At 32.9% G+C, this 72089-nt stretch overlaps 1 protein-coding gene, 1 long non-coding RNA gene and 1 pseudogene across 6 annotated transcripts; 2 read left to right on the top strand and 1 right to left on the bottom strand.

The window, feature by feature from the left end:
* The first annotated feature begins 21735 nt into the window (after positions 1–21735).
* On the top strand, positions 21736–28277 carry LOC131662275 (TMV resistance protein N-like). 2 transcript variants are annotated; one of them, XM_058932019.1, is made up of 6 exons: positions 21736–22471; positions 23010–23546; positions 24007–25123; positions 25236–25535; positions 26218–27725; positions 27843–28277. In XM_058932019.1, the coding sequence occupies exons 2-6, from the start codon at positions 23026–23028 to the stop codon at positions 27946–27948; spliced, it is 3552 nt and encodes a 1183-aa protein (XP_058788002.1). In that variant the 5' UTR covers positions 21736–22471; positions 23010–23025; the 3' UTR covers positions 27949–28277. The 2 variants fall into 2 exon arrangements, with proteins under 2 accessions (XP_058788002.1, XP_058788001.1); XM_058932018.1 differs by having other exon boundaries at positions 23000–23546.
* Positions 28278–37301: 9024 nt separating this feature from the next.
* Positions 37302–41843, bottom strand: LOC131662279 (uncharacterized). Of its 4 annotated transcripts, none has more exons than XR_009301496.1 (6): positions 41567–41843; positions 41315–41406; positions 40989–41213; positions 40696–40747; positions 38541–40549; positions 37302–38435 (listed from the first exon to the last, which is right to left on the bottom strand). It is a non-coding gene; the product is annotated as an uncharacterized LOC131662279 (long non-coding RNA). The 4 variants fall into 4 exon arrangements; XR_009301497.1 differs by having other exon boundaries at positions 41338–41406; XR_009301495.1 differs by having other exon boundaries at positions 37308–38435; positions 38541–39104; positions 39969–40549; positions 40989–41406.
* A 7641-nt stretch (positions 41844–49484) lies between these two features.
* Positions 49485–55911, top strand: LOC131662276 (TMV resistance protein N-like; annotated as a pseudogene).
* The last annotated feature ends 16178 nt before the right edge of the window (positions 55912–72089 follow it).

Here is a 72089-nt window from a genome sequence, read left to right as displayed (position 1 = left end):
GTTAAGAGTGCCTTCTTAAATGGTTATATAGATGAAGAAGTTTATGTCCACCAACCTCTTGGTTTTGAAGACTCTAAGTCTCCAGAACATGTTTTCAAATTAAAGAAATCATTATACGATTTGAAGCAAGCTCCCAGAGCTTGGTATGAAAGATTAAGTTCTTTCCTTCTGGATAATGGTTTCACTAGAGGAAAAGTAGACACAACTCTCTTTTGTAAAACCTTTAAAAAGGATATGCTAATTTTTCACATTTATGTCGATGATATTATTTTTGGAACATTTAATGATGCACTTGGAATGGAGTTTGCTAAGTCTATGCAGGCAGAATTTGAGATGAGCATGATGGGAGAAGTAAAGTACTTCCTAGGCATTCAGATCAATCAAACTTCTGAAGGAACTTATGTTCATCAGACTAAGTATGTCAAAGAGCTTCTGAAGAAGTTCAATCTATCAGAAAGCAAAGAAGCAAAAATAAGAATGCATCCGACTTGCGTATTAGGTAAGGATGAGGTAAGCAAGAAGGTAGATCACAAGATCTACAAAGGTATGATAGGTTCTCTTCTCTATCTAACTGCTTATAGACCTGATATTTTATTCAGTGTATGCTTGTGTGCTAGATTCCAATCAGATCCTAGAGAATCTCACTTAATTGTTGTTAAGAGAATTCTTAGGTATCTGAAAGGTACTACTAATGTTGGTTTAGTCTACAAAATATCTAAAGAATACAACTTAGTAGGATATTGTGATGCTGATTACGCTGGAGATAGAGTTGAAAGGAAAAGTACTTCTGGAAGCTGTCAGTTTCTTGGAAGTAGTCTGATCTCCTAGTATGGCAAGAAGCAAGCCACAATAGCATTATCAAATACATAAGCAGAATACGTAGCTGCTGCTGGATGTAGTACACAGATGCTCTGGATGAAAAGTCAGCTAGAAGACTATCAGATATATGAGAGTAACATTCCTATATTCTGTGATAATACTTCTGCTATTTATTTATCTAGGAATCCTATCTTACATTTTAAAGCTAAGCATATAAAGATTAAACATCACTTTATTAGGGACTATGTTCAGAAGGGTGTTCTTTCTTTAAACTTTGTTGATACAGAACATCTGTGGGATAATATCTTTACAAAACCCCTTGCTGAAGATAGGTTTAAGTTCATTCTGAACAACATCAGTATGGATTTATGCCCAGAATGAAGGTGTTGAGAAGATCTGATATATGGATTAGATTTGAAATGTTTATTTATTTTCTTATCAGATGTTCTGTCTTTGTATGATCATTTAGACACTCTGATTCTGTTATTCCTAACGTTTCATATGTCTAAGTATGATCCAGAACTTCTATTAAAGCAAGACAACTGTCACCAGCTATTCCAGATGATGACCACGTGTTCATTCTGAAGGGACAAGCATGCGTGCAGTTGATGAGACGTTGCCCTAGGTAACTGTGCAAATCTTTTCAAATCTCACGTTATCTCCACTAACGTCTTTCAACATTAAATGTAAATGATTCAATTTCTGTAACCGTTGCATTCAAAATTTCATTGCATTTTGTTTTCAAGTCCGTGTCTATATAAACCCATATCATATCCATTTTCTCTCTTTTCACGCATTCATCATCTCTTGTTATATGCATTTCTGTCTTCTATTCTCTCTTCACAAAAACCCTAAAAGTAAGAAACCCAAAAATCTCAAGCATTCTTCAATGGCTTCTTCGTCATCTAAAAAAAAGGTTTCGTCTTCTCAGCAACAACAAGAACAACAGCAACAACAAAATGTTCCTCAGAAGACTTGTCTAATTTCAATGGACGAATTAGAAGTTCTTGGTGAAATGATGGTCGATTTTGATAATCTGGAAGAACATGACATTCATTTGAAGGATGACATGATATTTCAGGGCTGGGAAGCATTTTTCTATCGTTTGTGTGGACCAATTTTTCCAAAATTGGTTAAAAAGTTTTGGGTTCATGCTACGATTATGCCAAAAGCAATTCTGTCGTTTGTTCATGGCGAAGAGATCTCAATTACAAAAAATCTTCTCAGAAGATTGTTTGGTTTGGAAAATTGTGAAGGTGCTTCTGGAGCAATTATTGGAAGAACAGATTGGGACGCTGTTTATACAGAAATCTTCAAATCTGGAAAAGAGTCTACAATCATCAAGGAGTTGAAGGATCCCTACAAAATCTGGGCTAAGATCCTTCTGGGTTGCATCTACCATAGAAAGGCAACTGTTTCTCCTAACTATGTGAACAAGGACCAATAGTGCATTCTATATTGTATTGGTAAGCAAGAGAAGGTAAATCTCCCTTTCATTATCTTCAACCACATGTGGAATCATGTGAGGGACTCTAGAGAGCAAGCCAGATTGAAGTCTACCAAGTACAAAAGGAACATCATTCCTTTTGGAAGAATAATCACTGATCTTCTGGTTCAGACTGGATTAGTTGGTGATTTGTAAAAGGATGGAATTATTAAAGATCCTTTTGCAATGTGTGGAAGTACCATGAATGCCCACACTCTGAAAATGATGAATCTAATTGAGACAATTGCTGCTACTCCCAGCGTGGACCATGAAATCTTTACCAGAAAGGCTCATGCTCTGGCTGATTTTGAACTGTTTTTCAAAAATGAGCATCCTAACATTGTTGTCAGCTATCTGAAACTATGTAAAGAGGAAGGCTCTGCGTATGATCTAGTGTGGATAAGCAACAAAGAGGCTCTCACTACAGCTGATCTAGTACTAGAAAAAGAGGAAGAGAAAAAGAAGAAGAGAAAGCAAGACTAGCACGAAGGAAAGAAGGAAAAGAAAGAGAAGAAAGAACAGACAGAAGTTCAAGCAGAAAATCAAGAAAAAAAAAGAGAAGAAGGAAGAAAAGAAAAAGGAGAAAAAGAGGAAGACTGTTGGAGATTGACCTTCCAAGCCTCAGAAGAAAAAAAATCTTCAAGTATTTCTATTTCTGAGCCTGTTTCTGTTCCTATTTTAATTTCTAAACCTATATCAACAGAAGCTCCACCAAAAAAATCATCTAAAAAAGCCCTAGAAAATCCTTCTCCAACCACCAAATCTTCTAACCCTCCATCTTCTGCCCCCTCAAGTCTAAAGGCAAACAACCTATGCTTGATGCTGAACAAATTCTTGATCCAAAACCGTTAAACACCATCTTCCTAGATGAAGACATTTTTGTTTCTGCTCAACTTCAACCTTCTGACCCCCAACATGTTGACACTCCAATGTTCTTCAACCTCCCCTCTCCAAAATCATCATTTTCTGACTCTTTCATTCGCCTCATGCACTCTCTTAAACCCCAGAATCCATCTTCTAACCCCATTGTTGTAGTCTTAGACTCCGACAATGAAGCTGAATCCTCTCTTCAACCATCCTCTTCAAACACTTCTTTATTTGATAGAGTTTCTGATCCTTACTCCATCTCTCAACTAGAATCTCCAATAACCCGTTTCAAAATCAACCGTCCTAAACCCTCTGTTGATATTCGTTGTGAGTTATTAAAATATAAGGTACAAACAGGTTTAGACTATCAGAAGGTTGCCCATGACTCCAAGCTGGATCATGTGGCTGCTAAAAATCTCTGGACGGCTTTTCTTGAGTATGTGCAAGCAGAGTTTCTGGACCTCCAGAAGGATTGCCTTGTTGCTGCTCCTGATGGACTTGCTTTGGAGTACATTGCTGGCATCTACTCTCATCCCATTTCTTCCTGGAAGATTCTGGAAGAAAATCCTTTGTGGATGAAATGGAAGTGGAAAATCCTTTGCCTCTGGTTGTCTGGAAGCCTTATCCGTATTCAGTTCTGACTGGAGACTTTAAGACTCTGTTTGACTGGTTCATGGAGAATCCTCTGGAAGAGTATCCTGATTTGGTGTATCCTCAGATTGAGTATCCTCTAGAATAAGAATCTGAAGAAGAAGCTGAAGAAGAAGCTGAAGAAGAGCAACAAGCTGAACAACATCATTCTCAAGAGATTCAAGCTCATGAGATTCTTGTTGAAGAGGATCCAATTGCTGAAAATCAGATGATTCAAGCTTCTGATATTCCTACTTCTTTTGCTGGTCCTTCTAATTTTGTTCTGTTTGAAACTCTGAAGGAACTCCAACAGAATCAAGCTTCCTTGGCTAGTCGTCTGGACAAGCAATATGACACCAATGAGGAATTCAGAACTTGGATGCAGAGACAAGAAGATTCCTCCAAGAAGCAAGCTGAAGACACTGCTTAGATTAAGAACCTTCTGGAAGCTTTAGCCTCTAAGCTTAACCAGTCGTAGTCTGTGTCTTGTGTCTTAGTTAGTTTTCTTTGTTTTTGCATCTGTTTTGCTGCATCTCCTTTGTACTCCCTTCTGATTAATCAATGAAATATATTTCTTTCTTCACTTTTTTTGTGTCTTTCATCTGGATCTTTTATACTTTTTGATGTTATGGCAAAAAGGGGGAGAAGCGTGCTAATTGAATTGATTTATAATATCAGTTGTTGGGCTTAAGTCTCAACATTCCTAAAAAATATATTGCAAGTTTTCTGTCTCTGATAGTTTTGCAGGAATGTGATACTTTGAACAAAGCTCAATATAGGAAGAAGCAAAAAAAGGGAGAAGCGAATATAGGGAAAAGCATATCTGAAGAAAATCTCTCAAAGAGTTGAAGCAATCAAGCTTAATGTTCTGATACGTAAAGTTTCAAGCTCTGATACAAGCTATGCTTTAAAAGTGCTCTGATACAATACTTGCTCTGATTTCTCTAATACAAGAAGTTTCAAGATCAGAAAGAAGCTATGCTCTCAATCAAGAAATTTTATGCTCTGATACAAGAAGCTATGAAGCTCTAATATAAGCAAGCCTTCATGATGTTCAGATAAGCCAAAGTGATCTCAAAGAGAAATTCAAAGCTCTGAAGCTGTCCAATGGAAGCTCTGAAGTGAAGCTCTGAATTATCTGAAGTTTAAAGTTCAACGTGAAAGTATCAACTGAAATGGAAAAATACTCAGGGAAGTCTTTTATTTATAAAATCTTCTAGTATTAATTTCAGGGGGAGATTGTTAATCTCAGGGGGAGATATATTCACACACTCTGATTAATATGCTTAATGCTATATCTGTGTATTGTCTTTTTCATCTGATATTCTAGATACAAATTCATATCAATTTTGTATGTTTTTGTCATCATAAAAAAGGGGGAGATTGTTAGAACAAGAAATGTTCTGATCAATATTCTTAGTTTTGATGATAACATTATATATGAATTATGTATAAGAGAATGTGGTACTCTAATTATTCACGTTTTCCACTTCAAGAAAAGTATAAAAGAGTATGCACAAAATCAGCGCTCGGAGGCTCTGACCCAGAAGTTCTGGAGTGCTTCATCAGAACATGGTCTGGCAGACATCAGAAGATGGTCCTGCAGAATCAGAACATGAACTGGAAAGCATCAGAAGATGGCAGTCAGAAGTAAAGCTCTGAACATCTGATGGTATCACGCTCAAAGCACTTCTAAAGTCTGAAGACAGAAGTTGCATCTGAACCAAAGTTGAAGACTCTAATATTCAAATGTTTATTCTACATATTCTGAGTCTAGAATAAAGTAAAAGAAGAAAAGGCTATAAGGTTAAATCTCTGACTGACAAAAGGAACGTTAGAAGCTACAAAAGGCAAAGTCAGTAAAAGCAGTGAAAGCATGACTCGAGGTAGTTGAAAAAAGTATGAAACATTAAATGCAACAGTGTACTATTCACGCAAAGCATTAAATGCTCCCAACGGTCACATTTCCTCCAGCGCCTATAAATAGAAGTTCTGATTCAGAAGCAGCAACAACTCTCTCACGCAAAAGTACCAAAACGGTGTCAAACTGAAATCAAAGAAAAGCAAAGAAGAACTTCATCTTCAACCTTACAACTTTGTAATATTTTAGTGAGAGTTAGATCTTAAACTTAAGAGAAAAATTACTTTGTGATTATAGCTTATTTAGAAGCATTTGAATCTCTTGTAACATTTATTTTACATTGATTGTAAAAGGATTTCCTAGAGTGATCAAGTTGTGATCAGGATACTCTAGAAGACTTAGAGAGTTTCTAAGTGGAGAACCATTGTAATCAGTTTGATTAGTGGATTAAATCCTCAGTTGAGGTAAATCACTTTGTAAGGGGTGGACTTGAGTAGTTTAGTTAACAATGAACCAGGATAAAAATAATTGTGTTATTTTTTTTATCTACCTTTTTTGAGAAAGAACCCTTATTCAATCCCCCCTTTCTAAGTGTTTTTCACTCCTTCACACCCATTTCCATATTTTCCATTATTTCGGAGAAGCATCTCCGAAATATGCTGAGTTTTTGTTTTTTTTCAAAACAATGGTTAATCTAATATTTTAAATCAACTACATTTCAATCCAAAACTCCAATTTTTTTGGTACATCAAAGTAGTGTAATTTAAAGGCAGTGTAATATAGTACACCAAAAGAATACATCGTATAAATCATCCAAATATCAAAAGTTATTGATATCAGTCGGATTAATGTATAAACTAAATATGTATTTCCATTTAATTTTATTTCCATACTTACAATTATAACTGGTAGTATTCTACAGTAATTTATAGAAACAATAATAAAATGTATTTATCAATGTTGACATCAGACTATGCTATCACACGTGTTATCAAGGATGCTTTGATTTTATGGAATAAAAGTGTTGGTAAACAAAGGGAATAAAAGGGTGCAGCGTCATACATGTATATTCCTTAAAAGATAAGTTGGAGTTAAAATTAAAATCCAGTGTTCAAGACTCTGACTTGAATTTGCAAAATGCTACCGGTTTAACATGGTTAAGTCTCAGTTGATCGAGTTGGCCTCTAATATCTCTGCTTTTGGTAGTATCCAGTATAATGTTTCATGTACATTGACCATTAATATGAGTAAATAATATGAGTATGTAGTACATTAGCTTAACCAGCCACATATGAGAATTGTTATGCTAATATACATTAAAAAATAATATATCATATGGAGATTAACTACCTAAATAGCATAATGAACCAAAAAAAACTAAAGTTCAAACCTAATAAAATAAAAGTCACTTTAAAGTTTAGGAAATTTACAAATTGATATCAAGTTTGGACTATAAAAAGCATTTCAGTAGCAATAGATAGAATTTTCAAGGATGCAAGAGCAATTATACACTAATCCATCAAGGAGACATTAAAATGGTGTTAACATTCTGAAAAATTCCTTAAGACGAGGTAGATACCAACAGAAGATTCAAATTTTAAATGCAAACCTTTATAGATAAGAGCAGCACAAACAATATAGTTGTTAGTGTAAGTTGTAATTATACACTAATCCATCAAAGAGACATTTCAATGATGTAAACATTCTGAAAAAGTCCATTAGGTGAGGTTGATATCAACTAAAGAATAAATTAGAAAGGTAAAACCTCATAGAGAAGAGAAGTAGAGAAAATAAAGTTGTGATAAAGTTGTAATTATATGATATTTTTATATGACAAATGTATGTGACATATTGCAATTTCTTATATGATATTTTTCAAATATGAAAAAATGCTTATAAAATAAGTATGTGTTTTATTCGATTAATTTGCAATTTCCTTTTGTCATGTGATATTCAAAATAAACAGAAAACTTACCATATTAGATAAGAATTAGCTTCCTAAAAATTCAATGTTGATCCAATTAAAGTAACACATCACAAACGTATGACAACAGAGGGTAATGGATAAATAATTATCTTTCCACATTATAGATATGTTTATATAGCATTTGGACAGATTGAAAAAAATAACATATAAGAAAATGCATAATCACAACATTCATTTAATATAACATAATTAAGATTTTCACGAGAAAAGATGACCAAACATTGTTTACCAACATAAAACTCAAAGGTAAGTTTAGATACATCAAACCATATCTCAATCTATCAATTTCGAAGATAAAACATAATATTCCAAAGATTGTCAAGGTTGATACTACCAACATTAGATAGGCAACTTAAGTTATAAATACAACAGAACGAAACAGAACATAACAGATATGATCCAACAGGAAAATATAATGTTATTTCTCATTTTCAACATCTTTCATCAACTTTGTGGACAACGACTGAATATTCTCCATATCATCTAATGAATCGGCTGCAGACCTTTTCGAAGAAGTGGGGCCTAAATTTTCACTAGAACGATCATGATCAGCAGAGGCCTACACGAATTCCTGCATATGTATTGAAATAAGATAAATAAGACTATGATGCACTATAGAGTTATAGCATTACAGAATCAATTGGAAGTTCCTCATTAGTGGATGGCTTAGTAATTTGTAGTTTCGATGTATGTTGGAAAAAAAGAAAAATAATGGATCAATTTATAACAAAGTATATAACTATATAAGTAAGTATTTTCAATAAAAGTACCTCTTCACGTTTCAATTGGTTCCTTAATTTCTTAATAGAATCTTCATTATCTCTGAAGCCAACAACAGACAACCGATCATATTTAGGGTGAAAGACGACTCTTATTGCCAAATCTTTCTTCAACATTGAATCTAATGGATATGGAAATTCTAGGGGATTTTCTTCACCATCTTAAAATTACACAAATCATTATAGTCATTACATATAAATAAGTACCACAATTAACTTCATCTTTAGCTCAATGGCAAATTTCCCAATAAGTTTTACACATTCATTATCCTAGAAGACAAATTTGGCCATGTGTTTGCCACCAACAGCCTGTACCTCAGTTTTGTATCTATTTTAGCAATAAGTATGAAATCTTAGTTCAGAAATTTCACAATCCGAAATAATATGGAAAATATACAACCATAAAACAAATAAAACACCTAGGAACAGGTTCATCGGTCTCATAGTTTGAGTAACACCTTAAATTCCCATATTTGAGTGTAACACTTTTGGTACATCAGCCACAACAATCATAATACCATTCAGTTTGGCTAACTTCAAACTTTCCCAATTTGGCAACAGTGACACAAGTTGTCTGCTAATTTTCATGACTTAGTATAAATGGTACATTATATTTGAAATTAAATATATACATTACAACATTAACATATTGAACCATCATACACATACATATTGCAGTTTGGAGATGTCAGAAACACTTATAACTTGTGCTTTCCATATAAATTTATCAAGGTCCGAGTATTGAGAGCTTTGAGTTACATCAACTTGTAAGGTAGGCGCTGATAATAAAGGAATCTCTCCCTTGATATTGGATTTTGTAAAAGAATAACACGAATGTCAAACAAAATTTAAGATCACAAATGTAACACCCTGGATTTCCGCTTACCCCGCATGGCTTCCGGCCTACCAAGCATGTCACCAGCTTAATCAATAACCCCCTAGGTCCGCTTACCGGCTGCCCAGGAAATATTGTTTTTGCCTCCCGCAGGAATCGAACCATGTACCTAGGGGTTAAGTACATATTCATAGCAATTCCTGCTACCACTTGAGCTACTAGCTCAAGTGGTAGCAGGAATTGCTATGAATATGTACTTAACCCCTAGGTACATGGTTCGATTCCTGCGGGAGGCAAAAATAATATTTTCTGGGCAGCCGGTAAGCGGACCTAGGGGGATTATTGATTAAGCTGGTGACATGCTTGGTAGGCCGGAAGCCCTGCGGGGTAAGCGGAAATCCAGGGTGTTACAACAAACAACTACTATATCACATAGCATAACATAAACATATATGTGCAACTACCTTTCTTCAAAATTCTTATTCTCATCGATGTTAACGTCATTAATTGTTAACTTTGTCTCATTCCATGCATTCAAAACAGCCAATGGAAAATTTTCTACATATTTGTACAATAGCATAGTATAGTTGAGATATATTAGAAATAAGAATAAGTCAATTGTTTATGTGAGTTTTTTACAATTAGCCAACATGAATACTATCAATTGCGTTGATTCTTACATTTTGTAGCATCATAAAGACATGATCATTATAATTGTTATTGTTGTAGAAATTGCAGAACTATGATGTAATGTCACCTCAAAGAGTACAATGAACCACTTACCTAATATAGTAAAAGAATATAGCATAAATAATATGATTTAAATAATCCAACTAAAATATAATCCAAACATAATGCAATATTAAAGACTATTCAGAATTATGCAGGAATACCCATACCAGTTATGGTAAAGATATCTTTGTTTTTGTTATTTGTATCATTCAATTGAGTCTGAATGACTTCATGAACTCCTCCAATAACATCTAAAAATAAATTAAACCATTAAAGAAATAAAATCAAATGAAACGATTACAGATACAAAACAACAAATGTTAACTCTTAGATTACCAACTAAGAATTAAGGTTGAAAATTTTCCTCAAGCATGTCAGTCAAACTTGTCAATTTAAAATGTTTCAGAGGAATGTCAGATAAATCTGCATCCTTTGTAGAATTTGCACCACAAAAAGTCAACTTGAATTTATGAGTGGTTGCTTTGAATGAGAAATCATTTTTAGCAACCTTGAAGTTCTGCATGATGTATGTCTTTCATATAGTAACAATAGATTTATGCTTCTAAACCAAATATGATGGTATAATAACTAGGTTCATGTCACACTATAAAATCAAATAAATACATTCCATAGTAAAGCATCTTGTTATGGATGAAATCAGATACAAATAGCAAATTTAAGGTGAGATTAAACGGATACCTTCCCATCAATTAAAACCATTTCTAAGTGCTCCTTGTTAAACATGTTCGTAATAGACCACAAATCTCTAATCCTAACAACAACCTTCTACAAATCTTTTGAGTCATTGATGTCCCTAATATCTTCAATTGAAAGCGCAGTTAGCAATTTGTGTTAAGCTGCAACAACAACGAAAGTAGAACAACTTTACTAATATGAGGTTTACAAATTCGCATTGGTAATAATTCTTCAAACAGGATAAAAATAAAATCATATTGAAAATGAATAATAATGCTACATAAAATTATTTGATGCACCATTCACAACACCATGAAAACACATTTCAGTTGCAGTCATCAAAGTTGAGGTAAACTAACAGACAACATAAATATTCTGCATAAAATTATTTAATGCACCATTCAGAGCACCATAAAAACGCATACAACATAAAAATGAAAACACAATGAAACATAATGCTACCAGTGGTAAAGGAGCTCCTGCAAAGGACGACACTCGGGGAATACCGAGTTCGATTCTTGGTGGGAACAATGTTTGGTAAAATACAAAGATGTAGAATTGGTGGAGCTCCAATTTTTTTCGGTTGCTCTTCTTCTGCCGAGAGGAAATGCAGATGTAGAAATGGTTTAAGGAGTGTGCCTTTCGCCTCTTGAATTCCGTTTGAATACATTGATCCAAGAGAGAAATGAATGCTTCATATGGTAAATGTAAAGTTACTTTCCATTTTTATTAATGCTACTAGTAGAAGACCCGTGCGTCCGCACGGGTAAAAACATTTAGATCTTAAATTATCTATTTGAAATGAAATTAAAGTTAATGAAAATTTTAGGCATGGAAGAATTGTCCATACTTGAATCTAATTGGTTGTGTCCCGTGTCACTTCACATAAGTTTACCAAATTATTAATAAAAACTTAAATTCTATATGATCACTTATGTCACTAAAAGTGATCAACTTGATTAAAAACTACTAAAAGTGATATATCAACTTAAATTCTTTAAAGAAAATAAATGACTTAATACACTACAATATTTTTGGCCTACGACCACGCTAAAGTTTTCCACAGCTCAGAAACTGTGGCCACATACATGATTTAGCCAGGATTTTCAAATCGCATATTTATTTTGTAAAATATTGAATCCGGAGTGGGAAAACTGTGGCCTTTCCTTCATCTTGCCACGGTTATGCAACTGCAGATATTTTAAGCCGCAAAGGAAACCGCGACCTTATAATTTTGACTACAAACTATGGCCCAACCCCAAAAAATTATACCCCGCCAGATTTTTCCTCTTTTATTTAGTTTCCCTCTTTCTATTATTTGTATTCTATTTTTTTTAAGATTAAAAAAGAAAAAAAATATAAAACATAAAAACATATCAAAAACGTGTTTCTCCTCTTTCTCTCTAAACCTTTCTTCTTCCTCTCGCAAATTCCTTTCTTCCTCTCGCGAAAACGTACTCTCCTCTCACAAAATCAAAATCAAAGCTCGTACTTTTCCGTTTCTCCTCTCACAAAATCAATTTCTCGCAACTCTCGCAAAATCAAAAACGCCATCTCTCGCAAAATCTTCGTTTCTCCTCTCTATAGGTTTGCATTCTTAAACCCTAAATCAATTTCTCTTCTGCTTCTCTGTTTCTCCTCGTCTTTGCATTGTTAACTCTAAATCAATTTCTCTATTTTGTTTTGCAGTTTAGATTTCGTTGAACCAATAGAAGCTTCCATTGTAGTCGATTATCTGTGCTAAACGTAAGAACCTGGTAACTCCTCGTATATGTTTTGCATGTATGTGATTTTCGATTATCTTTTGGTAGGGTTTCATTGCATCCCGTATTTGTGTTTATTAGGGTTAGGTTTTGTTGTTGTGTTCATTGTATCCCGCTATGTTCATACAAATGCCATGTTTTTCAACATTTAATTTATTTTGACAGTCTTAGCTTGTATCAAAATCCATGAAAATACAGTAGTAAATGACTCAATGTGGAATAAAAGTTTTCTAGATCCAACTGATTCCATATTTGAATCCATGAAAATACACTGCATAACATAGCTTATTATGTTATTGCAAACTTACAACAATTTTATATTCATCGTTTATGCATTTCTACTGAGCCATGAAAGTTTGAACATGAAGAGTTGAACATAGTTGTTTGTATTTAGCTACAGCTCTTGGTTGCTTTGTAATATTCATGTAACAAAGGGTATTAGAATATATGGTTTTCTTTACTGTTCCTTCATGGGTTTTGTTCAGATACAAGTTATACTCTTATTCTGATGTTAATGCTAGTTGGCGCATAATTGATTTCGTGCAGCCTAGAACTAAATTGTCAACAATTGACTTCTATAAATCCTATGTCTGCAGGAGGTAGATCATTTTGATGATTTAGATGATCTTTTTCAGAACAATGGCTTTAAAAGTTTTCCCTTTTATCCCTTATTAGGATTAGATTCTGTTTGATGCATATTGAACTGATCTTTGTTAGGGTTAAATGGTGACTTCAAAACTAAGTGATCAAAATATGATGAACATTAATGTCCAATTTTTTTGTAGGTCGAAGCTGAAGAACAACCAGAGATATCCGAGGCTTATTCCGTCTCTGCTTATGTTTCTTTGTCTTCTTCAAGGTATACTTGCAAACTCTTTTTTTAGTTCCTGAGAAAGAATTCAGTATTAGTGTTGCTGGCATATCCTGATAGAAATGAAAACTTTATTGTTGATTATTAGGTAATAAATTTTCATCTAGGTAAAGATGATCAAATTTGACATGTATGTTAGTCTTGGTACAAATGTTTAACCTTGTTGAATTAGGTAGAAACAATCTCTGCTCTATCTAGGGCAAATTATCTTTTAGCCTTGAGTCTTAGTGGTCAAACAAGTTGACTCTAGTACAAATGATTATTTCTCTTTATACATCATGGCTCAATTTCTTATAAATTATAGGTTATCATCAAACTAGATTGAAAATTGTTCTATAGTAATGAAAACAAACATGTTAGAGTTCCAATGGTTCTTAATCATATTATTATCATTAAAACTCCATAATTAGAAATTAATCATCTTCAAATCATATTTGCTTTACCAATATCCTATTTTCGATGATGACAAACATATATAATTTTAAGAACAACTTTCCAAATAAATACTTAGAGGGTGAAGTTTGTAACTCCCCTTGAAATGACCATTACCTTGATGAACGAAGTGGCATGTTTACTCAATTTGTCTATTAGATACAGACTATTGAATCATTTCATGAATCATCTATTTAAGGCATTAGACATGTTGGTTAAAGAGTTATGAATTGATCCTAATGTCATACAAAGTTTAAATGGCTATAGATTTTGTACATTCGTTACTTAAATTCCTCTATTGTTCGTCACGATGATGAAGATCTTAACTTGATTGACACAACTATTTTATTTTATAAAAATAATAGTATAACATATAATAATGTTGTGGAGCTGAAATATTTCAAAAATGTAGTTAATATTCACGAGTCCTACCAGTTATTATAAATTTAAAGATAAAATTTGCATTTACATGTACATGAAGTTTGTGTCCATCTCGAGGCGATGTGGCATTTAACAGTCTCGCATCTGATCATAAAGTATTTCCTGCTTGCTAGTGCAACCTCCAATCTAATTTACAAAAAATGAAAATAGATTTTCATGCTTCGAAAGATTACTGGTGGTACTGATATTTTATTTGAAACAATGGATCTATATTTTTTCTTTTGCAAAGGCAATGAATCTATATGTTAATTATTTATATGGTTTTAAGAGATTGGCTTTGGTGAATCAATGATTAGCAGCAGGGAATAGATTATTAGGAAGGGTGGCAATATATTTGGGTTATTATCCGCGTGTTTAGTATTATATTAATCATTTAATCTTTGAGATTGTAGGCTTAATTTGTAGTGTACAACTTGGTTAATGCATAAGTGTTATACCCCAAAATTTGCCCACTTCTTTTTTCAGGAAAGTTTCAATATGAAAATTAAGAGTCTCATATAAACATGGATTTTTTCAAAATATCCTGACATATGAAGAACTTGGTTTTCAGAATTTTTCTTACACAGTAACTTGGCTTACAGTGGAATTTATTCTTACGCAAACGCCAAATACTGTTCTTTACTTCACAAATACTATTTATTTATTTTACAGATAAATAGTACTAACACAGTTCATGCAGGGTTAAATCTTTTTGCAGGCGCAAAAGCAGGAAACTCACACTGTACTGGTAACAATTGTTTTTGTTTTCCCACTAACTTTTGTGCTATATTCCATTATTTTCAAAATCTTTTCAAATCTATCCTTTCAAATTCAAATCTCAACTTTATTCTATCCATCTCTCTTTTCCCAACAATACCTTACACTTTCTTTCAAATCTCACTACCACTCAAATTTCCTTTTGTACGGAATCACATCATTCCCCAACGTCTCTATCATCTTTCCATTCTATAAATACCTCTCATTCTTCCCACAAATCTCACATCAAATTCTAAATCATCTTTCAAATTCCTACCTCATAATCCATCATTTCTTCTTCCCTAGCAAAAATGGCAAAATGGATAGAAACACTGCTTCTTACAGTCGTCACCATTGCTACGGTGATCACAACTTTCTTCTGCCTACACAGTCCTGAGAAGTGTGGACCTGCAATGGTTGCACTCCCACTCCTCTACATGTTATTAATCATAGCATGGTTCGTCAACCGTCATTTTTAAAATTTGTCGTGTTTCTTATTTTCTTAAACGTACCGTTTATTCGTCGTACTGTTCAATATAGTATGTGATATTTGTACTGTCAGTATTAAATGTTGTACTAGTTGTCATAATATTGCTTAATTACTAAGATAATATTTTGTGTATTTTCTGCCAGTCAAATATTTCTATTTCTGTGCATTAAATAATTTTCAGGTTATTATCGGTAATTTTGCCCGCATACCGTAAATATCAGTTATTTATTATGTTTCTGTTTTCTAACAAGTCATGTAAATAAATTTTCATGCTTCACACCAAACAAAAACAAAAATAACAACAAAAAAAAAAAAAAAAAAGAAAATTAACTTTGACGGTTGATTTTTCACTTTAACTGCTGCTTCAGTACACGAACAGTCGGTTGACAGACAAACTGCAGACAGTACAATTCACAGTGATTTGTACAATCAATCAAATCAATCATTCACAATTCAAATTTCCAAGATTTTTGTGTTAGAAGTCTTCTGAATATCACATGATTAGCAGAAACTCAACACTGCACAAAAATCAGGTACGCTTAACTGCCTCCTATACAGACAGTCCCTAATCAGGGTTTTTCTTGTTTTAACAGGAGCAACAAGTTTTGAGAGCTCAAATGGATTTCATATACATCCATACATCTCAAAGTACCATCATACAAATTTTCAAACTTCAATTCACTCAGACGCACCGTCAGCAGCTCAAACAGTCAACAGACGACCCGTTTGACCAAAAAAGTCAACTGACAGTCAAAAATGAAATTTTTTGTCAAAGTCCATATTTTGTCAAAGGATTCAACATTTGATCATTGGATGATCACAATTCATCAAGGAAAGATCAAAAATCAACAAAACCCTAAGATTCAAAATTAGGGTTTTTGCCTGAAAAGTCAACTCAACTTTGACTGATCATAACTCTCTCATCCTTCATCCAAAAAATGTCAACCAAAGCTCATTTTGAAGGAAATTCAATTATCTTTCAAATGCAATTGATCCCATGGTCATAGCATTCACCATTTGAAAAATATGGCCAAAGACATTACAGGTCATTTTCAAAGTCAACAAAAAGACACTTTTTTCAAAAGGACACACAAGGAGAACCAAAAATCATTTTGACATGAGACCAAAGACATTGGTTAGAGGACTCTTTGAGGTTTCCAAAAAGTGCAAGATCTCCTTCATATGACAAAAATTGAAGGATTTACACCTTGTTGAAGTTGGCTAAATTTTGGGAAAATGCATGAAATCAACATTGCTCAAAAATGTTTTTTTTCCAAAAGATGCCAAGTTTTTATGGTCCAAACATCTTTGCCATGTTACTATGGGCCTCCCACGACCAAGACAAAGCCCACATCTTTATTGGCCATTTTTTGCATAATTTTATCTTACTTTAAGATTAAAATTAAAAGGAAAATGCATGGATAATGGTTGCTTGGCCTCCAAGTATGACTCACTTCAAGGAATCTTCATTTTTTCTGCAAGAATTGAAGAGCAAGACAAGAGCATTGAATGGAGTCAAGCTTGGTCAACAATTCAAAGATTTTTAATATTTTAAAAATCAAACTTTCAACAAAGACAACAAAGCTTCTTAGCTTGAGTTCCAAGCAACTTTGGGCTATAAAAGAAGCATCATACTTCAGCAAAAGGAGGGACACACGAAATAGGGCAAGAGTATAGCAAGAAATATCACAAAAATTCTCAAAATTTGCATATACTTTGTAATTTTCAAATTCAAATTTCCAATCAATATCAATACCAATAAACACTTCTAATCATCTCCTCAAACATTATAGAGTAAGATTGAGCTCTAAATATAGACATATGAGAGTCGTATAAAGCACTTAAAGCTCTTCATGTACATATGAGTTTTATTTTCGTTTTTGTATATGCAACTAATTTCACTGCAAACTAACCACCCTAACATCCTTATGGGGACCTATATGTGTGATCTGGGCCTTAGCATGAGTGTTCCAACGTGAGGATCAGGCTCCACCATTAAAACGAGTCCATGAGTGTTTAAGCTTCATCTTCTTCGTATCCATAGCTAGGAGCTTCAAACCTTAAAACAAATGACATATTTGGATTCAGGACACTCTAATTAGTGGATCTGGGTCACTTGTTTCTATTGCTAACTCGTATTTTTTGCAGGTTCATAGGTTGTTAAAAAACTGGAATTTTAACGTCCAAATAGGGGAGGTTAAAAACCCCCGCTATTTGAAGCTGAAAACCTCACTTCTGGAGGTTGAAGACGACCACGCGTCCAAGCGTGGTTCGTCTGACTTTTCAGCGCGCCAAGGTGGCCCTTCCCTCAAATCTTATTCGCTGGTCAATCCAGCGTGGGCCCCTGCAAAGACTTTGAATCCCCTTGGATTCAGTGTACACCATCATACCATGCACCTACAAATCTGTGCCCTTGGATCAATCTCAAAGCCAATCCAACGCCTCACACATGCAAGCTCACCATGCTCCTTCATTAATTGCCACACCAGATCAGTATCCTTATATTTTTAATTTTATTTTCTATTTTTATTTTAGTTTCTTTGATAAATTAATTAAAAATAGTTAAAAACTTCCAAAAATTCCACAAAAAATATTTTAAACTTCTAAAATAATATATTATTTTATGAAACAAAAATATTTTATTTTTCTTCAAAATTTCAATATTTTTCATAATTAATTAGTATGTATTTGTATATTTGCTTATTAATTATTTTAATTAGTCAAAAAATCATAAAAAAAAATTGTTCTTTGTGTTAAATATTGTTTATATATCATAAACTAATTTTGTACATATTTAGGATAATTTTCTCTTTAAGTTTTAATTATTTGTGTAATTATTTGCATAATTATGTTTTGATTAACTTAAAATATCCAAAAACAAATTTCAAAAATTCCAAAAAAATTAGTTTTGTTCTAAAATCAATTAACAAACATTTTGTACATATTTTTAAACTTATTTGCTAGGTTTAATCATATTTCCATCTTTTCTTTATTTTAAATTAATTAATAATGCATTAATTATATTTAAAATAAATCACAAAAATACAAAAATATGCCTTTTATTTTTTTGCAATTTAAAATTCCTAGATAAATGTATAGGATGTCAAATTCATGTAAATAGGCTAGTTTACATTTCCCGCACAATCGATGTAATAGCGTAGATTTACTTTCTGCACTTTACATTTCCGCATTTTAATTTCCAGCACCCATATAAACTGCGTGTATGTCAAAGATAAAACTGAACCGTCAGATCACTAACTTCAAAGATAAATATCTGAATTCAATCACAATCACATTTGCACCTCCTAGGGTAACCCCTTTTCACTCTTTTCAAAATCAAAGTTACATTTCTACTGTTTCGAGTACAAAATCGAACCTTTTGTTTATATCCGACGAATGGATAGATTTTTAAAGGGAACAAGGATAAAGACCTCCTAACTCAGGGTAGACCTCCTAGTTTGCTTGCTCAAAATCAAAACAAACAAAATTCTCATACACTGTTGTTTTTTTAAAACGAATTTTCCAAAAGACAATATTTTGTATACATCCAAACACGGATCATTACAAAATTAACGATCTTTTCAAAACATCTTTCGAAAGATAAACAAGCATTTGTATATATCCGCACAAGGATCATTACAAATTCTATTTGCAAAGGTATTTCAAAAACACAGGTAAAGCATTCCGAATCAATTGAAAAGTAAAGCAAATGAGCTAAGCAAACTAAAGAGCCCATGGATAACCATGGATACAAAGGGTGCTAACACCTTCCCTTTGTATAACCTACCCCCTTACCCAGAATCTCTCAAAGGTCTTTTTTCTGTTTCTTTTATAAACCTTTCCTTCATTGGATAAAATAAAAGGTCGGTGGCGACTCTGTAAACTTTTTCAAAAGTGACGCGAAAGCGTCCGATCGACAAAAAAGAGTCAGTTCACGTATCCCACCCACGGAGGGGTATGGCCCGAAAGGACGGTCCACAATAAGTCTCTTTTTAGATTATTTTTTATTGTTCTGCGCCATTGCTGTGTTTTTTGCCGCCACCACACACACACGCACAAGTATCTTGTTCCTACCTATTAGGTTCATTTTAATGTTATTTTTCTTATGAATCAAGAAATGGCTACCGTTCTGTTTAGTATTCAATTTGGTTGAACAGTAGCTTGTGCTAGACTAGTTTAGTATAATAAACCTTGCAATTAGTTTAGTTTAGTATAACACATGTTTTGGTGCTGTTAGTACAACTCCAAACATATTTGTTTTGTATATGTTCATGTATGGTTTATGTATGCATTCAGTTTTAAATGTGTTTTGTGTTGTGTGTTTCAAATATTTAGATTATCAAGTGATGGACAAAGAATGGACTAAATTGCCATGGTTTAGTCAAGAGTACATCAACGGTGTTACTCAATTTGTAGACTTTGCCTTCACTAATGGAAGACCTCAAGGAGATGAGCTTCTATGCCCTTGTGCTAAGTGTAAAAATTTGTATTGGAAAACAAGAGATATTATTAAGGATCACCTAATAGCCAAAGGTTTTCTAAAAGGTTATGACGTATGGTTGCACCATGGGGAGAAACTACAAAGGTCTATGGAAATTGGTGATGGGACGGAAGATCAAGAGAGATCACATAATGACATTCCTGACTTATTGCATGATATATATGTAGATAAGGCAGAAGCACACAAAGTTCATAAAGCGTGGAAGTACTTTGATGAGCTCCATCCAGATTTTTCTAGTGAGTCTCGCAATGTAAGATTTGGCTTAACGAGTGATGAGTTTAATCCATTTAGGACAATGAGCTTATCTCATAGTACATGGCCTGTCTTGATGATGTTATACAATACGCCTCCTTGGCTGTCCATGAAACCTAAATATACAATGTTGTCATTGTTGATTCCTGGACCAAAATCTCTAAGCAACAAATACATATGCTGAATACATATGCACAAATTAGAAGCTTACATATGCTGCTAATACATACTACTACTAATACATATGCTGAATATATAGCATCATGTTGAATATATAAGACATGTTTGTATTAATTAAATACTTATAGTAAGTTTGGAATCATGTTCCTTGCATAATGGAGATGAAGAAGCTTGTAAAGAAGATATAGAAGAAGCTTGTGATCATGAAGATGTGGAAGAAGCTTGTCGTGAAGATATGGAAGAAGAACAAGGAGATGATAAAGAAGAAGAATATTATGATGCATGAGTCTAATTAATAGTATAGTTGTGTTATATTATCTAGCTAGCGCTTAGAATTTTTGTTTTGAATTTGGGATGACTCTCTCGAGAGAAACTTGGTTGTTTTTAAAAATGACATCAAAACTTATCTATATTTTAGTGACTTTATTAGTCGGTAACGTCACTTGATGTAGACTTATTTCTTAACGAATATTTTGTTTTTGACGTTAATGTTTAATTTGCTTGTAATTAGATTCTAATCATCAATGTCTAAAAAAATGAGTATTATTGTTGAAATTTTATATTGATATATATATATATATATATATATATATATATATATATATATATATATATATAAAATGACATTTTTATGTCATGGCACAAAAATAAATCGTGGCAAGATTAATGGTGTAGAACGTACAAAATATAACCATGGTTTTAAATTGGTGGTCATAAACAAACCGTGGCAAGACCTTGAAACTAAACTGTATGCTATAAATTAAATAGAAACTGTGGTTTTACGATATGGCCACAATTTTGTACTCATGGCAAAGACAAACCGCGACCTTAATCTAGATACCTAAGTCGTGGCCTATACAAGCCACGGATGTCCATAAAACGTGGCACAAACAAGAAAACCGTGGATTATACTTTAGGCCATGCCCGCATATCCCACAGTCTGGTTTTCGTGGCCCAAGCGTTACACCACAGTTATTTTGCATATAACCGCGGTTTCGTGGCCGTGGCAGGAGACTTTTTTGTAGTGATATAATTATTCTTTAGAGAAAGTTTTGGTTTTTTAAAATCATAAAATTCAAATTGAAGTATTATAGACTATAAATCTTTATATATAAGTATGCCTCTGCCCTTGCTTTTATTTTCACTTTATTATTTTATTTCTTCATTCCTTATAAAAAAAATACTATCTTGAATTCTCATAATTAACTTTTAAAGGTAAATAATTATTTTACATGTTAGTGTGTCATCAAATAGAAACTAATTTTTACAGGAAGAAGCTAATTTTTTTTATTGAAAGCAAATTCCACCACACTTACAAATAACCTAAAACTGAAACTCATAAGTGTTGTTCCATAAGCCATAAGCCAAATAAATATATTCTTCTTTCTTATGATGTAACCCATAAGCCAACTTTAAAGTTGAAAGATCATGCTGTTGTGAAGACATTGCAAAGTGTTGTTCAAACAACGAAGACTTTGACAAACTGAAACTCCGGAAGCAAATAGATTCGGAGAGTACTTCCGTCAGGAACCTTCTCAAAAAGTGTCGCCATTGGTACTCCCTTACTTTTAGCTAAGAAACTTATTGCATAAAATTTGCTAGTATCACCTAGGAGGAACTTTTTACAAGTTGAGCCTTGTTCTACGACTTCAATGGACCAAAATCCAACATGGGTAACTTCAAACAGCTTGCATTACTAACTTGTCTGCATTCAAAAAAAGAAAAGTAGCCATGACAAACACCAGACCTATTACTAACCATTATTGTCAATCGACAAATTTTTTGAAGAAACATAAAAGCTACAAAAGCTAAAGCAAGGACAGAACAATTGTAAGCTTGTTTGAAGTACATAAGCTAAAGCACAAAAGCAGAAAAATAATTTTTTGAAGAAACATAAAAGCTACAAAAGCTAAAGCAAGTGGAAAACATCTGTAAGCTTGTTTGTAGCACATAAGCTAAAGCACAAAAGCTAAAAACGTAATAGCCATATAAGCTTAACGAAAACGCAATAGCTTTGGCCAAAAGGGTTTTACCACATCCAGGAGGTCTATTGAAGAAGAAGAAGTTCTTAAGAATTCGTCGGTTGCAATAAGCTCCTCTGAATTCTGATTCTGGTATGCTGCAATTTCCCCCCAAATTAACCTAGTTTTCATGGTAACTTCAAAATCTATAAATTCTTGCTAATTCTGACTGCATATATTTCAGTCAGTTCTCCTATTTGTTTACCTAAAACACAAATTGTTATGTGGAGAGTGACTAATCTTTCACTCTTTTTGTCAATTTCTCAATTTTAAGTGTGTGTTTGGTTATGTGGTAAAAATTATTGATTTTGAATGAATTGATTATGTAAAATTGGTTCTAGATAAAAGTGAGTAATGTAAAAATTAAACCAAACATACACAAAATGGGATATCACTCTTAATTTAACACAAGATGTTAGAAAGTAGAAAATTTCTTAATGTCAATTGTGTAAGAATATTCAACTTCAACCATGTCAGTGTCAGTGCTTCAATGTTTACCCATTATGATTGACTTGAGCTCTAGAATTTTATCTAGTTCATACCATTAGGCTTTTAAATTTTAGTTGTCTATTCATTTATTAACTTCCAAGGTTCACAAACATATTTGAACACTGGGTGTAGTCTAGTGCAGGCACTTGGAATTCATAATGGCTGGGCAGAAACGGAGCAACGCTTTTGATTCTTTGTCTATACTTTCTTCTTCTGCGGCGTCTTTGAAAAAATATGATGTTTTTCTTAGCTTTCGAGGTGAGGATACTCGCAGAAACATCACAACCCATCTTTATGATGCTTTAAGTCGAAAGAAAGTTGAAACCTTTATTGACAACAATGAGCTTAAAAAAGGAGATGAGATTTCTCCAACACTCATCAAAGCCATTGAGGAGTCACATCTATCTATTGTCATCTTCTCAGAAAACTATGCCTCCTCAAAGTGGTGCTTGAATGAGCTCAAAAAGATTCTAGAATGCAAGAGATATAAGAAGCAGATTGTGATACCTGTTTTTTACAACATAGATCCGTCACACGTGAGGAACCAGACTGGGATTTACAAGCAAGCCTTTGAAAAACATAAGCGAGAATTGAAGCACAATTATGACAGGTTGAAGATATGGAAAGCTGCTCTCACTGAGGCAGCTAGTTTAGTTGGTTGGGACTTTCAAAATTACAGGTAAACAAAAGGAACTATCTAGCTTTTTACATTTCATGATTTTTATTTTTCAAAAATCATATGTAAACTCCATAAACTACCTCATATCATGTGCATGCTTTGTTTTCTAATTTTTAGTTTTGTATATAGTATGGAATATATAAGAAAATGGATGCTATCCTATAAATCCTCAGTCAAGTTTGTTCAACTCAAGCAAACATCCATAGACTTCTTCATTAAGTTCTCCATCGTCTTTTTCATTAAGCTTATATCACTGATAAATTTAAAAATAGTTGTATGACATGGCATAATGATAGTATGGAATATATAAAAAGATGGATGCTATCCCCTTAAATCGAGTTTTTGTTTCCATTTTGCTCTACTGAACCATTGCCACTATGTTGACCATAGGTGTTATATATTTTTCTTCTATTGGATTTGTTACAATTGTAAAACCTTCTTCCACTCTTTCATATGCTAGGACTGAATCAGACTTCATTAAGGACATTGTCAAAGATGCTTTGCTGAAACTGAATCTTAAGTACCAACATGAAATTAAGGGGCTTGTTGGAATTGAGAAGAATTATGAACAAATTGAATCAATGCTGAAAATTGGGTCTAATGAAGTTATAGTTCTTGGAATATGGGGCATGGGTGGCATAGGAAAGACAACCCTTGCTAAGGCTTTATATGCCAAACTGCATTCCCAATTCGAAGGTTGTTGCTTCCTCAATGTAATGGATGAGTCAAACAAGTATGGACTTGATGGCGTACACTCTAAATTTTTTTCTACATTGTTAGAGGAAGAAAATCTTCATCCTGATGCATCCTACATAGAATCCCGTTTTTCCATGAGAAGGATTGCCCGTAAAAAAGTTTTCATTGTGTTGGATGGCGTGGAAACCTTAGAGAAAATAGAAGATCTTATCCTAGAAATTGATGGGTTGGGACCAGGTAGCAGGGTAGTTGTTACAACTAGAGATAAGCACATATTTAGTCTGTTTAGTAAATGTGAAATATATGAGGTTCAGGTATTAAACAAACACGATTCTCTTCAGCTATTCAGTTTGACAGTCTTCGGACAAAAACATCCTGAAATTGGATATGAAGATCTATCAGAAAGGGTAATCGACTATTGCAAAGGCAATCCTCTGGCTTTAAAAGTTATAGGTGCAAATCTCCGTTCAAGAAGTAATGAAGCATGGGTAAATGAATTGAAAAAGCTGGAAAAGATTCCCAATAAGAAGATTTGCGATGTGTTAAAATTGAGTTTTGATGACTTAGATCGCTGTCAAAAAGCCATATTTCTAGACATCGCATGCTTTTTGAGAGAAGAGAGTAAATATTTTGTAATAGAATTATTGGAAGCTTGTGAGTTGTTTGCAATAAGTGGGATAGAAGTCCTTCTAAATAAATCTCTCATACAAATAAAACTAATTTGGCTAAGGCTTAGCAATTCGGAAGTTGATGGTTTAGAAATGCATGATTTGTTACAAAAAATGGGACGGGATATTGTTAATCAAGAATCTAAAGATCCTGGAAAACGAAGTCGATTGTGGAAAGCCGAAGAAATATGTGATGTATTGAAAAAAAACAAGGTCAGTTGACAATGCAATTACTTCTATATGAAATCACATGTATGTCTTTATGAAACAAGGTAAGTATATATGACAACTTTTCCCAATTATTAATCTAATTTTTGTTTGTTAGGGAACAGAAGCTGTGGAAGCTATAACATTTGATAGAACAGAAGTTGGGGATCTTTACTTAAAGTCTGACTCCTTTAAAAGGATGACAAACTTAAGATATCTTGAAATCTATAATGGATCTAATGGTAGAGCATGCAATGTGTACTTTCCCGATGGTCTCGAGTGGCTTTCTGATAAATTAAGGTACTTTCGATGGGATGCTTACTGCCTTGAGTCTTTGCCAACAACCTTTTGTGCTGAAATGCTTCTAGAGCTCAACCTGACACGTAGCAAGCTTAAAAGACTATGGGATGGAGTTCAGGTAAAAAAGTGTTTCCATATACAAAAATTAGATTAATAATTAGCAAAAGTTGTCATATATACTTACCTTTTTTCATAAAGACATACATGTGTTTTCATGAAGCTTTGATATTCATTCACAAAATTGCTATGAATATGGAGTACGGACTCCGACAGGGACACCTGACACGACACAGACATGTCGACACTGATAATGTAGAAAACATAAGATACCGACACCACTACATATATCTTAATTTCTTTGTGACAATTATGTAAAATATTAATATGTAAATGGATATCTAAATTGAACAATTTATTTATCCATCTACTATAAAAAATATTGTAATCAAGTTTAATGTCTTCTACTCATGATGATCAACGTTGTTTCTCCACATCTTTAATCCTTGTAAAAAAGTTAATAAAACAATTTCGGACACTCGTCTAAATTGTCTGGCACTTGTTTTACAATGTTAAATGATCCAAGGAGTATCGAAACAAAAAATAATTAGGACAATTATGTGAGTTATTAGGAAAATTATGTGAGTTTCCGATGCTCGTCGTACAAATGTCAAACACAAAATTTCAACAAGACACACCTCTATTTATGCTTAATTCGGTTTAATTTCTGTTTTAATCAATACTCATGCTTGATTATGGATTTAATGGTTTTTCTGCAATTCCATGTTTCTTTCTTGTCACAGAATCTTGTGAATTTAAAGATAATGATGCTTGAATTCTCCTACGATCTGATTGAGATCCCAGATTTATCGAGGGCTACAAATCTTGAAAGACTATATCTCTATAGTTGTGAAAGCCTGTGTCAGCTCCATCCATCCATCTTATGTCTCCCCCGACTTGAACATCTAGATTTAAGAAGTTGCATAAAGATTGAAAGCCTTAAAACCAACTTTCATTCAAAATCCCTCTATAATCTCTTACTCAAGGGTTGTTCATCTCTCACAGAATTTTCGGTGACATCCGAGGCAATGAGACATTTATCCTTAAATGGCACCGCTATACATGAATTGTCTTCATCGATTTGGCGTAATACCAAGCTTACAATTCTTGACCTAACTGAATGTAACAAGCTTAACATTGTTGGGAGTAAGTTATCAAATGATCATGGACTCGGGTCTGTTAGAGATCTAGACCTTTCTGGGTGCACAGAAATCAATGCATTAAATCTTCTGTTCATCCTTGATGGCATATGGTCTTTAAATCGACTAAAAATGAATGAGTGTTGCAACTTAGAAGGTCTCCCTGAGAACATCAAAAAGCATTCAAGGCTGAACTGGCTTGAATTAAATAATTGCAGGAAACTTGTGTCTCTAGCAGAGCTTCCGCCATCCCTGCTATATTTGAAAGCCATTAATTGCACTTATCTGGACACAAACTCCTCCCAACAGTCATTGCTTGAGAACATGGTACAAACATTCTCTGGCGACCCTCTCCATGTAGATGAAGGTGATAATCATTTATCTTTTTTGCCAGGAGCACAAGTACCGTGCCAGTTTGATTTTCAGACAACCGAGGCTTCAATAACTATTCCTCCCATTCCAAAATCTGACCTGCGTGGTTTCATATTTTGTGTCATTCTATCCGAGGGATTTCATGCTCTCCTTCATTCTCTTGGTTCCCTTCATTGTATCATCTTTGAACACGACAAAGAAGTCGACAGGCGTCATATTTTTCTCAATCATCTCGGGACATTAATTTCAGATCATGTATTGATATGTTGGCAGTATTACAACAGACAAGAAAGTGGAAGTTATGCATTTTGCAACCTATCATTTCGATTCGTATTTCTAGGTCAGAAGGACCAAATGTGGTGGTCAACGGAGGGAATAAAAGGGTGCGGCGTCTTACCTGTATATTCCTTAAAACATAAGTTGGAGGTGGATGGTGGTAGTAGTGTTACTAACAACATTGTTGATTTAAAATTAAAATCCACTGTTCAAGACTCCGATGACTCTGATTGCAATATGAAAAATGAGATTAAAGTCAGAAGCTCTAACAATGAAAAGGCTATTAAACATGTATATGTTAGAAGAGGAAAAAGGCCACGTTATGTTAGTAGACCTCCTATCAAAGATGACTCTGATTTTAATTTACAAAATGAGATTGAAGTCAGAAGCTCTAAAAATAAAAATGAAGATGATCAAGAACAACCTTCTTGTTCTCGCAAAGAAGGAACAACCTTCTTCAATAGGTATGAAACTTATGACTCACTCTCTAATTATACGTTCCATATTAGTTTGTTGTTCTTATATAGAAAGAGTTTAAATCCTTCAAATGAATAATTGTTTTAAAATTCTCGTGATTCTAGAAAAAAGGCCCGTACAGTGGACAGGTCGGACAGGTCTGTTGCCGAGGTCAACAAAATAATACAAATTAGAAATGATTTGCGGCACTTGATGAGGTCAACAAGATAATACAAACTAGAAATGATTTGGGATTTCTTTCTTCCTTTTCTCAACTAAAATAAGCAGAACACATGTCACATTCATTCAGCAATACCGGTTGTTCTAAATGATTGAGTTTTACTTTACTATGTAGTAATTTATATTTAGACCATTACTACTACATTAGTTAGTCCATTATATTAGAATTTAGTGTTTGTACATTTTTTTATACTTGAAATATATTATTAAGTTTTTATATGGCTTCAAAGCTCCCGATTTAGCGGCCTTGCTTCTGCTTAAACCCTAACTGCGCAACACATTTGTGATGCTCATTTTACGGCATTGTTCATCCCACACCGTATAAGTACAGTGCATACGGTATTTGTTCATCTCTCAGGTATTCACCGTTGTTTTAATAAAATGATTTGGTTGAAGTTTGTGGGTCTTTTTACGCATTATACAACCGGTTTAGTCCGGTTCGGGGCGAGTTCTGGCATCAAGTGGTTCCATCCTCCTCCCGATCGCAGTTGCGGACACCGACGCGTATCAGACACCGCGACACGCCTACTTCTAAAGGTGTCCTTGCAGCCATAATGGTGGCTATTAGATTGTTTAACGGAAATAGATTGAAAAATTCTATTAAAAAAAGATAATTAATTATAATTAACTATACTCAAATTAATTTGAATGGATTGTAAATTTTACTTGAAAAATAAATATAATTGTAAATAAGATTATTAAATTAACTTAAATTTATATTTAAATTTACATTTAAATTAAACTATTAAATTAAAGATTAACATTTAAAATAACAGTCTTTAAAAGTCGTAATAATGGCTTATTATTAAAATCATAATTTTAATCCTTTTCTTATGTAAAAGTCAATTGTTATTAATTTAAAATATTATTATTAAATTAGAAGAACAAAAGTATATTTAATCTAAATTTTTTTTTTAATCAATAAATCTTGATTAATTCAAAAAACAATACGTACACGGCGATCGCTCACGATCCAGCCAAGCTCAAAGCCTATACACAAGAGAAAACTATAAAAATGCACCACCTATGTCATAAGGCCTGCAATGTAACTCCTACGTTTCCTGACATTCCATATTCTATACACTATTCTATCTATGATATCCTTATCAATGTCACCACTAGCAGTAGTATGACTAAAAACTCTATCATTCCGTAATCTCCAAATTGAGTAAATAGACTCCGTGATGGCACACTTAATAAGACTAGCTCGCCAACTCTTCCCCTTGCAATTTCTAGAGATCCAATCCAATTCTCCATCCCAAGACAAAGGAGTATGGTTAACTTGGATCCATCTAAGGACCTTCACCCAAATACTCTTCAAACTGGGACAACAGAAAAACAAGTGACTCAAAGTTTCCTTTTCCAAACAGAACACACAGCTATCATCATTAATCATGCCATATTTCTTCAATCTCGCCTTGGTAGCCAACCTCCCATTGCAAACAAGCCATAAGATGAAAACAGCCCGTGGCCTTGCATATTAAATTAATAAAACAATAAATTTTTGTTATCAATTTTTTTTAATAAGAATCAATTGTTAAGACTTTAAAATATCAATATTTTAATTATTTATTTTTAATTTAATAATTAAATCTTTAATTTGAACACTTGAAACATACAATATGATATTTGTTTAAAAAATAAATTTTTAAATTAGTAATAAAAAATTTGAGGAGAAAAAAAAAGTAGTAACAAAAAGTTGCTCTATTAAAAACAAACAAAAAAAAAATTCAGTACCATTGTCAGTTCTAAACACTTGTATTTGGGTATTAAACTGTGTCTGCACCAATTTACAAAAGTTTTGAATTATTTGACCTACCTCAGACTTTTCTTTCAACAAGTATATCCAACAAAGTCTAGTATGATCATATGTGAAAGTGATAAACCATTTTTTGTTGGATAAAGTACTTTTTCGATTAGGCCCCCAAACATCACAATGAATCATTGAAAAAGGTTTTGAAGGTTTATAAGATTGAATTGGAAAAGAACTTCGATGTTGTTTAGCAAACTCATAAACCTCACATTGAAGTGAAGAAATGTCTTGTTTAACAAAACGTTTAGGAAACAATGAACTTAAATACTTAAAACTAGGGTGACCTAACCTTAAATGCCACAACATAATGTCATCCTTATTATTTGAAACAAAAAAAAAGATTTAACAGAAGAAAAACTTATTGGTCCAAATTGATGTATGGTTTTTGGTTCATCTTCCAAGTAGTAGAGTCCACCACTTTCCTCAACAATGCCAATCACCCTCCCCGAGATCAAATCCTGAAATACACAATGAGTCTCAAAGAAATGAGCTTGACAATTTTTATTTTTGGTTAGCTTACTGACAGATAATAAGTTACAAGACAAATTTGGGACATGTAACACATCTTGGATGGTTAGTAAGGGAGATAAAACAATAGAACCTTTTCCTGCCACGACTGAAAGAGAGCCATCAGCTATCTTAATTTTCGAATTTCCGGCACATGGTTTATATTAGGGGTGGCAAAACAGGCCCGGCCCGCGGGGAAAGCCCGTTTTGCCCGCACTTTTCTGGCACATCAGCTATTGTTAGTTCTCTGTTTTTAGGGTTGGCTTAATTTTTTGTAAAACAAATAATAGTATCAGTTATGTAATGTATAAGAACAACAGGTACAACAAAGAGGCTCCACTGAAATGATAGAACATGTTATGTTAAAGTAATTCAACATCTGGAATAACATGTCACATGGGATGTCACGACATCGTGCCTGAGCTGAAGTGAAGAGTTTTAGTTAAATCAGTTACGATTTAACTACTACTACAGAAGAGTGCAGAATATTCCATGAATATTATGCAAATCAAATAAAGGCGTGATTTATTATAGGGTTAATGAATTTTTTGGTCCCTCTAAATATTGCAGATTTTGTTTTTAGTCCCTCCAAAATTTTCCTTTAAGAAATTGTCCCTTCAAATTTTTTTGTCTAAACTATTGGTCCCTAACGTCAAATTTGCTAGAGATTAGCTACGACTTTAGCCACCGATTAGCTACGAAATTTGATGTTAGGGACCAATAGTTCGAAAGAAAAATTTTGAAGGGACAATTTCTTGAAGGAAAATTTTGGAGGGACTAAAAACGAAATTTAAAATATTTAAAGGGACGAAAAAGTTGATTAACCCTTTATTATATAACAGGTCTGAAGAATCAATAAGAAGATTTGAGGAATCAATCAGAAGAATCAAATCAAAATATTTGAAGATTACATAGTTTCTAAATATGGAGATATTCTCGGAAACTAAAAGATTGAGTACCTTGTTTGTAGTAGAAGTTACTGCGATATTGTAACAGCAAATATGTTGTGATTGAAGGCGCAAATCCAGTTGGGTATAGGTTATAATTAGAAAACTTAGTAACCTAGAAAAGTAAGTCACCCAAGAATAGAAAAGATTTAATCATTAGGGCTAGGTTAAGATAACCTCCCGGGTTGTGGGAAGGTCACCGTAATCCTCGAAACCTGTAGGTAAGAGGAGTATGTTTTGTTCTTGGAGGAAGCTTTGAAGTAACTCCAAGTTGTTTATTCATAGTCGAGATTTTTGGCTAGGGATTGTCATGGAAGTGTGTCTTCTAAACTGTTTGTATGTGTAATCAGAATGTTGGGTATTGAGTCGTTGCTACAGCTCCTGGGGCTGGAGAACTGTACAACATCATTGTGGTGTTAGGAAGTGGGATGATGATATTCCATATCTAGAGAGGATCTAGGTAGAAGGGTCATTGGGTAGGGGTTAAGTGAAGGATTGTAAACTAGGACTGTTTAGCTCTGAATTAATATTGCTGATAGTGGACTTCATTCCTGGCTTGGTATGCCCCCCAGAGTATGTGTGTTTGTCACCGAACTGGGTCAAGAATTACTGGTGTCATTTATCTTTCATTTTAGCATAAATCTGTGTATATACCTTGCTAATGTTCTTGACAGATCAAATGTCTCGACATCTTTCAAGACATCTGGGTCTGTTACACCAGAATTTCACACTTGTACCGTCGTGGATACCTTTTTTTTCTCAATGGGCCACCTACTACCCAATAGTGAATATCGATATAAGTAAGTTGGTTCTTTCACTCGAAACCAAAGCTCGTGATACCATTTGTTGGTGCAACACTCGGGGGGGTCAAATTAGGAGCATTTTTACTTTGGGGCATTCCTTTTGAGAAACACACCTTTGTGAGAGACACACCACATATTCACCCAAAACCTTAAGGTGATAGGTGTGTGGATTCTCCCACTTATAAATGCATTCATATTCCTAACCAATGTGGGACTTCCTCACACTACTCGCACTTGTAATTCTTTTTCAACAATAAGTTCATAAATGTTAATATTCATCAGATGTAATAACTCATAGTTTAACATATAACTAAATCAAATGTAATAATATAATTCTATGCAAAATATTTTGAGAATAACAAGTGTGAGTTGGTAACTTTGAGAAACAAAGTGTGGGGAAGTCCCTCATTAATTATAAAAATGGAGACTTAATCATTTATAAGTGAGATAGCCCACAAACCTGCCACTTTAAGGTTTTAGATGAGTATGTAGTGTGTCTCACAAAGGTGTGTTTCTCAAAAAAGAAAACATCTCAACGTAACTGCTCTCTATTGAACTAGAAACTGCAATATTCAAAACTATTCTTTCAAAGATAAAGATATAACAACACGAAGCAAGGATAAGTAAAACTTCTAAAATAAATGCAATAATGCATGACAAAAGAATATTTCCTTATCTTTCCAAGCTAATAATATGGCTCTTACTAGTCAAATGTTCCTTTTACATGATATGGTTTATGACAGAACTATTAAGCCAGTGATTATAATGTTAATCTTGGAGCTATCTCAATAAGATGTGACAACAATAATGTCATAAACCTCTCCAAAAACATGATACTTCACTCTCGGGCTAATAAAAGTGAAGTTAGACGCCACTTTACTAGGGATCATGTTGAAAAAGGGTAGTGAATACTTTAGTTTGTGACCTCATCTCATAAACTCAGAGATATTTTTACTAAACCGCTTCCGAAAGAAACCTTCTTTTTTCATAAGCACTGAATTAAGAATCTTAAATCAATCATGCATGGATTAATATGCTAAATTGTTTCTTCTCCTTCTACTTCCTCTTTTTCTCAAAAATTATTATATGTGATCTATGTACTATGTTTGTTTTCTTTCCTTTTTTATTATGTTAAAGGGGGAGAAGTATACTCTTAGGGGGAGTAAAGTATACTTTTTACTTACGCGAGGGGGATTTTAACTACTCCAAACTTTATCTATGTGTGTCTCTTTTACTATATCCATGAAAGGTTTATTTTCATCATCAAAAGGGGGGAAAATATGGATCTATGTGCTTGCAGGCATGAAGCATATGATTATAATCTTAGTGACATTCTTAGTGTTTTGATGACGACACCGCATATGTTTGTTGAGTTCGATGGTGATATTTTTCCAATTCTTGATGATGGTGACTAACTTGAAGATATCTTAAGCCTCATCAAGTCACTAGTACAAAAATGTTAACTTACACCCATTTTTTATTAAATTTACAACCATTATTTATAAAAAAATCGGGTGTATATCCATCGGGTGAGAAATGTCTAACGAATTTACACCCGTTTAAAACGGGTGTAAATACTTTCTTAATCACACCCTATTTTAATTAAAATTGGGTGTAAATACGTTCTTAATTACACCCCATTTTAAAAATATCAGGTGTAAATACGCTCTACGTTCGGGTGTAATTACATTTTTAATTACACACTGTTTTAATAAATATCGGGTGTAAATACGTTCTTAATTACACCATGTTTTAATAAAAATCGGGTGTAAATACATTCTTAATTACACCCTGTTTTAATAAAAATCGGGTGTAATTACGTTCTTAATTACACTCTGTTTTAATAAAAATCGGGTGTAATTACGTTCTTAATTACACCCTATTTTAATAAAAATCGGGTGTAATTACGTTCTTAATTACACCATATTTTAATAAAAATCAGGTATAGATACGTTCTTAATTACACCCTATTTTAATAAAAATCGGGTGTAAATACGTTCTTAGTTACACCCTTTTTAAATATAATTTACACCCTTTTATGAATGAACAAATTATATTATATTTAATTTCATTTACACCTTATTTCATATGCTAGATTACACCCTATTTCATATGCTAAATTACACCCAATTTTAGTTATCACATTTCTTATTTTAAATACTATAAAATCTTACACACAAAAATAAGGGAGAATTATGTATTAATCAACAAAAGTATATCAACATACAACCCATAAATGTATTCACTAGTTGACAACAACTAACAAAATTAATTAGATATTTGAAGCAAAGAACAACTAACAAAATCATATATTTTACATGAAGTCCAAACAAATTCACAAAAACCATCTAACTCAAGCCTGAAGTCAAGAAGAGGCCGAACAAGCTTGTTGTGTTCCAATGACAACTCCACCAATTCCACACATTGTCTCAGCTCCACTGCTCTATCCCTTTGCCACTTGAACATTAACAAAATCTGAAATCTCCCTCTGCAACAAAACAATCCCAGCGGAAGAAACAACCTCCAAATGCACAGAAAAACCCTAGTAAGATTTAAAGTCACATGACCCATAAACCTGAATAAAGATCATCCATGACTAAATATCTCTCTCTTTCTCATATAATTGTTTTTCCTTCTAAGATCAATCCTCTGCAGCTACAATCAGTTTTCTAACTATTCTTAAATACTACATGGAGATGGTTTGATGAAACTGTACAAAGATCATTCATGACACCAAATATCTCTTTCTCTAATAGATGCAGGAGAAGATGCGTCTCTATGATGATTGTTTTCTAGTTTTAGATATTTCGAATCGGTATAATTATATGCATCATTGTAGAGAAATAAGAATTATTACATAGATTTAGAAAGAAATATTTAGTTAACACTAGAGCATAGATAAACTTTGCATGCACCAAAACAGGGGATATTCATCATAAATTGCATGTCACATCTACACATCAACAACATTCTTTAGAGAAATATAACAGTTGTGTTGCAGGAAATTACAAACTAAGTTTTACTATAAATACCAATCTTAAGTAGTATGTTCTATCCAAAAAATATTCATGTCAACATCCGCCATATTATTTTTTTTAAAATAGCAGCCCCAAATTCATAAGATTTGTAACTGAATTAGGAAACATACCAATAAACTTGTTCCTTCTGAGATCAAGTGTCTGTAGCTTCCCACAGTTTCCTAATTCTGCATATTACAACCCTTGTATATAACGGCCATAGAATCTCCATCATTTGCTACAAGCATAAGATCACTAATTAGAATGGCAATAGATGCACTAGATCCTGCATTTCTGTGACAATTGTTTTCTTATTTTAGATATTTCGATTCGGTATAATTCTATGCATCAGTGGTAGAAAAATAAAAACTAGGGTTAAATATACTTCACTCCCTGCCAATATAGCGAGATTCGGTTTGCCCCCCTGAATGATTTTTTTTAGCAAAAGCCCCTTAAAAAACCCAAATCATGGATTTACTACTCCTTGTTACCACACCAGCTGACTGGGCAACGAAAGCCTGGACACGCTGGCGCTGACATGGCTTAGTTGTTATGTTTGAAAGGAAGTTCATATGTTTACCCCCCCAAATCATACTTTTCCAGATTAGGGTTTTTTTTGCAAAATTAGAAACGAGATTTGGGTTGAAGACGGGAACGATGGCTGAAGACGGCGGCGCAACGGTGGAATCGGCTGAGGTAAGTGTTCAGTTGTTGTTCTTCACCGGTACTTCGTGTATTATGCTGTCTTAAACGATGTTTTGTATGCAGTTGAATGTAAGGTTTGACTGTTTGTTTCACCATGGAGGAGAATTCATGAAGCCTCACGACGGTGAGATGATTTACAGAGGCGGGGTTACGACGCTTCTCACCGGTGTACACATTGAAAGCTGGACTCAGAGTCACATTCAAAAGGTGGTAAGTGGGTGGGGGTATGTAGCTGGATCGTATAGGTTATGGACCAAAATTCCTGAAATAGATCCTAATTATTTCCAGATTAAGAGTGATTCTGATGCTCATGATTTAGCTGCGTTTGCTTGTACAATGAGAGTTGATGGGAAATTGTTTGTTGAACACGATGCAGATATACACAGTAGTAAACCTAGGTGTGTGAATGAAAGTGTAGAGTTAGAGGTAAGTGATGAAGAGATTGTAGAAGGGATGAATGATAGTGAGGATGAGAGGGCCACAGCTCTTGATGATGGCTTTGGAGCTGTTGATGTTACTTTACCAGTTAGTGAGGGCCCTATTGTAGCTGGTTTGTTGACTTATCCTAGTAAGAGTAAAGGTGAGAGTGAAAATAAAGGTGAGGATGATGAATATCTAAGTGAAGATTTACTAAGTTCTGATCCTGATGCATCAGGGGATGAAAAAGAGCCTAGGTTTGAGAAGTTTAAGAAGGAGGAGCTTAATAAGGATTACAAGTTTAAATGGGGTATGGAGTTCAATACCCTAGATGATTTTAGAGAGGCCATCCGTGAGTGGACAGTATTAAATGGGAGGGAAATTACCTTTGTAAAAAATGAGAGTTATAGAGTGAGGGTTGAGTGCAAGGCCAAATGTGGTTTTTTAATGCTTTGCTCTAAAGTGGGCCATAAGCACAGTTATGCCATAAAGACTATAAAAGATACCCACACATGTGCTAGGGTTTTGGATAACAAAAGTGCAAGTTCTAAGTGGGTGGCTAAGGCTGTGGTCAAAAAGATGAGAACTTCTGACAAGGTAAGGATTTGTGACATCATCCAAGACATGAGACAAAATTTTTCTGTTGGGATCACTGTGTGCAGGGCATGGAAAGCAAAGTTGATTGCCAAAAAAATCATTGAAGGAGATGCAGACAAAGAGTATGCAAATCTGTGGAGGTATGCATCTGAGTTGCATAGGGTCAATCCTGGAAACACTGTGAAGATAAACATAGAGAGGCCTTTACCTACCATCCAACCAAGGTTTGGATCTTTTTATTTCTGTTTTGATGGATGTAAGAAAGGTTTTACAAATGGTTGTAGACCCTTCATTGGGGTAAGAATAAGGGAAAGTGGGGAAGAGGGTGCTAGAAGAAGGTTACCTGGTGTATCTTATAGATGCACTAGGTGTGACAAGGTGGGCCACAATGTTAAGACATGCAAGAGCAAGAGGCAAAATCAGAGTGCCATGAAAAGAAAGGTAATTTATCTACTGCAACTGTTTTTGTATGTAATATAGTTTCTTTGGTTATAATGTATCTGGCTTTTTAAATTCAGAAGAAAATGAGACCAAATGCTAATGAAGAAGGTACTAGCAATGTTGGAAGTCAGTCTGCTACAAACAATGAAGAAGGTCAACAAAATCCTGGGAACCAGTCTGCTACAAACAATGAAATCCATGAAGATACCAAGACTGATTCATTGTTTGGAGATATAACTGATGACATGCTAAGCAGCATACCAGACTTCCATTCTCAGGCATCAACAAGCAACAACTACAAGGGCAAGGGAAAGATGATTGACAAACCAGTTGTGAGGAGAAGGGTAAGTGAGAGGATAAAGGAGAACTGGTTCAAGAAACCAAAACCATTCACTGGTCCAGGTTCAAACCCTGAGCAGCCTATTTGTATGGACATTGATGAAGAGAAATCTTCAAAGATTACTCCAAAAAGGGCATCCAAGATTGCTCCAAAAAAGCCATCCAAGCATTCTCCAAAGAAGAATACTCCAAAGAAGACTACTCCAAAGAAGGGAACTCCATCAAAGAAGACTTGAAATTTCATTATGTTTAATTTGATTAGCTAAGGTTGTTTATTTTGACTAGCACATGTTTGGTGCACTAATGTAAGGATAAAGTTTGACAGTTATTTTGAGTAGCACATGTTTGGTGCATCTGTGTGCTGCTAAGACAGTTATTTTGACAAGCTAATGTTTGCTAAGACAATTTTGTCATGTGTATTCTGAATTATGCCCTTGATAAGGTGCACTTGTTATGTTAAAGTTTCAGTTTTAGTTCATCAGTTTCAGATTTAGTTCATCAATTTTATCATGTTAACAGACAGGTTTCATTGATGTAAATTACACATTTCCAATTGACATAAAACATAACTCATTTTATTGCCATAAATTCAACAAGTTTATACATCCAAATGCCACCAAAATACACAATGTCAAACAAAGAGCTCTTAATCTAAGTAATACACAATGCCAATAAGCAATAAACAGAGAATCAAAATAGTCTTCTTCAGCCTCATATTAACACTGTTCTGACTTGCATTCTTCTTCTTCAACTTCTCAATTTTGTTTGTTGCGGTCTCTAACTTCACTGATAGTATATCACAGCTTTTACATTCTGGTAGTTTCATCCGATGCATATTGATATGGTCTCTGATTTCATCATCCCACAAGAACAATTGACAGCTATTCACAGACTGCAAAACACACACACACAATGAAGGCTTGTTTAGTAAAGACCAACTTTCCACAATTTTCCCAGATGTTGAACAATTTTCCAGATAATAGAGAAGGATACTTACCCCAGCATTGCGACATTTCCAGAACTTGCGATTGCGATTTTGAACCGTGTTGGCCACCCACAACTTCATGGGTCTGTCACAGCCACATCTAGGTAAATCTGGATTTTGAAACGAGTTGACACTGCTATACGAGTTGCTCTCCGCCATGACTGAAGGGTAGGAAGATGGCTGAGTGAAGAAAACGAATACGGGGAAGAGAAGGAAGACGATGATGGAAGCGATGATGGAAGCGGAGCAAGAGAAGGAAGACGATGGAGATACCAAGCTGGGAAAGTCTGGACGAAGGAATTAGGGAAAGATGAACCCTAGTATTATGAGGGTGGGTTTGCCATGTCAGCGCCAGCGTGTCCAGGCTTTCGTTGCCCAGTCAGCTGGTGTGGTAACAAGGAGTAGTAAATCCATGATTTGGGTTTTTTAAGGGGCTTTTGCTAAAAAAAATAATTCAGGGGGGGCAAACCGAATCTCGCTACATTGGCAGGGGGTGAAGTATATTTAACCCTAAAAACTATTATATAGATTTAGAAACATACACTTAGTCAACACTAGAACATAGATACAATTTTCCTGCATCAAAATAGAGGACATTTCATCATAAAAGACATGAACTACATCCACACAACAACATTATTTGGAGAAATAAAATAGTTGTACTATAAGAAACTACAAATGAATTTCTACTAGGTGCGCTAAGTATTAAATCTCATAAGGGAGATAATCGTAAAAGTAATTATCCGACACATGAAGCCTCTCTAAATTCCTAAGTTGACCGATTCTAAGGCTAATTATGCTTGAAAATCAGTTCTATTGAAGTTGGGTATGGTAATATTATGAAGTTCATACATTTCAACAAGTAAGCTTCATGTAAAAGATCATCTCCCAATATTAACTAAACAAGTTGGTTGTTTTCAAACAAAAAGGAATTCAAAAAAGCAATATTGTAGTCAATGTTAATATGACTGACTTCACAGCAATCTTAATACCATTAAAAATGATGCTTCCATAATTGTATATCACTAACTTCACAACAGGAGATTGGTTGGCCAAAGTAACATCAGACCATTGCATTAAATCATAATGCCTATAGACCAAGGAAATCCCAAAATAGACAAAATCATGTCATATACCACCATGATTTAAGCTTAAAACAACTCTAATATACTGACTTAGCACTACCTAACTTAAATTAGAGTCAACACCACTTGAAAGCCAAATAACTACTCATTTCCTTTCCATTATTAACAGAGACAAATATGTATTCTTTAGAAATCCTAGTTTAGGTGAACAACCCTATTCTCATCTAAAAGCAAACAAATAAAACAAACTTAAAATATAAATCTCTAATCCTTAAATTCTTAAACCAAATTATATAAATATTGAGCTAAGATTTGTGATGTATTATGACCTATACATAGATGAGGATTCACTTACAAATTCATTGTGTGAGCTTTGTATTGTGAGAATGTTGCCGCTAAAGACCTGGACCGGGAGGGAGATAAGAGGATTTATGGTTTTTCTTGTAAGAACGGAAAGACCGGTCTCAACCAACATAAATACAAACCAACCAAAAAGAACCGTTACAGAGTACAGCGAGACAGGTGACAGTGAGACATCGAGAAAAAACAGTGGCCTTTGTGAAGATTTCTTGAAACAAATAAAAAGATTTGTGAATTCTAGGTCCAATTGATCACAAGACTTTTGAGTTTTGGGTTCAATTAATTGTAGGGTTTCTGAGTTTTGGGTGTAATTGATTTAGTTCTGGCACATGCATTACAGAAACCAGAACTTGATATTGTATTCTTTTTAGTCTCATCTCAATTCCTACCTCAGTATTACCGACTATCAATTATTGCTCTGTAACCAGTGCACCGGCATAAACTTCCAGCAAGACATTCTTCTATTTGTTCTTCAGTAGGCGGTGTTTGACTTGACCGCAGTAACGCATACATGGACATAACAAAACCAGGTGTACAAAATCCACATTGTGAACCGTGAGTACGGACCAGAGATTCCTGGAGAGGATATCACACAAAAATGTTCAAAGTCTCGATGACTAAATATAAATTTAAAATAATAAGATAATAACCAAAGCCAATAAATAATCACAACATGAGAACCAAACATATAAAAGATATTTTAAACAAAAGCTGTGCATCACCTGGATAGGATGCAAACCATGCCTGCAGCTTCCAAGAATGATAAACCAGTTTCTAGGCGTTGTTAGTAAATGTAGGTTAGAAATTGAAAATCAAAAGTAAAAAAGAATGAAGCGTTTTGAGTGTATAACAATTCAATTATATACAATATATGTCAACATTTCTAGATGTATAGGCCTTTATAAACTCAAACTAGATAACTAGCTTATGCAAAATGGTGAAATGAAAAATAAGAAATATAACATTCAGTTTCAAGAGTGAAACACATTGTGGATAAATTATAGGTAGTTTTTACCTAGCTTTGCAAGAGAGTGATTCAACAACAGGAATATCCATTATCCATTGGTCACACGGCAGTGACTCCGACTGTAATAATATATCAATGCTTCTTAATCCTTGCGCCCGATATTGGAGAAGATTGGGGGAAGGAAAACCTGCGAAGAGTTTGTTTATCGTTTCTGGATGACCGAGTCCGGCTGAGTTTACCGGCAAGATGAGTTAAGTGTGATTCCGACGATTTCTGGCCAAAGTAACAGCACTGAGTTGACAGTCTCTTCAAGATTAAGATGATTAGTAAAATTAAATAAATAGAGGAATAAATTCATTTACATACATACAGACCTAACAGAAATCAATTCATTTACCAAGTCATTGTTGTGTTCAAAGAACCTTATCATACTCATTCCTCAAGTGATCTATCAACTGTTCTAAAGCTGCAACACAAATTAATTCACACAATCATGAACAATTTCAGTTCCTGAATAACTATTAATGCTTAAATTTACTAAAGTAATCATACACAACACAAGACATTCAAACAATAGGAACTAATTTCTGAACCAACAGTCCATTTTCAGGAGTATAAAACCCTACCTTCGTTTTACCAATGCATGTCGTCACTGTGAAATGAGCGATGGTGAACTCTCAAACTTCTTCAACTTCGCTGTCGTCACTGCGATGGTGAAAAGGGTTTCGGTGAAATACGATGAAACTAGGTTTGGATTCTCTTTGAGAAGAATTCAGAAATTAATTGAAAATTCTGATGCGGCTTTGTTCTCCGATTACGTTTGGATTCCATTTTCGGAGACTTTATCCCTAGGCTTGTTGAAAGTTGGGTTTAGAAAATTGTCGTGTTCTTTATTTGGGAATTTTGTTTAGTGTGTTTTGTTTATTTTGGGAATTTTTATTTGGGTTTAGAAAACTGAGTTTAGAAAATTGGGAATAAATTTTTTTTAATTTATATAAATTTACACCCGTTTTTTAGTTTAAAGGGAGTAATTGAGATTTGATTATAATAATATTTTTAATTTAAACCTGTTTTTAAAAAAATAGGGTGTATATTATCATTTAATAATATTTAAAATAACACTTTATTTACAAATTTGCCATTGTGTTTCTCATTTACACTTTTTTTTAGTATATTGGGGGTAAATTTTAAAATTATATTATTCTTTTTTTACTAGTGAGTAGAAGATTCAAGGTTCCATTGAAGTGCTTATATGATCGATGTATATGGAAAAAGAACTTGAAAGCTTTGGAGTTATGAAAGAGATGAGGTGTGAAAGCTCTCCTGACCGCAAATCTCTGATTGACCAAAGTCTTGTGAAAGTAGGAGAGTAACTCCTAAGATTCTAAGGCAACTCACGCACATAAACATACGTATACACACACCTAAAATGTTTTTAAGGCCTCTCTTTACTTGACAAAATTTCCTTAAAATGTTTTTTTGGCCTAGCTAATTGATTAGAGGAATGTCTTATTGATTGAAAGACTTTTCCTAACTAGATAATCGCCTAAGTATTTACCTAATCGAATAGGTTTTGCTTGGTTGAGTATAAAATCGATTGAGAGAGTCTCTTAATGATTAGTAATGGCTAAAAATCAAAACCTTCTATCTACGGCCTTAACAATCGATAATTTGGGATGCATAATTGATTAGCCTAATTGATTATCCTCATTTGGAATCACACAAGAATTCAAGATTTTCTTATTTCTTAACATTTTATCAAATATGTTCCATTCTCTTTAATATTTCACTTTCACCAAAGTTTCCTTAGTGCCTTGTAAGTGAAAACTACTTGTGAGGAATATTGTATACTGATGTCGTTCCATTGTTATAGTTCAAAAGTGTGAAAATTTTGAAAGTTTGAGTTTAGTTCTGGAGAACATCCATTGAAAAAAATCTTTGTTTGATATAGAACTCAATCTGGTTAAAATCTTGTTTGGTTATTGGGATTATCAAGTAAAATATATACTTTATTCGTGAGTTCATCCTGTGGAAAAACTCTCTTTTTGTTAGGAGATAAGCTTGTAACGAAGGTTCGTGGACATGATGCGTAAAATTTTAAGATTATTATTATAACTGGCAAGAAGATCTCGTGGGGACAAGAGTTTGTCAATATTCGTCCAAACCTGTAAAAATCTCAGTGTCATCTTTCTAACCTTATCTCTTTTATTTTTGTCATTTACTTTAGTATTTCTGGTGATTTTATCTCTGCTTCTTTTTAACACAATATGGTATTTAAAGAATATTTAAATTAATCACGAATTTTTAATATCGTAAATCATTCCTTTCTTGTGCTTGAAGTCACTTGTCTAACAGATTCAAGACGTTGTGTATTGCCATGATGCACCTTTACAAGTATTTGAATACATATTTATCCTAATTATGCATTTTTAGAAACTATAGTGATTGAGTTTTCTATTTCAGTGTAATGAGTCAGATATGTAAGATTAAATTGGTAAATCCTTAGTGAAATGGTTTAAGGCATTTAGTCGATTTTCACACTATAGTGGATGGATGTGACCTACCTATTCAAGTAGACCTTGACCCGAGTAAAAGTGTAGTGAGAGATTCAATGGTTTAAGTGGTATGCAAAATCTAAACTAGACTTATAGATATAAGTTGGTTTGATGTGGTATGCATATTATATCTTTTTTCCGCTTTTGTATATATTTTTTACTTTATTGACTAAATAAAAATTCATTTTTTCTATTACGCATTATATTTGTGGTTGGGAGTTAATGAGGATGAGCAACATGTCTCTACGTTATTGTAGGTTGGCAGAGCCGTCTCAACCAATATTAAGGCCTCAAGGAAATTATAAAAATTGGGTTTTTCTAAAACTAATTTTTAATATAAATAATTTAAATAAATTTTATTTTTTGGTCTTTTTGAAATGCAAAATTGTTCATTAAATTATCATAATTGATTTCTTGTCAAATTTATATTTCAATAGATAATAAATTCAAACTATTTAATCTTTTTTTATAAGATAAACTATTTAATCTTTGTTAAGACATAGTTGATTTTAAATAAAATTTTATTAATTCTAATTTTAAAAACTAACATTTCGTAGAAGCAATACTTACAAAAATTGGTAACGTTATTCTATAAGCAATATATGCATTTGAGAAGAATAAATTATTTTACATAATTAAGTATGTCGATTGGTGTATTATTTTTTAGCTGTATAATTTTTTAAAAAGATTTTTAATTCTATAAGTAAAACAAATCTATCCATGCTCTTTTAATTTTTCATTATCTAATGACCTTATTTTTTCAATGCTAAAAAAATTCAAAAATATCATTATACAATTTAAACTGTTCAAATCTATTTTGAAATGAAGTAATTGATTTATTTACTATGTATACAAATAACCAATTTTAAATAATTTCTCTGAAGATTTAACAACTTCATTATCGATATTGTCATCAAATTGTTTCTTTATAAAAATAGTTTGTTTTCACAAAATTTGGGTTCTATATCCATTTAAAAAAAAAACTTTAGCAGAAATGAGAGCAGTTTCAAAATCATGTTCCCTATATTTTTCAAAAAATGTAACTAGACATTTCAATTCTTCTACAACAACATCAATATGCATATCCTTACATTTAGAATTTACTTCAAACAATATCTCATACTAAATAGTCATGCATAACAAAAACTCAAAATTTTCAAGCTCATATGTCGTTAAACATACATCACCACTCTTTAATTTAGGTTGATCGGTAACTTCACCTAATTTCAATAAATTATCTCTTATTTATGAAGTTTAAAATCTCTAAGGTTTTATACTTTCAATACAACTTTCTCAACGCGTTTGTGCCATAGATTTAAGGGTTAACATATGGATATGATCTTGTAAAAAAATAAAATTTTGGGGCATAAAGCGAGAGCTTTATTGGCCTAAGGGTTAAGATGGTGATCCGTTGTTGCACATGAGTCAAAAACAAGTAATTTAGGTGTAGTAAAATAGAAGTGACACTCAAGTCGTATTGCAAGAACTCTTGACTGATTTAACCAATCGACTAAAATAAAGGGGGTTTAGTTATCGATAAATATTATGATTAAAAGAATTTGAATAGGAATAAGATTTACGAGCTAATATATTGATTCGGTTTCCGACCAATCATTGGTTATTATAACTTCAATTTCCTAAGCGGATTAGATCACTATTTGATTACAATATCAATTAAACAAGTGTAATTGATATTATGCGATTTATGCTCCTGTTTACCGAATTAAGCAAGTAATTAAAGATTGGGTAAATTAACATAAAAGCTACGTTAAACGTGATTAAACTTAGGAACATGCATCTATCGAATTAAATCAATATATTTTACGAAACCTGAACTAAGCATGCAAGAAACACATAATAATATTGAAAGGAATTGAAATCGAATTGCAGTTACAATAACCTCAAGGTTTGATGGAAACCGTTATCAGTAGATCAGCCTAGTAAATTAGCTATCCATAAAATTCTTAAGACCAGAAGTATTTTCGTGAAAATTGACCTAATGCCTTAAGGCTTCAATAGTTGTTTTAAAATAAAAGAGAATTTGGGTCCTAATAGCAACGACCCATAAAACATAAAAACTGGCCCAAAACTAAGGGCCTGTTTGTTTCAGCTTTAAAAAAATGGATTTTTTCTTTGTATTTTTTAAAATAGATTTTTCAAAACGGTTTTTCAAAATATTACAAGTTTTTTTATATTGATTTTTTCTAAAATGAAACACTAATCTATACATCCTATAACATAAACATACATTTTTGAAGACCAAAATTTACTCAAAATCGTAATTTTTTCAAAAAGTTGTATTTAAAAAATGATTTTTATAAAAATCTATTTGAAATAGCTTCAAAATTAAGTTATTTTTTTTGAAATTTTGATATCCAATTTTTTTTCATAAATAGATAAAATACCTAAAATCACATTTTAAGAATAACTATTCAACCAAAATTTTATTTGAAGCTTTTATAAAAAGTTTCTTACACAAAATTATGTAACACTATAAAAATCATTTTAAAAAAAAGCCAAAACAAACAGGTCCTAATTGTTTTCTTAAGTCGAAAATGAAAATGAATTATTCGACTCTTCTTCCCTTCTAATTTGCTTTTGACTTCAACATGAAACTTGTAGCTCATCCTCTCAGATTTCCAACGCATATTAGAACGCATCAAATGACATTCCATAACTCAAATTATGACATGTACATCGAGAAGATATCAAATAATTATTTAAGCTGAAAATAAATTACAAAATTAATATAAAGGTAAAAATAAACAAAGCTTAGGCAATACACTAAAATAGTAGAAATAACAAAAGATACTATAGAATTGTCGTGATATAATAGTGAAAGAATGTGCATCAAAATGTGTTGATCAGACGACCCTGTAGGCTGGAGAGTTGCGTAGAAAGCTTGGGATTAATTTTATAGTTAGATAAGTTTTTAGTCTCAATAAATATAACGCGTTTCGGTTTTAGTCCCAACTTCAAAGAAATTTGATTTCTAGTGAAATAATGAGTTTCTTAAAAGTTGCTTAAATCATCACCCTTCTTCTTTGTTCTAGGTTCGTTTAGAGGAGGTTAAAAAACCCCGCAATCTCAATCGTTTTTAAATTTTTGCCAAGCTATTCTCCACGTGGCGTGACACGTAAGCCACTGTTAGTGAAAACTAAGGGGAAGGACCAAATTTAGGGATAGAAAGTTTGGGAGGATGATTGTTTAATGAAAAAATTTAAAGGGATTAAAATCAAAATTGCTATATTTATAAGGGCGTAAAACATATTTAACCCAAAATAAGTTACAATGGCTCTTTCCTTTGGTTTTGTGTTAGACTGTTTGGTTATGTAGAAAGAGAATCTTATTTTTTTTTTTGGGGGGGGGGGGGGATTTAGAGCAATTTTTATCAGATAGGCAGGCTTAAAATGTTCTTTTAGGATTGGTTTTTAGCTGTAAATTTTGGCAGTAGGAATTGTAATTGGGAGTTGTAATTCGAGTCAACGCACAAGTATGCATAGGGTTATTTGTGGTTTTAGTAACTGAATTGAAAAAAATTATATTCATAAAATAAAAATTCGAAGATTTGCTAATGAAATCATCATGCATACTTGAAGTGGTACACTCAAATGTATGTGGTCCATTCGAAGAACATACCCTTGGTGGAAACAAATATTTTGTTTTGTTTGTCGATGAGTTTAGTTGAAAGCAGTGGCTCCATGTGATCAAGAGAAAGGACGGAGTATTTGACATCTTTAAGAGATTTAAGATACTTGTCAAAAACCAGAGTTAGAAGAGGATCAAAGTTCTGCGAACAGATGGAGGTGGCGAATACACATCCAAGATGTTCGAAGAATTTTGTGTCGAACATGGTGTTTATCATGAGGTAATTGCTCCTTATACTCCTCAACATAATGGAATTTCTAAAAGAAGGAACAAAACCATATTGGATTTGGAGAGATGCATGCTGAAGCAGAAGAATCTGCCAAAGTCCTTATGGGGTGAATCTGTTTCGACTGCAATTTATATCCTGAACAGGTGCCGTACCAAGAAGTTGAAGAATAAGGTTCCTGAAGAAGTGTGGAGTGGCAAATGACCACCAGTGAGTCATCTGAAGGTGTTTGGCTCTATGTGTTACAAGCATGTTTGTGATGCACGAAGAAGGAAGCTTGATGACAAGAGTGAATATATGATTCGGGTAGGATTTCATCATAATGGTGCGTACAGGCTATTCAATCCAGTTAATGCGAAGATTGTATTGAGTCGAGATATTATGGTTGATGAAAATTCTGCCTGAGATTGAAATTCGAGTAATTTAATCAACAAGCCATTGATGAGCTCTGACTTTGAAGAAACAACTGCTGAAGTTGAAGTTGATGCAATTGTCGAAACTCCAGTCGAAGTCGAAGGAGTTGCCAACATTCCTGACATAGTCGAAATTGAATAAGGTGTGGCTGCTTCAAGTCAAAGACCTCAATGAATCCGAATTCTTCCAGCAAGACTTCAAGATTATGAAGTAGCTGGTGATGATGAAGTTACACCAGATGGAGAATCATTTATTTTGCTTTACTTGCAGGTGCTGAACCAATCAACTATAGGGAGGGTTTAAAGATTCAACACACGGGAGTTAGTCGAATTGCCATCACATAAAAAAGCTATCGACGTAAAATGGGTGTTCAAACTAAAACACAATGCTGATGTGTCGATAGCAAGACATAAAGCAAGATTAGTAGTTCTTGGATTTCTTCAAAGAGCAGGGTTGGACTACTCTAAAGTATTTGCTCCAGTAGCAAGATTGGAGACTGTTTTACTAGTGGTAGCATTGTCATGCAATCAAGGCTGGTCGACATTTCACTTATATGTGAAGTCATCATTTTTTAATGGTCCTTTAGACGAACAGATCTATGTCACACAACCTCCTAATTTTGTGATTCAAAAGGTAGCGAGTAAATCATATAAGTTGCACAAAGCACTCTATGGTCTCAAGCAGACACCTAGGACATGAAACAAGAAGATTGACTCATACTTAGTTGAATTAGGATTTGTCAAATGCAAATCTGAGTATGGTGTCTATGTTCAGGTCATGACACAAAATATAAAAACCATCTGCTTATATGTTAATAACGTGCTGGTAACTGGAAATAGCTTGGAGAACTTGTCGAAGTTCAAAGAGCTGATGATTAAGGAATTTGAAATGTCGGATCTGGGAAAATTGTCTTATTTCCTAGACATGGAATTTCAAATGTCGAAGCAAGGTATGGTGCTGCATCAAAGGAAGTATGTCAAAGAGACACTCAAAAGATTCAGAATGGATGATTCGAATCTTGCATCTTCACCTGTTGAAACAAACTTGAAGTTGGAGAAGCATGGAGAGAAAGACAAAGTCAATGTAACTTTGTTCAAGCAAATTATTGGATCTCTGAGATACGTATGCAACAGTCGACCTGATATAGGTTTCATAGTAGTATTAGTGAGGAGATATATGAGTGAACCTGCCACATATGAAGGCCGCAAGAATAATTTTAAGATACCTAAAAAGATCGATAGAATATGGAATTTAATTTCGACAAGATTCTGAAGGCGAAGAAGCAACAATTACTTGCTTTTTAGATGCTGATTAGTGTGGAGATAAGGAAGATCGAATAAGCACAACTAGATATTTCTTTCAAATATTTGGTGCCCCAATTTCATAATATTCGCTATATTTATTTATAGGGAAGTAAAACATAATTGACCATTAATTTTAAGAAGGAGCTAAAAACAATGTCTGTTTCCTTTGGTTTTGTGTTGGACTGTTTGGTTATGTAGAAAGAGAATCTTATTTTTGGGGGAATTTAGAGCAATTTTTATGTGCTAGGTATGCTTAAAATGTTCTCTTAGGACTGGTTTTTAGCTGTAAATTTTGGCAGTAGTTATTGTAATTGGGAGTTGTAAATCGAGTCAACGCACAAGTATGTATAGGGTTGTTTGTGGTTTTAGTAACAGGATTGAAAAAAATTATATTCATAAAATAAAAATTCAGTAAGAAAAAAGTTTAACTTATCCACGTAGCAGTACTCTATTTATGGAAGACTTTGACAATTTTCAATCTACATTTTTCATATTTTCTTGTTCATAACTACTAAGCCACGTTACAGAAGAAGAAGCTCTTAAGAATTCGTCAGTTGCAATAAGCTCCTCTGGTTCTGATTCTGGTATGCTGCAATTTTTCCCCAAACCTAATTTTCATGGTTACTTCAAAATCCATAAATTGTTGCAAATTTTCATGGTAACTTCATAATCCATAAATTGTTGCTAATTTTCATGGTAACTTCATAATCCATAAATTGTTGCTAATTTTCATGGTAACTTCATAATCCATAAATTATTGCCAATTCTGGCTGCATATATTTCAAATCATTCTCATATTTGTTTACCTAAAACACAAATTGTTATGTGGAGAGTGACTAATCTTTCACTCTTTTTGTCAATTTCTCAATTTTAAGTGTCTGTTCGGTTATGCGGTGAAAATAATTGATTTTGGATGAATTGATTATGTAAAATTGATTCTAGATAAAAGTGGGTTGAATAGGAATTTTCAATATAAAAATCACATTTAAACTCAAAAACTATCTGTTGTACATTCAAGTAGAATCATTAGAATTGATGTGTTCTAGGTTTTTATCTAGGTTGCTCTTCACTTGATCAAAGTTCAGATTTTTGCTGTGTTCATACCATTAGGATTTTAAATTTTAGTTCTCTATTCATTTATTAACCTCCAAGCTTCACAAACACATTTGAACACTGTGTGTAGTGTAGTGCAGGCACTTGGAATTCATAATGGCTGGGCAGCAACTGAGCAACGCTTTTGATTCTTCATCTATACTTTCTTCTTCTGCGGCGTCTTTGAAAAAATACGACGTTTTTCTTAGCTTTCGAGGTGAGGATACTCGCAAAAACATCACAACCCATCTTTATGATGCTTTGAGTCGAAAGAAAGTTGAAACCTTCATTGACAACAATGAGCTTAAAAAAGGAGATGAGATCTCTCCAACACTCATCAAAGCCATTGAGGATTCCCTTGTATCTATTGTCATCTTCTCAGAAAACTATGCTTCCTCAAAGTGGTGCTTGAATGAGCTCAAAAAGATTCTAGAATGCAAGAGAAATAAGGAGCAGATTGTGATACCTGTTTTTTACAACATAGATCCGTCACACGTGAGGAACCAGACTGGGAGTTACAAGCAAGCCTTTCAAAAACATAAGCGAGATTTGAAGCACAATTATGACAGGTTGAAGATATGGAAAGCTGCTCTCACTGAGGCAGCTAGTTTAGTTGGTTGGGACTTTCAAAATTACAGGTAAACAAAAGGAACTATCTAGCTTTTTACATATCATGATTTGTATTTTTCACAAATTATATGTAAACTCCATAACTACCTCATATCATGTGTATGCTTTGTTTTCTAATTTTTAGTTTTATATATATATATATTTCGGAATATATAAGATGGTGGATGCTATCCCCTAAACCCCCAATCAAGTTTGTTCAACACAAGCAAACATCCATAGGATTCTTCATTAAGTACTCCATCGTCTTTTTCATTAAGTTAATATCACTGATATATTTTAAACTTAGTTGTATGACAAGGTATAATGATAGTTTTAAAGAAAATATACAAGATGATGGATGCTATCCTCTTAAATCGAGTTTTTGTTTCTATTTTGCTCTACTGAGCCATTGCAACTATGTTAACCATAGATGTTACATATTTTTGTTCTATTGGATTTGTTACAATTGTAAAACCTTCTTCGCCTCTTTCATATGCTAGGACTGAATCAGACTTCATTAAGGACATTGTCAAAGATGCTTTGCTGAAACTGAATCTTAAATACCAATATGAAATTAAGGGGCTTGTTGGAATTGAGAAGAATTATGAACAAATTGAATCGACGCTGAAAATTGGGTCAAATGAAGTTATATTCCTTGGAATATGGGGCATGGGTGGCATAGGAAAGACAACCCTTGCTAAAGCTTTATATGCCAATCTGCATTCCCAATTCGAAGGTTGTTGCTTCCTCAATGTAATGGATGAGTCAAACAAGTATGGACTTAATGGTGTACACTCTAAATTTTTTTCTACGTTGTTAGAGGAAGAAAATTTTCATCCTGATGCATCCTACATAGAATCCCGTTTTTCCGTGAGAAGGATTGCCCGTAAAAAAGTTTTCATTGTGTTGGATGGCGTGGAAACCTTAGAGCAAATAGAAGATCTTATCCTAAAAATTGATGAGTTGGGACCAGGTAGCAGGGTAGTTATTACAACTAGAGATAAGCACGTATTTAGTCTGTTCAATAACTGTGAAATATATGAGGTTCAGGTATTAAACAAACACGATTCTCGTCAGCTATTCAGTTTGTCAGTTTTTGGAGAAAAACATCCTGAAATTGGATATGAAGATCTATCAGAAAGAGTAATTGCCTATTGCAAAGGCAATCCTCTGGCTTTAAAAGTTATAGGTGCAAATCTCCGTTCAAGAGGCAAAGAAGCATGGGAAAATGAATTGAAAAAGCTGGAAAAGATTCCCAATAAGAAAATTTGCGATGTGTTAAAATTGAGTTTTGATGACTTAGATCGTTGTCAAAAAGCCATATTTCTAGACATCGCGTGCTTTTTGAGAGTAGAGAGTAAATATTTTGTAATAGACTTATTGGAAGCTTGTGAGTTGTTTGCAATAAGTGGGATATAAGTCCTTCTAAATAAATCTCTCATACAACTAAAACTGATTTGGATATGGCTTGACAATTCAAAAGTTGATGGTTTAGAAATGCATGATTTGTTACAAGAAATGGGACGGGATATTGTTAATCAAGAATCTAAAGATCCTGGAAAACGAAGTCGATTGTGGAAAGCTGAAGAAATATGCGATCTATTGAAAAATAACAAAGTCAGTGGACAATGCAATTACTTACTTGTACATGAAAACACAAAGTGGACAACCTTTCTAAAATAATTCAAATCTAATTTTCTTTTGTTAGGGAACTGAAGCTGTGGAAGCTATAACATTTGATAGTACAGAAGTTGGGGATCTATACTTAAAGTCTGACTCCTTTAAAAGGATGACAACCTTAAGATATCTTAAAATCTATAATGGATCTAATGGTAGAACGTGCAATGTGTACTTTCCCGATGGTCTCGAGTGGCTTTCTGATAAATTAAGGTACCTTCGATGGGATGCTTACTGCCTTGAGTCTTTGCCAACAACCTTTTGTGCTGAAATGCTTCTAGAGCTCAACCTGACTCATAGCAAGCTTAAAAAACTATGGGATGGAGTTCAGGTACAAACGTGTTTTGATATACTTGTTAAGTTATAGAGTTCTAGCAGAAAGTTTGGCGCTCATTCACAAAATTGCGCCAAAGCTAGAATGACATGCTTCTATTTATGTTTAATTAGGTTTAGTTCCTCTTTTAATCAATACTCATGCATGATTATAAATTTAATGGTTTCTCTGCAATGCCATGTTTATTTCTTGTTACAGAATCTTGTGAATTTAAAGTTAATTGTGCTTAGTTACTCCAAAGATCTCATTGAGATCCCAGACTTATCAAGGGCTACAAATCTGGAAGAGGTGCATCTCTATAAATGTAAAAGCCTACGTCAGTTCCATCCATCCATCTTATCTCATCATAACCTTACACATCTAAATTTAGGAGGTTGCAGAAAGATTGAAAGCCTTAAAATAGACATTCATTTAAAATCTCTGCGTAATCTCTTACTTCATGGTTGTTCATCTCTCACGGAGTTTTCGGTGTCATCGGAGGAAATGACAAATTTGGACTTACACGGTACTGCTATACACGAGTTGCCTTCATCGATTTGGCGTAATACCAAACTTACTTCTCTGGACCTAACTGGATGTAACAAGCTTAACACTGTTGGGAATAAGTTATCAAATGATCATGGACTGAGGTTTGTTAGCGTTCTAGACCTTTCTGGGTGCACAGAAATCGATGCATTGAGTCTGTGGAACATCCTTGATGGCATAAGGTGTTTAAAAAACCTAAAACTGAATGAGAGTTGCAACTTAGAAAGTCTCCCAGAAAACATCCAAAAACATTCAATGCTTGAATGGCTTGATTTAGGTGAATGCAGGAAAGTTGTGTCTCTAGCAGAGCTTCCGCCATCCCTGCTATATTTGAAAGCCGTTAATTGCACTTATCTGGACACAGACTCCTCCCAACAGTCATTGCTTGAGAACATGGTAAAAACATTCTCTAAGCACCTTCCTGGTGAAGAAGATGAAAGCTCTTCCTCTGATCATTTCTCTGTTTTCCCTGGAGCACAAGTTCCCTGCCAGTTTGATTTTCAGACAATAGGGGTATCACTAACTATTCCTTCCATTCCAAAATCTGACTTGTGTGGTTTCATATTTTGCATCATTCTATCTGAGGGTTTCCTTGTTTATGACCATTTACTTCATTGTATCATCTTTGAACACAACAAAGAAGTCGACAGATATCTTAATGTTCTCAATTATGTCGGGACATTAATTTCTGATCATGTATTGATATGTTGGCATGGTTACAACATACAAGAAAGTGGAAGTTATGCATCTTGCAACTTATCATTTCAATTCACACTTCAAGGTCACAGTGAACAATTGTGCTGGTCAAAGGAGGGGATAAAAGGGTGTGGCGTCTTACCTCTATATGCCTTAAAAGATGAGTTGGAGCTGGACCGGGGTAATACTATTGTTGAGAATATTGTTGAATTAAAACTAAAATCCACTGTGCAAGACTCTGCTAGTGATGAGTCTGATTGGACTTCGGAAAATGAGAATGAAGTCAGAAGCTCTAACAATGAAAATGAAGATGACCAGGAGCAACCTTCTTATTCTCTCAAAGAAGAGGAACATCATTGTTGTTCAATTGGTATGAATTCTTTTACCCACTTTCTAATTATACCATCTATATTAGTCTATCTTTTAATTTAGAAATAGCTCAAATCCTTCAAATGAATAATTGTTTTAAAATTCGCATGATTCTCGAAAACAATGCTCGGTGTATCGCAATAACTTTGAGTTGGAACGACACATTGAACAGGTCTTTTGTTGAGGCACTTGTTAAAAGGGTCAGAAGAATAGTATAAATCAGAAATGATCTGTGATCTCTTTCTTCCGTTTCTCTAGTAAAATGAGCACAACAAATCTTGACATTCATTCAGCAAAATCGGTTGATGCATTAGACTGGTGGTATGGTATCAAACTGTGTTTGTAATCTGTCTTAAGTTGATTCTATTGTTATAGCTCTTTCTGTATTTGTCAACAAGGACCCGTCCTTTCCAATAATATTGTTATTCACTCCTGCTTGGTATGCTGTCAAGGTAAAGTGTTCGGCATGCATTTCACTTCTTCTGCAATTAATACTTTTTTCAAAGGACAGTTATCTTTTGAGGACTTGTTCTTATGTTGTCAACTTGCAGGTTTTTATGTTACCTTCTCTTATAGCTGGAGTCTGGTTAAAGCTCAACTTTCTTTTCAAGCTAATTCAGTCCAAACTGACTTGGGAGGGTAGTTTAGGTCTTTACAAAATTTGGAAATCGTACCGACTAAGTTATCCTCATACCCCACTTAAAGACACTTACTTAAAGACACTTAAGCATAATCCAAAATTTAACTTGTAGCTAGCTACTTCCCTTTATTTTCTCCTTCTTAGGGCGGGTCCGTTTGTTTTAGTTTTTTTTTTTTTTAAAATTGATTTTTATAATATTACATGATTTTGTATAAAAAAAATTACAAAGAAGTTTCAAATGAAAATTTATTTTATAATTTCATTAAAACTCTTTTTAGATATTAAAATATTAAAAAATCACTTAATTTTAAAACTATTTCAAATTAGAGTTATTAATCTCGAATAGCGGAGCGGAGCGGCCGACCCTCAAAAGTAAAAATAGTGGGAATAGTGGAATTCCGGATAGCGGAATAACTTTTATTATTATTATTATTACTAGCCGTCTACCCGTGCGATGCACGGGAAGTCTTATTAAATTTGTATTAAGAAATATATATTTTAAAAAATATTTTAAGTATTTCTTAATGAGTATATATTTTTTAAAAAATATCATTGATGTAATAGTTAGATTTAAATGAAAAAATAAAATATATATTTATAAGATAATTGAAAAATGCAAATTATATATAAACCAAAATTCATATTCAAATCAATTTTTAGAAATCAACTAATTATCTTATATACATAAATAATAAAATTTAAAATTAAGCTACGATAATTAGAAAAACCATGATAAGCAAAATAAGAAAAGAATAGTAAAAAATGAAAATAAAACATAAGTAATATCCAGAAATTAAAAACAATATGAATGATAAAATAAATGAAAATTAATAAACATCAATAATATTAAAAGAACTTCAATATTAATACCTACCAAAAAAATCAAATTTAAAAAAAAATGTCAATAAAATTAGAATAACATAACATATTATAATATTGACTTTATAAAAAAATTAAAAAATAATTTGCTAACATTCATCTTCTAATTCTCAATCTTACATAATTCAACATATTCAACAAAATGTTTACAAAAAGAACATATTTTCTTATACTTCAAAGATATATGTACCTACAAACAAAATAAAAAATTAGAAATAACATCCATACAAATGAAAGAGGGAAGTAAACATTTTTAAACAACTTGAGAATACAGGGAAAATTAGCGGTATAGCAAAATGTGCATCAATATAAAATACTTGTGAGTGGTTTTGTGAAATGTAGTGGGGTGACTTAAGACATTACATTGTGATAGAAGGTGGTTGCAATATATATTTTCTTGATCAAAGATTATTCTAGAGAGTTAAAAGATAAAAACAAAAATATCTTAAAACACATAACATGAAAAAATTGTAGGATAGCAATTATAACTTAAAATCCATGTATGATAAATAATACCATATTGATCTTTATTAATAACCAATTGATTACAATCCAAAACTTGAAATCATCATTGAGCTCCAAAATGAAAAAAAAAATATATATATTGAATTATAAACCTGAAATCATTGACATTTAAAATGAAAGAAGAAAGTATCCAATAAATTACATTGTTATGTTTCCTCTAATGATCCAAATAACATAAAAGGAAAAGAAAAAAACTCATTCAATGAGAAAGAAAAAGAATAGACAGGTGCAATGAAATCACTAAGGCTTTGTGAGTTTGGAGGGAAAGGGAGGGAAGAGCTTTAAAAAATAGGAAGAACTAGACGTTTGCCCGTGCGATGCACGGAATAGTAATATATAATTTAATGTTATGAAATAGTTGTACATAATTACATATATGAATTCGCTAAAGTTATTTTTAATATAATAAAATATTTTCTAAAATTGATATTTAATTTTATACAAACAGAAAGTAATACGATTAAAAAAAAGTATAATTTTATGTATTTTATGCATTATATTCATGCATTAGAAATTAAAATACATCTCTAAAATACCAAAGAAAAATTATATACTCTTATTAATAAAAAAGTTGTCTAAAATTAATATTTAATTTAATACTAAGAAACAAAACCAAGAAAATATGCATGCATTAGAAGTTAGAAAATCAAAAGTGAAATATTAATTGGGTGCTATAGTGGATATGCAAACAATATGTTAATTAATAAAAATAGTAAAGACTATAATGGCATTAGTGGGTTTTAATATTTTTTTAGACTACAATTTATTAAAAATGAAAAAAAATTATAACATTGGACATAGATTAATAATAATATAATTATATTTAAAATCTAAAATTTTAAATAATTAACTACTAAAATTTTCTAAATAACTAAAAATAAATAATTTTGGTTAGTAATAAAAATTAGTTTTAGAAATAACAAATAAAGTAAAATTAAAATGAATATAAAACTACTAAAATAATAAATAAATAATATAAAGTTAGTGGGAGAAATTTAAAAGTTAGTTGAAGAAAATTTATTTTTAATAAATAAGTAATAAAATAAAATCAAATAAAAATATACAATTACTAAAACAACCTTAATTTTGACTAATAAAATAAAAATGCAATAATATTAATAGTTAATATAGTTTGAAAAATAAATTAAAAATATGTGTTAAATAAAATTTAGTTATGTATTTAATTTAAAATAAAAGTTAAAATGAATATAATTAATAAATAAGAAAAATTAACTATCTATATGTAATATATGGGGCCTTCTCAATTGAATAATAAAAGAAGTAAAAAATATATAGAATTTTGAAATTATAATTGAAAAAAATACAAAAATAATTTAAAAATAAAAGATAAATAATAAATTTTTAGAGGCCAAAAAATAAATTACAGTGAAATAAGTTGCAAGCTAATAGTAAATTTAAAGGTATAGAATAAGTTGCAACATATAGATATAAAATTAATTTGGGTAACTTTTAATTTACTCGACATCTAGATATGAGTTAAATTTCATGAGCCTAACTCAAGGTCATGCAAAAATTTATTAAGACATCAATTTCTTTGTTAGAAATATTGTGTAAAGATTTATCAAATTTTATTTAGATTTAAAATCATAAAATTAATATCTATTAAGAATAAAATATGAATAATAAAAGCTAAACACAACCATTTTAAAACGTGTAATTTGTTTCAATACCACATTTCAACAATTTTTTAAAAACTAAATTTTGTGATTTTTCAAGGTATTTACAATTTTTTTAAAAAATTAATAAAAATAAATAAAATTGAAAAAGAAGTAAAACGCTATAAAGTTAAATGATAAAAAGAAAATAAGAATGATAAAAATTAAACAAAATTTTAAATCTTGTATATACCTTTTGTGCTGCTTTCAAATTTATACCTGTAATTTTTCAACAAACATCAACAAAATTAAAAATAAAACGGTATAAGATTACTAATTAGAAGAAATTAAGAATAGTAAAATCAATAAAGAATGAAGATATAGAATTTAGATGTATTTGTAGACTTCCAAATGTTGCACCTATAACAAAAATCACAATTACTCAACATCAATAAAATTAGAAAAAACAATATATTTAAAAAATATAAAAAAACATAAAGAAGAAGATGTAGAATTTAGATAAAATTGCAAAAGAGAAACATACAAACAAAAGCTCTTATATACTAAAGAGAATATATATACGGAATGAAAAGAGAAGTAAGTTGGAAAAATGAAGTTGCTATAAATATAGATGGAGATTTTATGAGATAATGGTTTAGTGGAATTATTAAAAAGAGTGAGTGGATTTCTAAAATATGGAATGATGGGGTTAGTTAGTTAACAAAAGAAGAATTAGTAATTGTGAAAATTAGTAATTGTGAAAATGAAAAGAAAACTACGTGTCCCATATTTTTAGTCATAAAAATTTAATAAGTGGTTGAGTGGATTTTTTAAATCAATTTAATGTTTATTTATTATTTACGTTTTTAAAATAAAACTAAAGAGGAGAGAGAAATTGGAGAAAAAAGTTAATAAGTGGGTGAGTGGTTTTTTTTAATTAATTTATTATTTATTTATTTAATTAATTAATTATTTATTTATTATCTAATTTAATTTATTTATTATTTATTATAAAATTTGGCGGGAAGTTTTGGTGGGAAGAACTTTTAGGATTATAATTTAGTATGATGATTTGGTGAAAAGAGTAAAAAGAATTTGGGTAGGAGTGTTTTGGAGGGTTTGGTTTTCTTCATAATACTAAAAACCCCATAAAATGGGGAACTCAAACATTGTATTGAAGGAGGGTTTTTGAGGGTTTTGGAGGACTTACATAAATTTTCCAAATATCTTTTAGGTTGTTATTTATAGTATTCTGAAAATTAAAAATTTAGTAATGATAATGACTCTTTTATCATTCTAAACAAAATCATTTTTTCAAAAATTGTCAAATATTTTCCTATATTTTTTTAAAATTTTCGTTTTCAGAAGCCTTCCCCTCCCCTCCCCTCCAAACTCGCAAACAAAGCCTAAATATAATAATAAACACAACCCAAAATTAAAAGTGGTTTACATCAATAACATGTATTCTAAAAGTGTGAACAATTAGAATCCTTCTATATCTTGATCCAATAATGAAGCTATGAAAACAAATTTATTGTCATTACTAAAATGTAGGTGATGTGAATTTGAGCAATAAAGATATATATATAGTTGCTAAATATTGTGGGTTAATGGAATGAAGAGAAACGTGAGATAATGGTGTTAGTTATACTATTCACATCAACTAAGTAATATTATAACTTCTCACAATTCCCACCAAGTATTATGTGTTGCTCATAGAAATATTTTTGATTATTTTATTTCAATTAATTAATTAAATTGATTTAATGAAATCAAATATTATCATATTAATCATGTATGGTGAAATATTGTTTTTATTTAAACAAATATTAATTAATATGTTGAATAAAATAGCATTTGGTGAAAAAGGTTATTCGAGAGGTGGGTGGCTCATGACAAACTACGTGGGGAAAATTAATTGGACTGTGGAAAGAATGAATTAATTATATTATTATTATTATTTAGATATTATTTTTTTATTTTATTAATTGATAAAATGAAGAGAAACGTGAGATAATGGTGTTAGTTATACTATTCACATCAACTACGTAGTATTATAACTTCCCACAATTTCCACAATAATGGTATTATTTTAATTAATTAGTTAAATTAATTTAATGAAATCAAAAATTTATCGGAGAGGTGGGTGAGGCATGACAAACTATGTGGGAAAAATTAATTGTATTATGGAAAAAATGAATTAATTATATTATTATTATTTAGATATTATTAATTTTTTAATTTATTAATTGATAAAAAATTAGTGAAAAGTGAAAAAATTTATCGGAGAGGTGGGTGAGGCATGACAAACTATGTGGGAAAAATTAATTGTATTATGGAAAAAATGAATTAATTATATTATTATTATTTAGATATTATTAATTTTTTTAATTTATTAATTGATAAAAAATTAGTGAAAAGTTTTGGCGGAAAATTTTATTGGAAGAAGTTGTAGGATTATAATTTAGTATTATTATTATTATTATTATTATTATTATTATTATTATTATTATTATTATTATTTTTATTTTTATTTTTATTTTTTAATAATGGAATAGAATAATAATAATGGATTAAACTGATATATGTTATTATTATTATTATTATTATTATTTTTATTATTAATATATGTTATTTTTATTTTTACTTAGCTGTACTAGAAACAGAGTTGTTGTGACTTGTGCCTATTAAAGTGCCTATCAAACATTTTTACAGTTACTTGTGCCTATTAAAGTGCCTATCAAACATTTTTACAGTTGTAAGTATACTGCCTATCAAACATTTCTACAACGGGAAGTAGTTGTTGGGACAATATTAAATAAATTACTTATTTTTTCTATTTTTAACATTTATTTGGGAAAGGGTGTATCCCCTCTTTCTCATCTCTTTTCGTCTACCACTTCATCTTCTTTTTTCTTTCTTTTTTTTCACCGCTTCATCTACTTCTTCATCTTCTTTCTTTAGTATTTCTTCATCTCTTATCAAAATACAGAAGAAAAAAATCTAAAAAACACAGAAAACAAAATAAACCGCTCCGCCCTGGAATTTCCTGCTACATGCGACCTAGTATAGGGGTTGTAGCGACCGCTTTCTCATCTCCGCCTCCGCACCTTGCATATTGCGCGGCGGGGTGCTGCTCCGCTACGGAGCGTCGGGATAGCGGTCAGGATTAATAACTCTATTTCAAATAACTTTTCATAAAAATTATTTGAGATATATATATTTTTTAAAATTACCGTTTCGACTATGTTTTGATCTTTAATAATATATGTTTAGGTTATAGGATGTTAAAATTAGTCTTTCAATTTAAAAAAACCAATGTAAAAAAATTTGTAATATTTTAAAAATTCATTTTTAAAATAAAAAAATTATTTTTTTAAAGTGTAGCGGTGAAATTGGTGAGACTAGAGTCATGGAAAGACTTAGCTCATTTTAAACAGAGTCGTCATCACGCTTTATTGTTTCCAAAAAGGAATGGGTGAAAGAGTGAATAAAACCCACAGAAGTTTTTAAAATCAAAACTAATAAACTTATCAGAGTTCTGGCTACGGAGGGTTTGTTATACAAGGGGAAGGTTTTAAGCACCCCTCATATCCATGGTACTCCATGGGAACCTCTTTGTTTTTATGTTATTGTCTTTTGTTTGTACATACCTTTTTTGAAAATCCTATGTGAAAAACTTGTTTGAAATAGAGGGTGGGGATGGGAAGAGAAGTTTTTGAAAGTGAGCTCGATAAGATATCGCATCTTAGACCTACATATCCCTTAAGTACAATAGGGAAGTCAGAGCTTTTGTAGTTCCTCTTTTAAAAAGGAAAAGGGGGTCAAAGCGGCCAAAATCTTTTTGGGTGTGAGCTTTAAAATACTCACAAGTTTTTAAAAGAGGGTTAAGCTTTAAAATACTTAACAAATTTAAAAGGGGGATTAGGCTTTAAAATACCTAATAAGTTTTAAAAGGTTAAACTTTAAAATACTTAACAAATTTTAAAACAAATCAAAAAGACAAGCTTTAAAATACAAGGTCAATATCATTCCCATTCTTTTGGACAAAACAACAAACTCAAGTAATTAACAATAAATACCTCAAGTGTGTGTGTGTGATATCATGTGGCACAAGAACAAACAAGTGAGTATGATAATCAATAAGTAAGAGAGATGGATGTATCTAAATCCTTGGATTCAAACTCATGTATGAATGATGAATGATTAGTGTGATGCATAAACATGGGGTTAGATAAACAAAACATATAAGAGATGATAATTAAATAACAATTAAGTACAAAGCGTGGATTAAAAGAAATCAACAAGTATGTACAAATAAACATGGATAAGCAAAGATCAACATGTTGCAGTTTTTTGGTTAGGGTTTTAAACCTAAGGTTTTTTTAAATTAGGGTTTTAAAATAAACTCCTAAACCAAATTGATTTTTAATTGTTAAATACCAATTTCTTTAAGAGAAATGGTCTAAGGATACATGAAGAAGTCAAGGACATTCTATTCTAACCCTAAACAAGTATTTAAAAAATTATACTAAGTCACTTTAGAAAAATATTCAAAAGGAAACATATTTTGTTGATTTTTTATATTAAAAGACTTGTTTTTGGTTAATTTTAAAATGATAATAAAATAAATAGTTTTGGGGTTTTTAACATAGTATTAAAATAAACTAATTAAATAAAACACACAAAAAAGAAGGGGTTAAAAAAGTTAATTTACCTATTTTTTATGATTTTCCAAAGTTTAATAAAAAGTGAAATAATACAAGTGATAAAAAAAATAGGTTTGGCCCTTGGAGGAATTGAACTCAGGACCTTCACTTTACCAGCTCAAAACAAGGCCATTGGGCCAAACGCCAGTTGGTGATCATAAAACCCATTCAATTGTCAAAGTATCAAAACAAGCCAGAAAACATTGAAAACATAAAAGAAATAAAAAGGTCTGGGGCGAGGGGGATTCGAACTCCAGACCTGTGGATCAAGAGCGCGCTAGGTACAAGGGAGATTGCCAATTGTGCTGTAACAATGTAGTCGTTATGGAATGACTACCATTAAAAATAAAATAAACTAAATGATAAAAAAAATCAAAATTTTTACTTCATCTTCAACCTTCAGCCACAATGAACAACAAGAACACCTCAATGGCGCCAAATTCAAACTTTGGCAAATCTCCATCAATTTTAACAAACTAAGATTCTAAATTGATCAGCAAAATGCCACGAGTTCAAACATGTGCTTAACATTTATTAAAATATAATCAAATGCTCTGATTTTCCAGAAATGCGTAAGAACCCTAAAATTGATTTTCAAAATTAAACTCTGGAATTAATCAATCAAGCCCTAAAACCTTAGGGCCATTAACCCCTACATGATTCTAAGCAGAATGGCAACAAGTTTCAATCAAAACAATGGTCAAACTAGTATGCACGAAATCAAGAAATGTATCTCTGAAAATGGAGATCAAACTCCTACTTGGAGTGATTTTGGAAGTGTAGCAACTATCTGGAATCCTTCAATGACCTCCAAGGAAGCTTTCTGGGGAAGCTAAATTGGATTGATCACCCCTGCAACTAAAAATTCGATATCACCTACAAATAGAAAAAGTTATGGCTGGATCTTCAATGAAACTTTGTTACAGATCCAAAACAGGTGTTTGGATAGCTTCTATATGTGATATAGAAGCTATCTAACACAAAAAATTGAAAATACACGAGCCAATTTGATTTTTGCAAGTTTGGTTCAAAGAAACAGTTTTATGAAAATGTGAATGGTGATTTTTGGTTTTTTGAGTTTGGTAGATGTTTGGAGGTTATAGACAATTCATATATGATATATGGAAGCTATGTGGATGGTTAATTGAGTGGCTAAGTGTTTGGTTTGAGTTTTGGCTAGTGATGAGCTTAAAAGTTTTGAAAATGGGGTAGAAATGATGATTTTTGGTTAGAGGCCTTTTGGTAGGTTAAGGGAGGTATGGACAGCTTCTAAATGGTATTTATAAGTTGTTCAAACTCTTGTTTGACACCCAGAACTTGTGGAACTCAAAATGATTCTTAAAATGCAAAGATAAGAAAGAGAGAATTTCAAGTTGATAGGCCACTTGGAGAATTCTGATGTAATTGATCAAGGGAGTGATACTCTCTATTTATAGGCAAGATTTAGGGTTTGTTGGAGAAAAAAGTTCAGAGTTTTGAAGCTCCCATGTGACTTTGTACTTCTTTGCTTGTTTGTGAAGAAATGAGAAAATTGGAGTTCCAATGGCAAGGTACAAGTTCAAGCATGCTTCCATGACTTTATTCTGAGTTTGGAGAGCTTTCTTGTGGTGTTCAATTTGCTTTTGATGCAGAGGAGACATTGTAGTGGCTCAAGGAGTGGACTTTGTGCATAAAGCTAGCTTTTCCAAAATGGAAGTGGAGACTTTAGTTCATAAATGGCATGAAACTTGGACAATGCATAAAACACTTGGTCCATAGCTCAAAAGAATGTGTAATATTCTGATTATGACCTCTTGAACAAGTTAAAATGGGTGTACTTGAGAGATTCCTACAAATTTGGATGAATTTTGGTCTTTGTTCTTCATGTTCTTCATAAAAAGCTCCATTTCAAGTGTTCATGGTGCCTTCTTCACAAAATCATATCTCTTTGATCAAGCCATGGATTTTCATGCTACTTAGCTCTTTGGAAAGCCCTTGCTACATAATTCAATTCACTTGTTGAAAGTTCCCTCAAACTCTTTTTGGATCATTGAGAAAAATGGCCATAAAGTTAAGAAAAAATCCAAGTAAAAGTAAAACACTTAAAAATTTCTTCAAGTCTTTTGAAAATTATCTTCTTAATTCCATATCTCTCAAAATAATCATTTTTTTGCAAAAAGTTCCAATGTGATAAGTTGTTTGTTTTGCCAAGATCTATAACTTTCATGTTGGGAGATTTTTAAGTGTGTAAGCAAAATTTGGAGATCCATGAATTAGGTCAAAATACACTTAAAAACCCTAATTTGACTTTTTGTTGACTTTTTTATTCTTGATGAATTCTTTGACTGAGCCTAGGCCATCATTCTCTTTTTCGATGCCAACAGGTTGTAGAGAATACCCATATGGCATACCCATTTGGTGCACCTCAGATTCAGGTGCAACTAACTCCCCAAATCTCCAATGTTAGACTAGTTAAAACGCCCAACAATGGAATGACCCTGTTAATCAGGGACAGATACTTATGGTTTCGTCCTCTATAAAATACTCCAAAAAGAGAGAACGAATAATATATGAAGGATAGAAAAACACTTAGAAAGGGGGGTTTGAATAAGTGTAGCTTTAAAGCTCTTAAGATAAAAACAATTTGCACAATGATTTTTATCCTGGTTCGTTGTTAACTAAACTACTCCAGTCCACCCCCTTGGAGTGATTTACCTCACATGAGGATTTAACCCACTAATCAATCTTGATTACAATGGTTTTCCATTTAGATACCCTCTAAGTCTTCTAGAGTATTCTGATCACAACCTGATCACTCTAGGAAATCAATGCTTAGATATCCTCTAAGACTTATAGAGAATCCGATCACAACTTGATCTTCTCTAGTACCTTTACAAATGAATGTAAACAAATTCTTACAAGAGTGTTACAATGCTTCTTAATAAGCTATAATCACAACTGTGATATTTCTCTTAAGTTCTAAGCTTAATCTTACTAAGATATTACAATAGTAATAAAGAGAGGTTGAAGATGAAGTTTGATAGCTTTTGATTCAACAGCGTTTCAGCAAGATTGAAAAGTTGTTTGTGAATTGGTAACCTTGCTTCTGATCAGAACTTCACTATTTATAGGCGTTTTGAGAAGATGACCGTTGGGAGCATTTAATGCGTTGCGTGATCCGTATAACATTGCATTTAATGTTTCACTCTTTTGTCAACTACCTCGAGCCCTGCTTTTCCTGATTTAACTGACTTTTCCTTTAATAGCTTCTAACTTTCCTTTTGTCAGTCAGCGTAGCCTGCCATCTTGTACTTGCTTCTGATATGATCTTTGTAGATACAACGTTTGAAATAATCAGAGTCAAATAGCTTGGTCCGGAGCATCTTCTTGTCTTCTGACTTTGAAGTGCTTCTAGCGTGATACCATAAGAACTTCAGTGCTTCTGCTTCTGATCTCAAGTTCTTCTGATGCTTCAATAGACCATGTTCTGATTTTGCTTGACCATCTTCTGATGTCTTGCGAGAGCATGTTCTGATGTTGCATACTGAACCTTCTGAGTCAGTGCTTCTTGCGCTGAATTTGTGCATACTCTTCATATATTTCCTGAAATGGAAAATGCATAGGATTAGAGTACCACATTGTCTTATACAAAATTCATATACATTGTTATCATCAAAACTAAGAATATTGATCAGAACAAATCTTGTTCTAACAATCTCCCCCTTTTTGATGATGACAAAAACATATATAATTGATATGAATTTGCAATCAGAATATCAGATGACCAAAGACAATTACACAGTTATAGCATAAGCATATAAACATAGTGTATGAATATGTCTCCCCCTGAGATTAACAATCTCCCCGTGAAATAAATACTGGAATAATTTATAAATAAAAGACTTCCCTGAGTATTTTCCATTTCAGTCGAGACGTTCACATTTGCCTAGAACTTCAGAACATTCAGAGCTTCTGCTTCTTGCTTCCATAGGACAGCTTCAGAGCTTTGAATTTCTTCTTGAATCATTGCATGCTTGATTATATCAGAACATTCTTGAATGTACCAGAGCATCATCGGAGCATCTTTACATCCTGAAATGTTTCAGAACAAACTAGACGACAAAAGTCAGAGCATGAATGAATCAGAACATTCTTTTAAGAAGGAACATGTATCAGAGCTAAAACTCTGGTAAGTTCTTAAACAGAATGTATATCAGAACATATAAGGGATAAGAATATGTTAGAGCATATTCTGCCACGATAATATCAGAACATTATTCCTTCTTGCTTCTGATTTTGAAGCTTCACAGCACTAAGCTTGCTTCAATTCCAAGAACATGCTTCTTTATAGAATTGCATTTCCCCATGTATTTGCTTCTCATGTTGAGCTTTTTCAGAATATCTTCAATCCTGCAAAAATCTCAAAGACATAGAACTTGCAAATATTGTTAGGAATGTTGAGACTTACTCCCAGCAACTGATATAATAAATCAAATCAATTATCACGTTTTCTCCCCCTTTTTGTCATAACATCAAAAAGCATTTAAAAGATTTAGATGAAAAACAAACAATATGAGAGAAGATAATGTTTCATTGATTCATGAAAATATATCAGAAGATACAGAAGGAGAGAAGCAGATGCAAGAAACAAATGCAAGAAACAAGAGACAACTAAGACCAAAGGACTACGACTAGCCTAGCTTAGAAACTATCTTGGCCAGAAGGTCTTGAATCTCAGAAGTGCTTTCAGTTTGCTTCTTCATGAAGGTTCTGAATTCCTTATGCCTTTCCTATTGCTTATCTAGACAAGAAGCAATATCAGCTTGGTTATGTTGAAGAGCCTTCACAGCGTTCACCAGAACAGAAGGTCCAGTAGAAGAATCTTCACAACTATCATTCAGAGGAACAACATGCTCAACAGCAGCATCTAACATGAGAACATCATCTTGATTTTCCATAACAGGAAGTTTTTCAGTAGGATGATTCTCAGCATCTTGAGTCTCAGCAGCAGCTTCTGACATAGAAGCATCTTCAGCATATTCCGGAGCAGGAAGATCAGAATCTTCATTTTCCATACAACCATTGTAAGGCATGGTTCATCTTCCAGCTCATCTACAAACTTCTTCTCCTCAAGAGATCTCCAATTTCTGATTGGATGATAGTACTTACCATCATCAAGCTCCAAGCAGTAACCAGAAGACCCAGATGCCTCAGCAACACATCTCTTCTGGATGTTCATAGCATCATTCTGAAAATACTTCTTAAAGATTCTCCATAAGCCTCTAATAGAAGCATGATCCAACTTGGAGTCATGAGCAGCTCTCAAAGTTTCCATCCTTGTTCTGAACTTAAGCATGAAAAGGTCAAAACAGACATCAATAGATGGTTCAGGAGGGTTAAAGGTGAATCGATAGTCAGGGTACAAAAGCTGAAGGAGGTGGTTGGGGTAATGGTATTTAGTGGTTCAGGGTTCAGAATATGGGTAGAAGGAGGTGGTTGGAAACTGTTTGGAATGGTGAAAGAATATTAGGGTTCAGAAGGAGGAGGCTTTTCCTGAGAGTAACATGCAGCAGCATCTGTATGAAAAGCTTTCTGGATACGCTTCTCACGGTATTCATCAGATTTTACTTTGAGAGGATCATAGATAGGCTTCTGCTTCTTAGCTGGCTTAGGTCCTGCTTCTGAGACCTTTCTCTTTAACTTCTTTTCTTTCTTCTTCTGTTCTTTCTTCTTCAACTCAGCCAGAGATGGAAGAATTCTTCCTCGAATCCACACAGGATCAACAGAAGATTGAGCTTTGACACACGAATTCAAATAACGCTTAACAGATTTGTCAAGCTCTTCTTTGAACAATTGAGAGAAACTTTCAACAGGGATTCTTCTAGTCAGAATATTTGGAAATATTCTTGGAGTAGAAGTTACCTTCTCAATCAGAAGCATCCTTTGTAGATCAAAAGCATTCAGAATATGTCCTTGAATGACAGTTAAGAACTTGGGCGTACCAACAACTCTCAGAAGATCCAACAAGTCACTTTCTATTAGAATGTCTGAAATCATTCTGGCAAGAGGAATGGTGTTCTTCTTGAAATCTGGATACTTCTTGCGTTCTTCATCTCTTGATTCTTCAATATTTGTCTTCAAATGTTGAAAAAGAATGTTTAAGAGATTAAACTTAGTACCTTTTCCAATGCAGAAAAGTACATACTTCTGATCCTGATTTACATATGTAGAGGCAAGAGATCGCTTTCTATGATACAGAGATCCCAGAATAATCTCAGCCCAAACTCTGTAGAAAGGCTTCAACGAAGTAGTTTGATGAGATGCAGTTCCAAAAGAAGTAGACAATTCTTTATCAACTTTTTCCCAATCAACTCTACCAGGAAGAGCATCTGTGATTCCTTCAGAGTCATCAAGACTATAAAGCTTCCTTATCATCTTCTCAGTCACAACAACTTCATGCCCTAATACAAAGGAGATGATAGCAGTTGGAGTAACTGTTGCACAAGTCCAGAACTCCATCACCAGGAGGGGATAAACTGGTCCAACCAATCTTTCAAAGTAGCTTGACCACCCCTGTGCCAGCATTGCAGTCTTTGTTTTGAAATCATGTTCCCACAGATTTTCAAAATCTACCATTGTTTCGCAGAGAACTTCTAGTTCATTTGAAGGAATAGAACAAGTCTTCAAGGGAGCATAGCCATATTTGTGTTGAACAAGATGTGTTGAAGACATTTTTTGTTGAGTACTTGAGGATGAAAGCATGAATTCTGAGATTCGGTTTAGAAACTAGGGTTTATGCAACAATGAGAAGGAGAGATGAACGAAAGAGACAATGAGTGAAGAAAGATAATGTAAAGAGATGAATTGTTATGGAGATGAGTTTATATAGAGACAGATTTGAAATGAAATGCAATGCGTTTGAATGAATATGATTACAGAAAAACATGGAATCAAATGCATTTAATGAGAAACAACGTTAGGAGAGATAACGTAATATTTGAAATGATTTGCACAGTTACCTAGGGCGGCGTCTCCTCAACTGTACGTGTGCTTGTCCAAATATAGTGAACACGTGTTCAACATCTGGAAAGCTGGTGACAGCTGTTTTGCTTTAAAAGAGATTCTAAATTAACTTAGATAATGAAACGTTAGTAATAACTGAATCAGAACTTCTAATTGATCAACATCAGAACTTCTTATAAGAAGATAAAACAAAGACATTTCAGAACTAATCCATACGTCAGAACTTCTCACTTTCTCATTCTGGGCATAAGTCCATACTGATATTCTTCAGAATGAACTGAAACCTATCTTCAGCAAGGGGTTTTGTAAAGATATCAGCCTATTGATGGTCTGTATCAACAAAGTTCAAAGATAGAACACCCTTCTGAACATAGTCCCTAATGAAATGATGTTTGATCTCAATATGTTTAGCTTTGGAATGTAAGATTGGATTCTTAGATAAACATATAGCAGAAGTATTATCACAGAAGATAGGAATGTTACTCTCATATATCTGATAATCTTCTAGCTGACTCTTCATCCAGAGCATCTGTGTACTACATCCAGCAGCAACAACATATTCTTCTTCTGTAGTAGAAAGGGCAATGGTAGCTTGCTTCTTACTGTACCAGGAGATCAGATGACTTCAAAGAAATTGACAACTTCCAGAAGTACTCTTTCTTTCAATTCTATCTCCAGCGTAATCAGCATCACAATATCCTACTAAGTTGTATTCTTTAGATCTTCTATAGATTAAACCAACATTAGTAGTACCTTTCAGATACCTCAGAATTCTCTTAACAGCTGTTAAGTGAGATTCTCTAGGATCTGATTGGAATCTTGCACATAGACAAACACTGAATAAAATATCAGGTCTAGAAGCAGTGAGATAAAGAAGAGATCCAATCATACCTCTGTACAACTTCTGATCCACCTTCTTACTTACCTCATCCTTACCTAGGACACACGTTGGATGCATAGGAGTTTTGGCTTCTTTGCTTTCAGAAAGATTAAACTTCTTTAGAAGTTCTTTCACATACTTCGTTTGATGAACGTATGTTCCATCAGAAGTTTGATTGATTTGAATCCCAAGAAAGTACTTGAGTTCTCCCATCATGCTCATCTCGAACTCAGCCTGCATAGACTTAGCAAACTCCTTTCCAAGTGTAGCATTAGATGTTCCAAAGATAATATCATTAACATAAATTTGACAAATTAAAATATCTTTCTTAAAGGTTTTACAGAAGAGAGTAGTATCCACTTGTCCTCTAGTGAAACCATTGTTCAGAATAAAGAACTTAATCTTTCATACCAAGCTCTAGGAGCTTGCTTCAATCCATACAATGATTTCTTTAATTTGAAAACATGTTCTGGAGACTTAGAGTCTTCAAAACCAGGAGGTTGGTGGACATATACTTCTTCTTCTATATAACCATTTAAGAAGGCACTCTTAACATCCATCTAATATAGAGTGATATTATGTTGAGTGGCAAAAGAAATCAATAAGCGAATAGATTCTAACCTGGCCACTGGTGGAAAGGTTTATGTATAGTCAATCCCTTCTTTCTGACTATAGCCCTGAGCAACCAGTTTGGATTTGTTTCTTACAACTTCTCCTTTTTCGCTTAACTTGTTTTTGAAGACCCATTTGGTTCCAATAATGTTGAATCCTTTTGGTCTAGGAACAAGATCCCATACATCATTCCTTGTAAACTGATTTAGTTCTTCTTGCATGGCAATTATCCAGTCTGCATCTTCTAGAGCTTGATCAACAGAAGTTGGCTCGATCAGAGAAACAAGACCTAATTGACCTTCTGCATTGTTCTTAAGGAATGATCTAGTTCTGATAGGATCTTATTTCTTTCCAAGAATGACATCTTCTGAGTGAGCAGAGGTGAGTCTGGAAGATCTTCTGACAGTTGGCTCTTCAGAAATTCTGAGATTCTCTAAAGAAGCAGCAACTTGATCTTCTGATCCTTTGCTTCTGGGTTCTCCAGCTTCTGAGTCACAGACTTCAATATCTGCAAAATTCTCAAACTGCTTTGGCTTTTCAAGACCAAGCTTATCATCAAATATGATGTTAATTGATTCTTCAACAATCAATGTTTCAGTATTGTATACTCTGTAGCCTTTTCAGCGTTCAGAATATCCAAGAAGGAAACACTTATGTTCCTTAGAATCAAACTTACTCAGATGATCCTTAGTGTTCAGAATATAGAAAATACATCCAAAAGGATGAAAATATGAAATGTTGGGCTTTCTGTTCTTCCACAATTCATAAGGAGTCTTATTAAGAATAGGTCTTATAGAGATTCTATTCTGAATATAACATGCAGTATTTATTGCTTCT

This window comes from Vicia villosa, linkage group LG3 (genome assembly GCF_029867415.1).
Source record: "Vicia villosa cultivar HV-30 ecotype Madison, WI linkage group LG3, Vvil1.0, whole genome shotgun sequence".
Classification (NCBI taxonomy): domain Eukaryota; kingdom Viridiplantae; phylum Streptophyta; class Magnoliopsida; order Fabales; family Fabaceae; genus Vicia; species Vicia villosa.
This window is presented reverse-complemented; position numbering and strand designations above follow the sequence as displayed.

Bases quoted from the DNA above. Each gene is read 5' to 3' on its own strand.
- LOC131662275 (XM_058932019.1), top strand. From the start codon at position 23,026: ATGGCTGGGCAGAAACGGAGCAACGCTTTTGATTCTTTGTCTATACTT. The intron at 25,536-26,217 runs GTAAAAAAGTGT...TTCTTGTCACAG, and splicing joins GACTATGGGATGGAGTTCAG to AATCTTGTGAATTTAAAGAT. The intron at 27,726-27,842 runs GTATGAAACTTA...TCGTGATTCTAG, and splicing joins GGAACAACCTTCTTCAATAG to AAAAAAGGCCCGTACAGTGG.